The 71,575-nt window shown below is 44.3% G+C and overlaps 1 protein-coding gene and 1 non-coding gene across 6 annotated transcripts; one reads left to right on the forward strand and one right to left on the reverse strand.

Moving 5' to 3' along the window:
- Positions 1 to 18,721: 18,721 nt before the first annotated feature.
- On the forward strand, positions 18,722 to 50,654 carry Uspl1 (ubiquitin specific peptidase like 1). Of its 5 annotated transcripts, XM_048418862.3 has the most exons (10): positions 18,722 to 18,927; positions 19,592 to 19,755; positions 21,776 to 21,941; positions 22,468 to 22,596; positions 28,303 to 28,927; positions 32,521 to 32,634; positions 35,653 to 35,782; positions 39,608 to 39,733; positions 44,886 to 45,043; positions 48,294 to 50,654. In XM_048418862.3, the coding sequence occupies exons 3-10, from the start codon at positions 21,846 to 21,848 to the stop codon at positions 50,081 to 50,083; spliced, it is 3,168 nt and encodes a 1,055-aa protein (XP_048274819.3). In that variant the 5' UTR covers positions 18,722 to 18,927; positions 19,592 to 19,755; positions 21,776 to 21,845; the 3' UTR covers positions 50,084 to 50,654. The 5 variants fall into 5 exon arrangements, with proteins under 5 accessions (XP_048274819.3, XP_048274809.3, XP_048274829.3 ...); XM_048418852.3 differs by lacking the exon at positions 19,592 to 19,755; XM_048418872.3 differs by lacking the exons at positions 18,722 to 18,927; positions 19,592 to 19,755 and having other exon boundaries at positions 21,776 to 21,870.
- An 8,039-nt stretch (positions 50,655 to 58,693) lies between these two features.
- Positions 58,694 to 58,767, reverse strand: Trnan-guu (transfer RNA asparagine (anticodon GUU)). The gene has a single exon. It is a non-coding gene; the product is annotated as a tRNA-Asn (tRNA).
- Between the last annotated feature and the right edge of the window lie 12,808 nt (positions 58,768 to 71,575).

The raw sequence follows: 71,575 nt of genomic DNA on the forward strand, positions 1-71,575 counted from the left end.
ATGAAACAAAAAGAAGAAAAAAAAAAAAAGAAAAGAAAAAAACAGACAAACAGAAAATTTAAACAAAGTTAAGTAAATGGGAAGAAGTAAATTATAAGCAATTCAGGATTGGAGGAATGAAGTTCAGCCTGCTTTGGTTGGGTGTCTGTGTACCCCCAAGTTCACTCACCAGAGGCCAGAGGGCACTGGCCTGTCCTTTCTATTGTAGGGTTTGGTAGCATCAGAAGCACAGCGAACTCTCACAAGGCACCAGTTGCTGCTGTTTTGATTTTTCCCAGTCTCTCAAACTGAGAGATAAATTTTTGTTGTTCCCAAGACTGAGTATTTTGTTAGAGCATCTTACACGAACCAGCACAAAGGTGAGGGCAGTCAGCGCCTGAAGAAGGGACTTCCTTTTGTTTTTAATTCTATTTTTTTTATTTATTTATTATGTTTACAATATTCTGTCTGTGTGTATGTCTGCAGGCCAGAAGAGGGCACCAGACCTCATTACAGATGGTTGTGAGCCACCATGTGGTTGCCGGGAATTGAACTCAGGACCTTTGGAAGAGCAGGCAATGCTCTTAACCACTGAGCCATCTCTCCAGCCCCTTTTTAACTCTATTTTATGTGCACTGGTGTTTTGCCTGCCTGTGTGTCTGTAAAGGTGCAAGATCCCCTGGAACGGTAGTCACAGATTACTGTGAGCTGCCACATAGGTGCTGAGACTTGAACCCAGGTCCTCTGGAGCAGCCAGGGCTCTTAACCACTCAGCCATCTCTCCAGTCCCAGAGAAGCTGAATCACACATTACTTCTGATCTCAAACAGGTATTTTAATAGAAGGTAAACTGTCAAAATTAGTTTGAGGGTTCTATCATAGAACTATCTTTATTGAAATACATGTATTCTTTTTCAAGACAGAGTTTCTCTGTGTAGCCCCGGGCTGTCCTGGAACTCACAGAGACTTGCCTGTCTCTGTCTCCCCTGGATTAAAGGTATAGGCCACCACTACCCAGCTAGAATACACACACACACACACACACACACACACACACAGACACACATTTAAAAAATAGTTCTCTTTGATAAGTATTCAATAAAAGAAAAAAGATTTGTATCTAGTAACTTAACAAAACAGATATTTCCTATTTTTGAATAAATTTATGGTTCTTTTAAAATGCCTTTCAGGTACCTTAGTGCATTTTAAAGTCATATTTCTGAAAATATAAACGCAGAGCTTCAGACAGAACCTGCCTAGCATGTATAAAGCTCTGGGATAAATCTATAACACTTTTTTTTTTTTAAATCAAAGCTGGCTTGGTTGTGTGCTGTATTTAAACTTAGTTACTGTATTAAAAGAATAGTGCATACCTTTAACCCCAATTTAGGGGACAGAGGCAGGTGGATCTCTGTGAGTTTGAGGCCACCTGCTCCACAAAGCAAGTTCCAGGCTTGGAAGGGCTACATAGTGAGACCCTATGAAAATAAAGAATAAAAAGAAAAGAAAAGAAAAGTAAAATATACAACATAAAATTTAGACAGGTAAATATTACATTTTCCTTATTCTTGTATTGAGAATGCCATGAAACATCAATCTTTCTAGGCAATACAATTTAACTTGAAGAACAATCAAATAGCACAACCATACTTATTTAGCAAAGCTACATTTACAAGAACACTCAGTTTTTAGTGGTATTCTACTCAGCATATTACTAGTATTTTAATTCCAGACTTAAATTTCAGCAATTTCAGTAGCCAGTGACATTTCCCAATGGGAATCTGACTCACGAAGTGACTGAGGAAGCCTTAGTCCTCGGAGGAAATGAACTCTGGAATAAAGCCACATCACCACAGCATCACAAGTGCTAGATGGCAGGAGAGATGGCTCAGACCTTAAGAGCTCCCGCTGCCCCTGCAGAGAACCTGGATCTGGTTCCCAGCACCCACACGGTAGCTTTATAACCATCTGTAACTCAGTTCTCAGAGATCTAACACTCACTTTTGGCTCTGTGGGCACAGACTTGTGTACATTGTACACACACATATGTGCAGGCAAAACTCATTCACATAAAATAAACCAATCTTCAAATCGAGCTTCTCTTTGAAAAGTTGCCTAGCACTCAGGGTAATTTTTTCTAGACCAGAGAGATGTCTCAGTGTCTGTAGCCACGCCTGAGAACTCGAGTTTGGTCCCCAGGACCCATTTGGTGGAGAGGAGGGCTCCTGCGAGCTGTCCTCTGACCTCTACACACGCACACACAAAATAAATAAAGATGTAAATTTTAAAACTGTTTCCGATTTTAAAACAATATTATCCATGATTCTGTTGGGAAAGATGAATAAATAAATAGACAAACTCAAATTCAGTGCTGCTATTTTTCTTTAAAAAGTGAATCCCCGAGGCAGATCATACAGTACAAAACAACTTCAAAAGCTCAAAAACTGAAGAACTTTAAGAACTCCATCTTATCACACCATCTCTGAAAAGGATTCCACACTAAAAAGTACTCGGTGTGGCTTAGTCATTTTTAATGCACCAGAACAGGGAAATGCCAAGTCCATATTTTCTTACAGATGGATGTTCCTCTTATAGCAACCCCAGGGACAGCCTTCTCTGGCTAGAAAGGCATTTAGGCCATTTCCCCAGCGGCAGCTCCGGCCATCCCCAGGGGGAGCGCCTGCTCTCCATGGCAGCCACCCTGATTGTCATTTAATGCGTACTGTGGAAGACAGAGTCTGTTATATCCTCCTCTGTAGTCCCAGTGCCACCTCAGTGCTGGGCAGATAATAAGAACTTAATAATGTTTGCTGAATACATCCAGCACAAGTTGGAAGAAAACCTACTGTTTTCTCAGGAAGGTACCAATGGCTTCCTGGGAAGCAGAGTTCACAATGAAGCTAAATAAAACCACGTAAGGTCACTTAAAGGCCAAGACTTTTTTTGAATTTTTTTTTTAAATTCAGGTGCTGAATCAAACATCTAGAATAACTGTAAAGACTGAAAAATCATTGCATTCTAAATATTTTCTTGGAAGTTGATCTATATATAGCACATTTTATTTCCTATTTCAATTTGTACTAATTCTCTTAACTTTCTGTGAACTGAATTTCATTTAAATTGTTCTTTAGGATAACATACTATTTTCACATTTTTAGATCATTTAGAACAGTTTTTTTTCCTCTCTTTTAATTTTACTGACTTTTCTCAAGCTCTACCTTTTTCTCTGCTCCCCTCCCTGCCTCTCCCCTCCCCTTTAACCCTCTTCCAAGGTCCTCTCCCAATTTACTCAGGAGATCTTGTCTTTTTCTACTTCCCATGTAGATTAGATCTATGTAAGTCTCTCTTAGGGTCCTCATTGTTGTCTAAGTTCTCTGGGATTGTGATTTGTAAGCTGGTTTTCTTTGCTTTATCTTTAAAAACTACTTATGAGTGAGCACATGTGATAATTGTCTATCTGGGTCTGGGTTACCTCACTCAATATGATATTTTCTATCTCCATCCATTTGCCTGAAAAATTAAAAATGTTATTTTTCTCTGCTGTGTAGTACTCCATTGTGTAAATGTACCACATTTTCCTTACCCATTTTTCAGTCAAAGGGCATTTACATTGTTTCCAGGTTCTGGCTATGACAAACTATGCTGCTATGAACATAGTTGAGCACATGTCCTTGTGGTATGATTGAGCATCCTTTGGATATATACCCAAAAGTGGTATTACTAGATCTTGAGGAAGATTGTTTCCTAATTTTCTGAGAAATCATAAAAGAGTTTTTTACTATACAATTCTAATCTAATCGCAAGGAAACCAACCCAAATTTTACTTAAGGAAGGGTGGGGAGGAAGTATGTCCTTGTCCTTCTACAAAGAGAACATCATGGGAGACACAGAGAGGCCCTGGACATAGAGAAGTGTGGGTAAGTGACCCCAAGCAGGAGTCCATGTGGTGTGGAAGGTCCTTCTGTTTATGTGTTGCTTTTATTGGTTAATGAATAAAGAAACTGTCTTGGCCTATAGCATGGGAGGAGGAAAGAGGAGTCAGTGGGATGCCATGGAGTCGCCACTGGAGGTAGACATGCTGAAACTTTGCTGGCAGGCCACGACCTCGTGGTGATATACAGATTAATAGAAATGGGTTAAATTAATATGTAAGAGTTAGCCAATAAGAAATTGGAGCTAATGGGCCAAGCAGGGTTTTAAATAATACAGTTTCTGTGTCGTTATTTTGGTTCTGGGCAGCTGGGATGAACAAGCGGCCTCCTCCTACAAATTGGCACCAATGAGCAGCCTCCAAGCAACATCCATGCTAGAAGGAAGACGGTGCAAAGGTCATTCTTGGATTTACTGGTAAAGTTGGGTAACAAACAGTAAAGGTTTAGTATTAAACACTGAAGTTTTCAAGCATAACTCATCCGAGTATTCGGCGCTACGATGGTATAATGTATTGAAATGATGCTCAAATGACTTAGAGGAAGTCTTATATATGAACATGTATTTGAAGCGCACACGCGTGCACTGAAGGAGCAAGCAAGTAGCAAGTGTACTCCCAAGCCTGAGTCACAAGGCATCTAGCACTGAATGTGAATGACTGGTGAGTCTCAGTAGAAGGTATACAGGGGTTCTTTTGAGTGTTCTTTCAAACTTCAAAGTTTTAAATAATATCTAAGTAAAATACAAAAGCAAGTAAAACTTGTTCAATTTTTCCTGGTTCTACTTTACATCTTTGTTAAGACTCATAAATTTTGGTTTCACTTAAATACTTCAAATACTCAAAATTATTTTGAATGGAACTCACTAAAACTACTGAGTTTCCTGGTTCCTGTAGTTGGGGCCAAAGGAAATAAGTTCTCTGTCCTCTATATGCATGCACAGCCATACACAACCCGAACATCTTAGGCTGTATGCGTCATATGCATCTTTTTATGGATGCTGTCGTAGTTCTTTAAAAACACAAAAGCCATTTGTAGCCCAAGGGACACAGGAACACAGGCCTCCCTCCACAGGTGACTCAGAGCGGACCCCTTGCTTGGTGGTTAACTAGCCCTCAGGCTCTTTCCTCAGCTTTCCGATCCAAGGTACTAACCTAAGCAGGCCCCTAAAGGCCTGTGGCGAGCACCAGTCTCTAAGTTAGCAGCCTTCCCAGTTCTCCTTCAGACGCTCCACTGAGAGGCGTGTCTATGCAAATGACTCTCAGGAGCCCTAGCACCCCGTGCTGCTCCTAGACCTACTCTGACAGTGCTTCTTTCACAACCAACAGGGTGATTAGCATCTAGAGATTTACATCTTCTACCAGGCACTGTTGCTCTAAATGGCAGGGCCACGGCCAGACACAAAACTAAGGCGAGGCTGCAAGCCTGAGGGACCTGCTTTGTACAGAATCACTGTGAGGTTTACAGCAGGAACTATCACCAGCACAGCAGAACACAGCAGAGCTGGTGTGTCTCGGCACGATCCTAGGAGGTCTTGCAGCTTTTACCGTTACCTTCCTGCTGCCAGATCTCAAAATCCTGGGGCTGGGGGTGGGGGGCTGCGAATTTGGCCCAGAGGTAGAATGTCTGCCTGATGCATGCATGAGGCCTTAGGTTTATTTCTGAGCACCACAAACACAACAGAAAACAAAACCCCACCCAACCCAGGAAAGCATGAATGAAGAGAATGCCTGGGAGGGGCAGAGTGGGGAGACCTGATGACACCCCTGGCCACAACCTCAGAGGTGTCACTCTGGCTGGGGGTGGGGGAAAGAGCTGGCTGAGACCGGCCACGGTGAGAACAAGCTGCCAGTCTCCCGCAGGGTTGTGACAAAGCATTTTAGCCACAGAATTTTGGGGTGGTTTGGCTACTGCAGACAGCCCATGCACATGCAACCCAAATAAAGAGCAAAGAATGAGGGAAAACACTTCTTAACCCTCATGTTTTTCTCCAAGGACTACCAATTGTGAAAAATAATTTTTCTACAGCATAAAACCTAAAATAGTCATAGGACACAGCTGCATAGTCATAGCCAGCAGTTTCATTTGTTGGGTATATTCAACAATTTAATAATCCCCAAGGAAGAACTGTTACTTAGCTTAAAGCAGAGACTAACATAATGGAGTCCTAAGTATAGGGGACCGAGTGACTTCAGATCTTGTGATCTCTCTTTCTCTCTGCCTTTAAATTTTGTTTTTATCTTATGTGCATGAGTGTATTGCCTACATGTATGAAGGAGAGAAAAGGGCATTGGATCCTCTGGAACTGGAGTTATACAGTTTTGGGCCACCATGGAGGTACTGGGAAATGAACCCAGACTGACTGCAAGAGCAAGCGGTGCTCCAAAGGGCTGCGCCACCTCTCCGGGCCTCTTGTGATTTTTTGCCCTAGAGAAACTTACCACCAGGTTCCCATCTTAAGTTTTCCATATGCTTCCCTCTTGTACCTGCTTAACGGATGGAATCTCAAGGTTTTTCTTTCAGTTCTGACATGCAGAGTGTTCTCTTATTTCTGCTTCTTAAATGGATATTCTCAGCTCTATATTTGCTGTCCATACGCCTGTCTCTCATAGCAACCCGACAGGAGATTTCCCTCTAGGACTCTCCAGTGAGTTCCAACAAATCTAACATCTGCTTTTCTCTGCCCTGTCTCTCCTTTCACGCTATCAGACTAATTGTGGCCAGGCATCCTTTCCTCTAGGAGATTCAAATCTCAGAGATGGGTGGTAAGCCTTTCTCGATGCTCTCAAACTGGGTTCAGAATCACCGTAAGTCACTTAGAAACTACATGGATCACCATGACTGTACTTCTCGCCTCAACATTCAGTAACACTGTTCAACCTGAGAAGTGCGGAAAGATATCAGGGAGAGAAATAAAGCCCAGGATGGCTGGGCAGTGTCCACCTAGTGGAAGGGGATTTGCACAAAAATACAAGACTGCTTTCCGACGTGTGTGTGTGTGTGTGTGTGTGTGTGTGTGTGTGTGTGTGTGTGTGTTGCATTTGTAAGCAGTACAGATTGATCCTAATGAGCTGTTAAGTCACAGGAATGTTCTAGACCTGCTTTGTTTTGCATGACGCACCCACTGCTGGACTACAAAGGAAGGAAAGTGCCACAGAGACCATGAAGGGAGCACTATTTACAACAGCAGTTTGCCTTTGAAGAACATGTCGGCAGTGTTGTAACTGTAGGGGTGAGCTGCCCCTTGCACCTAGTGGATACTACTCAACATACTACTACACACTACACAGGACAGGTCCTGCCCACACTGCTGGCCCCAATGCCAGAGCTGACACTGAAAAATTCTGCTCTAATCTGTGATGATGTAGGCAGGACTAACAGTGGTGGGCCAGAGGACACGGCTACAGCTCAGAGGATGAGCCTGCCTCACAGGAACAAGGCCCTGGCTGGGTTCAAGCTTCAGCAAAGGAAGAGGAGGAGGGAAGGGAAGAGGAGGGAGCTGTGATAACAGGGCAGACGTGTTTTGCTTTGGGATGTATTGTTAAAGGGCAAAGCACACTTGCTGAGGGGAGACAAGGTAGACAGAGGAGTCAAAGTTGCCCCGAGGTTTTTCACTTGAGCAATTAGGAGGACGAAGTCCATCATAATGGAGCGTACAGGAGCACTGGATAGGGAGCAGGTGATTCACTTGAGACATGGGGCTCACTGACACTATTTCAGACACACTAATTTTGAAATGTCAACTTAGCATTAGTGAAACTGTCAGGCAGGTAGACAGATAAGAGAGTCTGAAAGCTATCAGTGGAGACATGAACTTGAGTCTTAGCACCTACATTTTTAAATTTTATGTATTATATCATTGTTTTGCTTTTCAAGATAGGGTTTCTCTCTGTAGCCCTGGTTGTCCTGGAAGTCATTCTGTAGTCCAGGCTGGTCTCGAACTTAGAGATCCACCAGTCTCTGCCTCCCAAGTGCTTGGGACTAAAGGCGTGTGCCACCCTGTCCAGGCCAAATATATATTTAAAGCTTTAGGATAGGATAAGATTCTTCCTGGAAGCTCAGAATCCGTCTCAGCCCTGCAGCATGCCAATGTTTAAGAAGGACCAGCAAAAGACAGAAAGGAGAAGCTGAGTAGAAGAGAGTACACGAGGAATGGTCAATTTTGCCCATGCTGCTCAAAAGTCAAGGGAAACGAGGCCAGAAACCACCTCCAGACCTAGCAAAGGGAGGCCAAGGCTGATGTGGAAATTGTTGTCTTAGCAAGGAGGCAGACAAGAGGCAGGGCTAAAGCCTAGCTGAACGGACCCAAAACACTGACGGCAGAAGGGAGACACAGTGACCTAAGTAACAGCATATTTTCTTCAGGCCTTTTCTTGTAAAGCCACAAAACAAGGCTATCTGTTGTCTCCCATATTCTTAATATATTCAGTCATACAGAAAAGCTGAAAGAACAGCATAGCTGCCCTGACATGGTCCAGTGTTCAGGGTCTAAGTCATACTGTTGTAGCTGTCCGTATGTAGGCACGTGTGTGCACTGCGGAACGTGCCCTTCCCTCTAGGCACACTCTGGACATCCTCAGTCTAGATGGTACATCATCACTGGTACATCGAGGAAAGCTAAAACTGGATTCTGTGTTCTATCCCGTAACTGGGCATATTCAAGTTTTCCTAACACGTCTTGCAAGGGTATAATCAAAGTCCCCACAGTGCATTTGTCTGTTACGTTTCTTTCTTTGGTCTCTTTCTTATAGAATGGAATTTGACCGATTCTGTTGTAAGTTCTGTTACACAACTGAACTTATTCTATTCTGGAGGAGAGTTTTTGAAAACATTAAATAGATTTACTGTTTTCAGCACAATATTCTTTTTTTTTTTCCTTTTGGAAATTTTTTTTTTTTCAGATAGTTTCTCTGTATAACAGTCCTGGCTGTTCTGGAACTAGCATGTAGCCCAGGCTGGCCTCAAACTCACAGAGACCCACCTGCCTCTGCCTCCTGAGTGCTGGGATTTAAGGACATGCACCACCACAGCCCAGCTATTGGTACAATATTCTAAAGTTACAATTCTCCAACTTTTCTGTATCAATTCACCTTTTCGTTTTCAGAAAGCCTTAACTTACTCTGTTCTCTTTTTAAACTGTTTTTGTTTTTTTAAAACACAGCCACTACCGAGTAGCTCAAAAGGCTACAGTGAGAAAATCCCAGAGCTTACGTGCGCTGCAGTCACAAAACATGCGCTGCTGCCTCTCACTCACTGTAAGAACTGAGATGTCATCTTAAAGCCAATCAGCACAAAACCAAGCACCACGTTATTGATTAATCGCATCAAGTCACACTTAGAAAGTAAAATGAATTGCCCCAAATTTCTTTTCTGATTAGCAAACTAGTCCCTCCTCATACTTGAGGGTGAAGCTGCTGTCAGAACGGCCTACGTGCTCAGAAATTACCATACCCGAACGGGCTACGACCGTGCTGCCACGCTCTGTGCGCTCCAGTGCGGCGAGCAGACTGCGTCCAGATGAAAACACGGACTAGTAAGTATCTGAGTTTCTATATCGGCTCATTCGCAGTCTTGGCCTTCAAGCCAAGCCTTGGTCTGGTGGTGCTCTCCTCGATCTGCAGAGTGCTGGGAGCACCGGCTGGCACTCAGCCTCTGAAAGCAATGCAAACTGCCAACGGGATCAGCAATGCTATGGTCACTAGAACACTATGCCACTGCCAGTTACTCTTAGGCTGCAAAAATGGAGGGCAAATAAATGTTTCAAGTTTTCTCTCAAGTTATAATTAGGGTTTTTTTTTTTGCTTTATTACAAATCTAAAAATTACTTAGTGTCTATATGAAAGGAAGTTATATTCTTATCTATTTTATTTCATTTACTTGGACTTCTTTAATGGTCTGGTATTTGTATTTTAATCAAACCACTGACCCTTCAAGAGATTGCTTCCAATTCCTTTGAGCCTAATGACACTTTGAATAAGGTAAAGGACCTCCATTAGTCAGTTACATTCACCCACCTCATTCTGATCACTACTGAAAACAAAAACAACAAAAAGATCCTCACCAGAATAAAGCAGAGCACAGAACTCAAACTTTATAAGGAACTTCTTAAGGGGACCAGAATTATTAATTTGCACTAAAATAAATACGTAGTTATCCTCACCTTATAATAAGTCTGCCTACAGACCACCTGAATTTTCACACCTGTCTGGAAGATCATGCAAACTGAGCAAACCTTGACTGTGTATATGCTACAGATTTAGACACGAAGCTAGACAGGAAGGGGGATGTCCTGTGGATAGTCACTGTCAACTTACTTCTCAGCTAGACTACTACATGCAATAGATACAAAATGCAATTATTTCAGGAAACTTGCTAATATTTTAATAACCTTATAATGAGATATTAGGCAGTATTGAATTACTTGCTCTGTCAAGTACAAAACATGCAATATAATTGTGGCTACCAGAGCACAGTGAATCCTGCCTCCTGGTATTCCTACTTTTTCGAGGTCCTTTCCCACTCTAGAAGGGGACGGTGGTACAATCTACAGAATACACAGGGGATGACGTGCCACTTCTGAGGTGAGGTGACAGAAGGAGAGGTGGCTTCTGCCTGTCTCCCAGATCTCCTGCTCGCTAGAGGGAATCAAGGTGTCATGTTGAACGGACACAAAAGTAGCCTTCCGATGTCTAGACCCACATGAGACTGAACCAGAACCATCCAGCTGCACTACTTCCACATGCCTAACTATCAGAAACTATGTAAATTAATCAATGTCTGTTTTAGGCTAATTGGAAGTAACTTGCTACATGGCAGAGGATAATACTGTAACATGCTTCACTTAACTCAAGTTGTATAACTTAAAAAAATAATTTTTTTCTTTATGCATATGGGTGTTTTGTCTACATGTATATCTGTGTATCTTTGCATGTAATACCTGCAGAGATCTAGAAAAGGGTGTTGGATCCCCTAGAACTGGAGCTACAGGTGGTTGTGAGCAGTCACGAGGGTACGGAGGAGAACCGAATCCAGGTCCTCTGCAAGGTCAGTCACTGCCCTTAACTACTGACACCAGTCCCAACTTTCTAACTTTTATTGTAGTAATGCCTTAAAAACAACAACAACAACAAACCACCTTCCCAGGAACAGTGAGGAGGGAGGCACGATTTCTCATGCTGTATAGGATAACTATGACCGACCACAAGTGAATATCATAAAGGCTAGCAGGAAGGATGCTCAAAAGTATGTCTGAGGTAACAGTTACGAGCTGCCTTAGTCTGACATCTGCATGTATTAGAAGGGGACACTGGACTGTGTAGATACACGCTGCCAAGGGCAGAAGCCTTTCCTGCCGCACATGCCAATATTCCCACTGACCTGACCTTTCCCACTAACTCCTTCCAGGAGTTAGAAGGGTAACTATATGATAGTCTGGGGGAAGGAATCAGACACTCAGCTCTTCACTATTTTTCTTAGATTTGGAAGACTAAGTGGTTTCATGGACCAAGGCCTCCTGAAAGGTTGCCATAAACACCCTCAAAAACTTCGCTCAACTGCTGACTGAGATGAACCTAGCACACAGGATACACCATAAAAGATCTGATTAACAGTGCCCCCATATAGCACAAAACAATTTGGAGAGAAAAAAACTACACCCATATTCCCAAATATTGTTTATAAATGTTCTTACTTTTACTGGGAGATATGATATAATTTACATTGGTATGCATTTTGGTTTATTGATATAAATTTAAGGTCAATCTTGTTATATGTATATTTCTGCTCTTGATTGGGGTGTTGTGATGGTGTAGTTCATTTAAAAAATGTAATGTATAATTAAAAAATATAGGTTAATAGATAATCTCTATAATAGGTTTGTAGTCATGTTAGGTTTTCTAGATGTACAGAGAAGTATTTCAGATGAATAGGGATTCTTCAAATCTTTCAGAGACCTTCAGAATATGGCATTTAAATGTTTTAAAAATTTAGGACTTTTCAAGACAGTGAGACATATCTGCTCCTGGCGGCAGCACCAAGCTAATTTGAGAAGAAGATGGGCATCAAAGAAGCGCCTTAGCCATTTGGGCAAGAAACTGCTCTTGCCTGGACTGCTTCACTGGACATGCAGAACCCACAGAGAGATGACTGCTAAACTTGTCTAAAGGTGAGATGGTCCTTTGGGGTTCTTGCTTCATAAAAGAGTCTGCGAGACGTTCTACAGGACACAGAAAAAAGTGACTGAACTGTCTTTGACATTTCCAGCTTCATGGAAAAGTCTGCTGGATACTATGGGCCTGTGGGCTGAAGATGGATGCCTCAAAGGTACAGAAGAACTTTGGGTAAATGTCCAGGCAGCGAGATGTCTCTGTCAATTTTAGTGTCTTGGAAGTTGTTTATAATGCACCTTCTGTTTATTTAGGTAATATATCCTTCTGGAGTCTTTGATGGAGTTAAAGAATAGATAGTTATAGTTTTCCTCAGTTATGATAAAATATAAAGTAGATATAAATATTGTAACTGTAATTCTTGCTTGATATCTGTCATATGTAATTTTACTATGTTAAAGCCTTCCTTTTTGTTTAAAAAGAAAAGGGGAAATGGTGCAGGAGGTCCTTCTGTTTATGTGTTGTTTTCATTGGTTGATGAATAAAGACACTGCCTCGGCCTTTTGATAGGGCAGAATTTAGGTAGGTGTGGGGGTGGGGAGGACAGAACTAAATGCTGGGAGAAAAAGGGCAGAGTGAGGAGTGAGAGAAGCCATAGATCCTCCGTAGGAGATGAACACCGGTTAGAATCTCTGGTAAGCCACTGCCACGTGGCGATACACAGATTAATAGAAATGGGCTAAATCAAGATGTAAGCGTTAGCCAATAAGAAGTTAGAGCTAATAAGCCAGGCAGTGTTTAAATGAATACAGTTTCTGTGTGGTTATTTTGGGTGTAAGCTAGCCAGGCAGCTGGGACAAACTAGAGGCCCACTCCTACAACAACTAAGGGAGTCGTCTGCTGAGGGCTGCTCTCTGGCACTTGTAACTGTAGGGGATAAGCCATGTTCTTGGAGCCCTCTTGAGAATGACTGGATCTGCCTGTTTCTGAAGTGTGGTGCCAATCAACTCAGTGCTGCTGCAAACCTCAGCCACATTTTCCAAACAACTGTTTTTCCTGTGTGTGTTGGGGGGTGTCAACTTACATTCCAGACTTCATCTTATCTAACACAATTGGATTCACATGTATGCAGAGGAAGACAGAAGGAAAGTAGTCTTACCAGTTTCTAAATAAGCATTTTGTGCCTAATGGAGTTTCCAGTATCTTTGAGGTAAGACTCAGAACACCTGAAGGGCTATACCATGAGAACCACACAACCAGCTGGAGGAACACATGTTTATTAACAGATAGGTGGGAAGCCATGGCTATTAACAAGCATTAGAAAATGTGAGGAGGAAAAAATACAGATGCTCAGACCCCATCCAAACCCTGAGGCCAGGAAAGGACCATGCGATTAGTTTTCACAGGTCCTCAGTTACTCGAGGACCCATTCATTCCTGGGCAAGTGCATCCACGTGAGCAGACGCCCGAGGAGACCTGGCAGAGGGCAGCGCAATGATGGAACTAGAGCAACTGGTAGCTTAAAGGGCCAGTGGGATGTGGAGGACAAGAAAAGACTGCCCTGTGCCCCGAGGGCTTACTAACTGCCAGACGCTAGTTTACATATTACCTTATTTAAGACAGTTTTACTTCTTATGATGGGAAACTTGGGCTCAGAGATGTGAAACAATTTTTCTGAGGTCACAAAACTAGCTAAATGACAGAACTGGGATTAGCAGATATTTTCATTTTCTAGATGAAATTGAGCCTTGGAGAAGTTAAATATTTGAAATCAGGGCTGAGTCTGGAGCCTATATATCCCTGGCTCGCTCTTATTCTAAGAGTGAGAGGAGGTCTCCACTGCTTAGGAAAACAGAGGTGGTACAGCACAAGAAACTGGAGTGTACCGTGGAATAGCAGGCCAGAGACAGGGTCTCTCTGTGTAGCCCTGGCTGTCCTAGAACTCAGCCTCATGAGTGCTGGGATTAAAGGTGTGTGCCAACACTGCCCAGCTAGCAGGCCAGAATTAACACTTAGATTTCTTTTTTGGCCATCTTTCCAGTCACCAGAGTCCAGATTTTGACTTGTGATGCAGTTCAGAGAATCACACAGTAAACATTACCAATGACTTAAAATTACCAATGTTTTCTAAAAAAAAACAAAAACAATTTCTTTCATTCCAGTTTTTAAAATTCATTTATTAGATAATTACTAGGCAATTTTGCTACTTGTTGTCTATTACAACCTAGACAAAACAGTAAGCTTTAATTCTATTTATTCATTTACTTACACTTATTTACTATTATTATTTGGGATTTCCCGTTTTAAATATCCTGGCTAAATCAAATGACATCATGAACTATTAGGAAGTAAGACTATCTACTTCTAAATAGGCCTAAATTCAGTCCAGTCCTTCTGACTGATAAATTCATCTTGAAGTGACAACTACGTCCCAATTAGGAAAGTGTTTCTCTATATGAGTTTAATTTTTTTAATGTGGAGGACTCTTGATTGCTAATCAGCGTGCTGCGTGATTACTTTCAATAAGTGCTTGTAGAATGCTGTTTTGTCACTCAAGTACGCACGGCTCGTTTCTGAACCCCAGGCCGGTCTGGGCTAGGAAGAGCAGCGCTAGCTATCTATACTCAATGACATGCTCAGTCCAGCTATGGGGGTCGATAGGAGGCTGGAAAAGTCTGAAAAAAAGCCCTAGATTAGAAATTAGAAGATGCAGGCAGTCTAATGCACAAGCTTGGGTAAACTGTTTCCCTCTTCTGGGCTTGGTTTTCTGTCCTAAAGCGCGACTGCTCTGGAGAGTTGTTCAACAGCTCTGGCAGAGGACAACAGTTCAGGTCCTAGGACCCACATGAACTGGCTTACAATCTCCTTTAACTCCAGCTCCCTGGAACCCAAACCCTTAAACCCGCAGGCACCTGCACTCTCAGGCACCGGGCCCCACCACCACACACAACACACACATAATTTAAAAAACTAATGACAGTAAATCTTTAATAAAGTGGCAATACAAAGAAGGTGCATTTTAAATCCAAATACATGTGTGGAGCAAAACTGTTAAAAAGAAAAACTAAGCGTAACTAGGATTTGATGTGCATGAGCATGAGTCTGCGCTAACTCACGGGCCTCACTGTCGTCCTGCCATGCTGCATGACTGCTCAAAGACAGGTAAGTCTGTCTGTTGGATCAAGGCCCCTAACCACAGTCCACCCCTTTTCCTCCTCTAGTTTCAAATGAAGAAGTCACGTCACTCAGATGATAGGATTAATCTATTTTGTTCACTTTAGACTCAGGCAGGATGTTGGCATCACTAGCCAATCCCGTGACCCCAGCAGAGATGCAAAAGCCAAAGCAGACAGATGTCAGTTGTGCTACTTAGGGCACAGATAGATTCACACATGTGGAAGATGATGAATATATGATAAAATTAAAAGGCTGTACAATTTTATCCCATTTTAATTTATTTAGTGTGTGTATACACATGCAACAACGGCACACTGTGGAGGTCAGAGGGCAACTTTTGAGTTTTCTCTTTCCACCATGTGGGTCCCATGATCTGAACTCAGGTCATCGGGATTAGCAGCAAGTGCCTTTACTCGTTGAGCCATCCTGCTGACCCTACTCAGTAATGGCAACTTAATGAGACTTAAAATAGCTCTCTACTCCTTGACTGCACACCCAATGTGACCTACAACTTCAAGTGCCTGCTGCAGTGGCTTCCCCGCTAGCTACTAGCCTGCAACTGCGAGCCAAAATAAACCCTTTTCTTCTTTAAGTTGCTATTATCAGGGTATTTTATTATAGCAACAACAAAAGCAACCAAAACAGGATCTGAAAGAAACTTAAATATTCCAAAACAGAAGAGGTGGACACAATAGGAAACTACCTCTAAGACAAACATGTAAGGTAAACAGGGGCGTATTATGCAACACATAAATGAGGGGGGGGACATATCCTAATAGTTTTTACTTGTTTATTTACATATGCATACTACAGCCCCCCATAGCTTTTACTGATCCTAGGCAGGGAACTGGGTGACTGACAGCCAGATGTAGCATGAAGATTTTCACCCTGTGATCACCGTGTGACACTGAGCTAAGTACTACTAATTTAATCAATGAACTGACCAGCAAGACAGCAGAGATGGATGATGTCCTTCGTGGAAAACATTGTAAAACGTAGGTGGTGGTCCCAAGAGTACGTATCTGCAGGTAACGTTTAGAACTGTAAGGGAATTTCCTTAAGCTATTGATCTGCTCCAAACTTCTCACTGTACAGATGTGTAAACGCGGGGCACCAAAATTAAACCACCTGCATAAAGTACACAGCAAAGGAGACAGAACTCGACATCAGATACTCCAGAACCTCCTCTGTGACTCTATTAGCTGCTCATTTGGGGAAAGGAGAACCAGGTGTGTGGACACATGAGCTCTCATGGTCTACCTAAAAGTTTTAAGAGTCTAAAACAACACCTTGGGGCAACTAATGTAACGCCTGGCTTCATATATGACTACCCGGACAAAAGCTTTTCACATCCCAGAAATTGTACATGCCTCATTTTTTGAGAAAGGGTCTCTAACTGAATCTGGTGCTCAGATTCAGCTCAGCTGAATGGCCAGTCTGTCCCTTCCCAGCCTAGAATAATAGGTCTACACACCTGGGCCAGGCTTTTTACATAATTGCTGGAGATCCAATTCAGGACCTCATTATGGTTAAGTCAAGTAATTTACTGAAGGAGTCATTTCTCCAACTCAGTAATTTTTTAATGAGACCAGAATAAATAATCACAGTAGGTAAGATTTTGGGTTTGATTTTAAGACAGGGTCTCAAATCTGTTATGGACTCATTTGTTAATATAATAAAGCCCAAGCTGGCCTCCAATCCAAGGTTGTCCTGCCCTCATCTCCTGAGTGCTGGGATTACAGAGGTATTCACCCCATACCTGGCTCTGAGGTAGAATTTATATCCCTGGTTGGGGCTAAAGGTTTAAGAAATACAACATAGAAGAGTCTAAGAGCCCATAAAATGATATGCAGGGCACAAAAGCTTCCTTTTATAGAATGTGAGTTTCTAAGTGGAAGTAGATAAACTTCCGGCCTTAACCTACTGGAGGTGTCACTTCCTTTGGGGCCAGTATATATAAAAATGGGCATTCTGAATACATTGGGAAGAACTAGCAGAAGCGCATGGTATCTTCTCAGCTAAGGTCTCCAGGCCTCTGGCATAAAGGGGATTTTCTTCTTATCTCCACGTCCCACCTCCATTTTGTTGGTCACTGTTATTCTTTTTTCTAAATAAAAAATTAAATAAAATTTATATTAAAGACTGCAATAATCGATTTTTATTTGAATTATGATTGTAATCATTAGGGGGATGTTGCTTTACATCTCAAAAGCTGAGTTGCATTTTAACTGAACCTATTAGATTGTTCAATTTATAAGTTGACATTCAGCAAGTGTTTATGGAGAGTGTACTCCACTCTAGAAATGGAAATAACATGTTAAACAAGAAATATTCCTATTAATCTTGACTACTATTTAGTTAACAAATAGTTCGTCAAAATTTCAAAATTCATACAAAAAGAAATCTAGCTAGTTCGTTCTTAGAATACACCGGTACATTACTTATATAGTGAAACGCAAAAAAAAAAAAAAAAAAGCAAAACCTAACCACTTTATTTTTGTCTTGAGGGGGGAAAAATAAACAACCCTAACAAAGTCTGTTGGACCGCTCAGCATTCTTAAGTACCTACCACAAAGTAAAATTCTTTTATTGGCTAATTTCTTCCTACAGCGGACTCGTTTCCCTCCCCACAGCAGGCTACCCAAACCATCAGCACTCTGGCAGATCGCAGGCGGTTAAGACCGCCTAGGCAACCCCACGGCACCGCAGTCCACAAGGCCAGGCAGGACTCCTCTACGGAAAGCTCAGCAACTACCAAGTGTTCGTCCCGGGCCACGGAAACCCTCGACCCAGAGGACTCCCCGGCCTAGGATGTCCTCGAGAACGCAGTCAGGCACGACGTCCTAAGCGCCACATGACCTCCCTACGAAGGCAGATCGGAAAACTTGGCTACTCGAGAACTGCCCTCCTCGGAAGGCGGAGGAGGCAGGGCTGCCGAGCTGCGTGGGTCGAGGCTCACCACGTCCCTGGGTTTGTCTCTCGCTACTCCCCTTACCGTGAGCAGATCTGAGAGGGAAGAAAGGAAAAGCCCCTGGCCTCCAAGGAGGGGTTTAGGGAAGGGAGGGGCAGCTCCGTGTGTGGTGACCCTTTGTGAACACGTACGGCGGCGCCCCGGCCGGGAGGACACACTGAGGGAGCCACGGTCCCCGCTCACGCCGGCCGCCATGATGGCGGGGCCGGGGGAGGGGGGACGGGGACCACACGCAGGTCACTAGGCTTGCGTGCCGGCGGCCGCTTCCTCGGCCGCGTAATCCCTCCGCGCACTAATTTTAATCAGGCCCCGCCCCCTGGCCGCTGGCGTCACCTCCGTCGCTCAAGCGCTTTCCAGCAGCTTCCAGAACCGTCCCCTCCCCCTCTCCTTCCCCTCCCCCCCACACTTCGCAGGCTCTGCAGCTGCGGGCCCCGCCCCTACGGGCGCCGCAGTCCCAATTGCGCCTGCGCCTGCCGGGAGGCCAAGCCACGCCTCTGCGGAGCCTTGCCGGAAGTGTTCTCGTCTTCCTCTTCCCCTCGCCCTGCCCGAGGGCTTTCAAGCCGGGTGCTCTTCAGGAAGGTGTTGCGCGGGGGGACTCTTTGGCTGCGGACTCCCGAGCGGAAGTTGCTTTCCTAGCGGGGACGGCGGTGGGGGAGGAGCCATCCGAGGGGAACGTGGGTTGAACGTTACGGGTTGATGGTGTGGCGCTCAAGCTGGAACAGGAGTTCGGACCGATTCTACACGAAGAAGGGGTGTACAGCGGGCCGGTAAGGGAGAGAGAGTTAATTTCCTCGGGAAGTAGAAATTGGGACGGCTGCAGTGCCCCGGGTGGGTCGTTGACACGGTGAAAGGATGGGCTGGGAACGAGGTTCTGGTGGGAAGAAAGGAGGTGCGGACTGGGATCAGGGTTCGTTTGGGCTTAAAGAGGTAAACACTGAAGAGAAACCAGAGTTTGTGTCCGCTCCACGAAGAGTGTGGAAAACGGGCAGGGTAACGGAACGCCGCGCCTCTTGGGCTTCCCTGGTTAGCTTTTGAAGCTCACCTCGCGTGACCCTGTCTGTCTCAAATTCGGGAAGCTGGGTTGGGTCCTAAGCAGAACTCGACTCCCAAAGTCGACCCCTTGCTTCGGATTTAAGTGTGTTGGCCTTGCCTTTGACCCCTCATATGCCTAGCTGGGAGGTAAATCTCCGACGGGTACAAGGCTATTATAAGTTTCCACACTACACATGCAGTGAATTAAATTCAATTAATCGCGTCCCTCTCGTGATTGTTTGCTAACTGGTTCCATTCTAGGCTGCTAACTCCCTTTAGGGTCTCGGCAATGTTTATCGACATTGACGGGGGCGGGGTGTGAGTGGAAAGTGCTGGAGATGAGGACTGGAAAACTTGGTTGGTCTCCCCCTTGTAACAAGCTCGTGTCATAACCTTTAGGTTGTTCTGAGCTGTTTGGGTGGATTAAGTAGGTGATTGGAAGCTGACCTGTCATTCTGACAGTGATATGAATGGAAAGAGAGATGGATTCAAAATATTTCCAAAGCGCCGTCCACAACAGATGACGTTTACGGGGCATGCGTGAGAAAGATGAGCGTAAAAGAGTAAGACTTTTCTAGTATGTTTGCAAGCTCAAAGATGGCAAATTTTAGGTACCATACAGGGAGGAGCAGGTTACTTTTGGAGAAAAGATAATGAAGCTAGTTGTTACGGGACAAATTGAAATTTAAGAACCACCCCAGGATTTTGCATATAAGATAGAGTGAAAGACCTGGAGAGTCTATTTTTGGTATTTTAAACATGCATGTCCTTTGGAGGAGGGGAGTGTCTTAATATTGTTTCGTGTTTCTACCACTTGCTGAGTCGGTCTTCCTCCTTCCCCCCTTCCTTCTCCCTTCCTTCCGTCCTTCTTTTCTTCCTTTCTTACATCCTCTTTTTATTTTAGACAAGGTCTCACTATGTAGACTGCCTAGCCTGGATCACAGAGATCCATGCTCTGGAATTAAAGGCTTAAAGGTGTGTACAACCATGCTTGGATATGACTTGTCCCCCTATTGAAATAGTGGATAATAGGATATACCTTGTCCTCCTATTGAAGTAGTGGGTGATACTAGGATCAGGAGAGCAGATTGGAGGATTCTCATTTTTACTTCCACATTGAGAAAGAATCATTCCAGACAGTTTCCTAGATCCTCAGGTAGATAAAAAGTTTCATGAATGACTTACTCAGGAGCCTGCAGGTTTCTCTTTGATAGTGAATGCAGACTGACCGAAGGTGCACCATTTCTATCATTGGGAGTAGCTCGGATGGTAACTATAACTTAGGTGTGTTACAGTACGCCCTCATTTACTTTCCGACCCTTCCTTCCTTTTCCTTTCTTTCCTTTTTTTTCTTTTCTTCCTCATTTCCTTTCTCCCTCTTCCCCTCCTTTCTCTCCTCTCCTCCCCTCCCCTCCCTCCCTTCCCTCCCTCCCCTCCCCTCCCCTCCCCTCTTCTGTTGTCATATTCTCATGTAGCCCAGGAAGACTGTGAATTCATTTATAGCTGAGGCTGACTTTAAATTTTACATACTTTCTCCTCTCAAGTGCTGTGGTTACAGGTGTGGGCACACTCCATGTATGTATTTGTGTGTGTATATGTTTTTGTTTTGTTTCTGACGCAAGGATTCTCTGTGTAACTCTATCCTGGAACTTGCTCTGTAGATCAGGCTGGCCACCTTAGGTTTCGGCAAGATTTATGCTTAACAACTCCCTGGCTAAGTACTAGCTTATCTCTGAGGCCTAAAAGGACTTTTTGATTTGGTTTTGTTGTATTTTAAGTACATACTTAAAGTATTTTTAGACACTTTTCCCCCCTTGTATTGAGCTGTGTCTAAGAATTTTCCGTCTTCTAAATCTTCTGAATGGGGTCAGCTCTGTATATACTCAATACCTGCTTATCACGTGTAATTTGTACTATAGACATACTTATACTTATGTTTTTGTTCTGATACAGATCATTTACAAAGAGCATACTATTTTGTTGGTAACTTTTTAAATGCAGTGTTCTGCTGGTTTTAGTTGCAGGCTTTTAATCCCAGCTCTTGGGAGGCAGCTGCAAACAATGTCTGCCTGGTCCACATGTGTAGCAAGTTCCAGGTCAGGCAGGGCTATTTAGTGAGATCCTGTCTTCAAACAAAAAAGTTATTCCCAACTGGTGAAGAGTTAGTGGTTGAAAACTGTAGGAAGGTATAAATGTGTTGTTCATTTTGTTATTTTCTTTCTGTGGTAGAACAATCGGCCTGAAAGACTCAGGTTCTTTATAATGCTGACAGGGTTGCTTCAAACTGCACACACACTGAAAAGCTTAGGGCCATACACTTAGTTGACTCACTTGTTTTAACCAGTGGCTATCTCTATGAAAAGTTTTAGTTTTCTGTGTGTTAGAAAAATGCATCCTGTGATCACTCTCCTCAGCTGTTTGCAAATATCTAAATGCATTTAGCTACTTTCAGGATCATTGTTTTATAGTGTTTATCCAAGGATTTGTAGCTCACAAATATTCATAATATCTCTCATAAAATAGCAAAGCTCTCTTTTTAGAGTAAATAGAATTTTTTATTTAATTGTTGACTTTTTTTTGCAGGATTCATTGAAAAATCATTAGTGCTATTGGCATGTTCCAAGTGACATAAATTAGCCAATGACTCGGATTGATGGATTCTCTGAAGATTGGAAATGGTTTGCCACGGGTTGGACCGGGGACTGATATAGGGATATCTTCACTCCCCACGCTGGGGTACTTGGGAAAAGTTAGTGAACTTATTTTTGGCCTCAGTGAAAAATTGGTTTTTTCCTCTCTTGTATTTGAAATTTAAATTACAACTGAAACTTAAAATTTTAAATTTCATTTTATGAAGTCCTAAAAAATTCTGTCTTCCACGGAAATCTTACAGCAATGGCGAAAGATTATTATAATTTGTTTACCTCTCTGTTATTGATGTGTGAAAGTAGAAATAATGCCTAGATCTTAATGGTTTTCTATTCTTTGAAAATATGTACATTATGTATTTTCCTTGGCAGTTGATGTTACTTTTTTCTTGTAAACTAAACTGATGGTATTTTTCACTCAAAATTTAATTTTTAAAGTTATAAACATCTTATTTGGAAATAACTGTTTAAGACTGTACAGATTTCATTTGTTTGCTGTGTTTAATCTTGCTAGAACCCTTCTAGTGGGAAATTGTACTTTTTTTTGGGTTACCCTTCCATTTAATTCTTTTCTAAATTAATATTATTTAGGAATGTCTCTTTTAATTTGCTTTATTTCTCTTTTAGAATTATGGTTCAGCTAAAGTTACAACAGATGGGTATTGCCCTGCTTGTAGAGCGAAAGGAAAGCTAAACACCTTAAAAACTTACCAGATTAACTTCCAAGAATCTGTGTTTCTGTGTGAGGATCTTCAGGTAAAGTACTAATGTTACATAGTATATAGCTTTCAGCATTTTACTTTTCTTCATTGTTTAACTTTTTACTAATTTTGTCTTTTTCAGAGTATAGACTTTGAATGCATAGGTAATGTCAATTTCTAAATATCTCTGACAAATAATTTTAAATCATTTACTGTTTTCCAACTGAACTCCTAAGTTATTGCTACTTGCTATTAACCTTGTAGGGGTCCTTATAAGTTTTTAGCATAGTAGTTATTTCTTCCTTCTACACCCCCCTCCCCCCAACCTTCACAGGGTCTCACTTGTGTAGCTTTGGCTGTCTTGGAACTCATTTTGTAGGCCAGGCTGGCCTCAGTTTATAGTTAGCTGCCTTCCTCTGCTTCCAAGCACTGGGATTAAAGGTGTCCACCACTATACCTGGGCGTATAGTATTTATTAATTTCCATTTTTCCTGGAAGGGTATTTTGGTACTTTTTTATATCAAAACAGTGTATAGCCAAGCAGTGGTGGTGCACACCTTTAATCCCAGCATTTGGGAGGCAGAGGCAGAAGGTTCTCAGTGAGTTGAAGGCCAACCTGGTCTACAGAGTGAGTTCCAGGACAGCCAGAATTATTTCCCAGGGAAACCCTGTCTCAAAAAAACAAAAACAAACAAACAAAAGTTTGTGGTGTTAAAGAGATCCACAAATTAATTTGGCATTTTAGAAACAGCCCTCCCCCCATCAAAGATAACACTCTCAGATCCATTTATATTTTTTCCTCATATACAGAACTTTACATATCATACTTCTTTTTGATATAAAGCTGTCATCTTATTTCTAAAATATTGTCAAATAAAAAATAGGGAGAGGTAGCTCAGTGTTTAATAATGTTGCAGAGGACCCAGGTTCTGTTCCCAGCACTCATGGTGGCTCACAGCCACCTGTAATTCCAGTTCCTGGGTGCATGTACATATATGCAGGCAAAACACTCAGATGCAAACAGAATCTAAAAAGAAAAAAAATTAACCAATGTTAATCTAAAAAGAAAAAAAATTAACCAATGTTAATCCCACAAAATATTTGTTTTAAGTTTATATATGATACATGATATTTAGGCATCAGCGAAACCACATAAAGAGGACAAGGCCATCATTTTACATGCTTGCTGTTGGGTCTACAAGTCCCTGTAGGGACTGCCCCTTAGGACAGCAGAGCCGTTAGGCAGTGACTTTAGAGGACACTGAACACAATGAAGCTCCCCCCAGTGTTGTATGCCACACCACCTTTTCCAAGGTGAGGCCCATAATTGTAGGATATTTACTTTGATTTTAGCTTTTGGTTTGTGGTACTTGGAATTGAGGGTCTTGTTCATGAACAGTTTATGCATGCTTAATTATCAAAATAGTTATTTTGCAAAATAGTTACTCTCTTTTTTAAACTAACAAACAGATTCACATGTTCTAGAAACAGGACATTTCATAGATCTGCAGAGTTGTGATTGCGGACTTCTAATTCCAGCTCTGTCTGTCCCAGATAAACCAAGCAGATTTCTGGTCTCACTTGCAGAAACTGACTTAGTAGAGTTTGCCCAGAATTCTGTAATTTTGTCATGTGAGGTCTGATGACCAGCCGAGTTAGGAGAATAGCAGACTAAATCTAAAATAGTAGACTAAATCGAAAAACCAAAAGAAAAAAAAAGAGAGAGAAAGAAAGCAAAGGCCTAAGGGGAAGAGGAGGATAGTCTTCTGGTCATGGGGAGAAGCAGGCACAGCTAAGACTCTGGGAGACCTGAAACTGCCAGTCATGTTTGTGCTTCTACATTGAGAGCACGGGAACCGTACTTGAGTGTGAGGCAGGCAGAGTGGTAGCAGATAGATCAGAAGAGTGATTGGGGAACAGAAAGAAATAGTCTAACTGTCCATAGTAAGGATGGGTGAGTGAGGCGTCTGTAGGAACTGGTGCAAGGGCGGTTCTCTTGTCTATGTGGATTGACAGGCTGGGTAATGGGTGGAGGTCCAGTTGTCTCTGTCTCCAATTTCTGCCAGAGTTAACAGCTCTGGTTTCTCTGTGATAGCACTGTCTTGTCGTTCATAATGAACCCCTTTGACTTCCCAGTGGGTGACCTATGGTCGTGCCTGTAGGTAGCTTCAGGATGCCCCAAAAAGACCACGTGGGCAGACTGTTGGCGCTTTGAGCTCATCCACTGACCCATAGGAAAGGGGGAGGGCTAAACACCAAGTGCTGTAGAAACAGGAGTAGTCTGAGTTTTCAGGCTGGAGTGACCAGATGGGACAGAGCCACACCACTGCTTTCCTAGCTCCACAGCTGCCTGTGTATTGCTTTATCTGTTCTTACTGTGTTCTCTATACCCTTGAACACGTTTTCTTGACATTCAAGAGTCATGGGAAATGTAGTTTGTATCCAGTTCATTGCGAGTACAAGACTTGGAGTTGGCAGGTCTAGAGGATGTTTGCTTACTTCCATTTCAGAAACACTTGGTGATAGAAAGCGTAACAGTTAATTACAGGATGCATAGTTGGTATCTCTACAGAAGGGATTGCTTGTGTAGAGATAAAACCCCAGAATATCTGCTCACAGAATGCTGCAAGGTTCTGAGAGCAGTGCAGAAAGCAAACAACCTGTTTTTTTCCCCTCTGGCTAGTTGAAAGGCAAGTGCAGTATTCCAGGGAGAAAAGGTAGGTGTGGAGATGATGGGCCATGGTTGGATTGCATTTATATAGTCCCTCTTCAGGCTGCCTTTCCTTTATACAAGGGACACTCAAGTTCCTTCTGTAAAATGGCAGAGTATATTTGCATATGACCAATCTGCATCCTCCTGCATCACTTGAAAACATTTCTAGATAATTCATGACGCCTACTACAATGTAAATGGAATGTTGAGCTGTATTGTTTGGGACTCTGACAAGGAAACTATACATGCTCAGTACAGACACAGCCGCCATAGGCCTAACTACATAGCTGTGGAGCCTGTGGATACAGAGGGCCAGCTGTTCTCGAAGGTAAAACCAACAGGATTTGCTGGAGGTTTGGGAAACAGCATGAAGCAGAGCAGGAGCAAGAATGACTCCCAGTTATTCCTTCTGTTCACTTGGACGAATTGAGTTAACAGTTAATGAGCTAGGAAAGATGTTTGAAAAGCAAGATTTGGAGGAAGACTAAGATAAACGAGATAGGTGGAATAAGCAGTTGAAGCCATCCCGTCCAGCAATTGATGGAGAATTTGAGATGGGGTAAAGATTTGGTAGTCATGAATACAAAACATGTAGCTAACTGAATTATACATGTGAATGGTTAGTTAAACTAGAACTGGGGTTGAGTCCTGAGCCAATCTTAAGAGGTTGAAGAGAGTTTGGAAAGAAGAAAGCCAAGGAGACAGTCATTGTCAAGTCACATGGAAAGGAGCTCAGGGTGAGGCCCCCTCCGCCCAGCTGGGGTAAGGAGTTCCCGGGATGACAGTGAACGGTGAGAAGGAAGAGCTTTGTTGTTGTCTTCCTTTCTTTCTTCCTCCCCTTCCTCCCTCCCTTCCAAAAAATACCTAGATTTATATGCTGATCCTATCAATTAGAGAGGGGTAAATGGCTCAGGCTACCCTGTGGAGCAGAGGTGCCCAATGGAAGGATTGGGCTGATCTTGCAGTTTGACAACACATTGAGAACAGTGGATTAGACAGTACCACCCACCCTTGAACGAGACATTCACATTTAGCATTTAATCAAGATCTTTCGATCCCAGCCCTCAGGAGGGAGGCTTTGCTGTGCTATGGATTCACTTATTAATACTTTGAGTCTTTGGTATATTCCTCTTTAAGTGGTAAGGAGTACTCTGGTACTCAGTTATACACAGTGATTTGCTTACTTGTTTTTTTTGTATTTTGAGATAGATTTGGTTTTTGAGGCAAGCAGTGTAGTCCAAACTGATCTAGAATTTACAGTCTTCCCACTTCAACCGCTGAAGTGCTAGGATTACAGGCATATGTTGCCGCTCCTGGCTCACTACTTATTTTTAAGTGTTGTTGTTCTCAGGCAAAGCAGGATTTAGAAATTCTGGGGGCATGAGGTCAGGTTAGTACTGACTTCACTGTACAGCTAACAGTACAGAGCTGGTCTGCATGCTAAAAAATGGAAGTGCTCACGTGGAGTTCAGTGTGTGAAAGGAAAGGAAATTTAGTGTGTGCCTCATACTTGTAGCTACGAGGTAAGTTACCTGAAAACGTCCTAGCTTCCTGGGTAATAACATGATTTAGTATTGTTATTCTGTGGGTTGACCAGGCAAGGCTTCTGATGGAACAGCCAAGTGTTAGCCATAGTGCTTGCTGATGTTGAGCTCCGTGTAGGCAGTCAGTTGGGAATCTTAGTTGTTCTTGAGGCTCCAGCATGATGAGACAGAACTTAGCAGGCTTCCTGTGCCTCATGTACCCTGCTGACCCCCCCAAAGCTGTAAACAGCTGAGCACAGTCTGGAGGACTGACTGAGGAAGGTGAGACTTCAATTCCCTGGAGGACACCAGTGTGTCACACCAGTGTTGAAGTCATAGTTTATTTTTGCTATTTGTTTGTTTGTTTGTTTATGGCCTTTTAAGACAAGCTTTCTCTGTGTAACAGCCCTGGCTGTCCTGAAGCTGGGCTTGTCAACCAGGCTGACCTCAAACTCAGAGATCCTCTTGCCTCTGCCTCCTGGATGCTGGGATTAAAGGCGTATGCTCTCATACCTGGCATATTTTAAATGAGATATTTGCCTGCCACTGGACTTGTTTCAAATGTAGGATACAGGGGCTGGAGCAATGGCTCAGAGGTTAAGAGTAAGTACTGCTCTTGCAGAGTACTTGAGTTCAATCTCAGAACCCACCTTAGGTGGTTCTTTGTTGCCTGTGACTTCCACCTCCTAGGAATCCAAAACCCTCTTCTGCCCTCTGGGCATCCACATACACCACGTTCACTCAGACGTAGACACACATACGTAAGAATAATGAAAATGGATCTCAGAACATATAAGATACATAGAAAGTACTTGGCAAAATTTTTATGTAAAAAATACTTTAGCCATGAGGCGTGGTCGCGCATGCCTTTAATCCCAGCACGTGGGAGACAGAGGCAGGTGGATCTCTGAGTTCAAGGCCAGCCTGTCTACATAGCAAATTCCAGGACAGCCATGAAAATCCCTGTGTTGAAAAAACAAACAAAAACCCCCAAACTTTCCCAGTTTTTAATGACATAGGTTTCTTCTCTCTCTCCCCAAAGTAGCACAATAGTCTTTCTTTACATTGCTGACATTTTTATTTACTTGACATTTATTTATGTATTTTTAATTAAAGCCAAAGTAATGTTTTCTTTTAGCTTAATCTACTGTAACTTCTCCCCCTCTGCCCCTGACAGGATTTCTCTATGTAGTCTTAGCTATTCTGGAATTCACTATAGACCAGGCTGGCCTCATTCACAGAAACCCACATTGTTCTACTTTCCAAGTGCTGGGATTAAAGGCATGTGTCTGCCAGGCTTCATGATCTGATGATGCAAATTAACTAGGGAAATTTTCCTTGGGGAGGGCATACTTTGATTACCTCTAGTTCTTTGAAATTTGGGTTGTTAGAGATACTCTCACAACACATGAATGGTAAAATTGTGTTTTTCATGACAGGAATCTAAGGTAAAAACTTAACTGATTTGGATTATCATTGAGGTTTTTTTTTTTTTTTTTTAAAGAATTTTATGTTTTCTTTCTAGTGCATTTATCCTTTGGGCTCTGAATCACTTACTAATTTAATTTCTCCTGATTTGGAAGACTGTCACACTCAAAATAAGCCTCAAAAAAGAAAGAGACTGGAAACCACTTGTAAGAATTCACCCCTTCCAGTGCATTCTAAGAAGACTAGAAGTCACGTTATCACCGATGGTGAACAGAGTTTGAATGGTAAATACAATGGAAAGGTGTGTGGTGACACCACATCAGACTCACCAGAAAACACTGTGCACCAGAATCCTGCCAGGACTGTTGCTTCCTTGGAGCAGAATGAGACTTTGGAAGCTGCTAACATGGACGTGGTTCCTACAGAAGATCCTGCCACAGTTAGTGCCTCTGGAATGCTCCTCCAAAGTGAAGGCTCTGAGCTGGAAATGCTATCTGAGAGCAGATGTTTATCACTTTGCCAGACTCTCTGTGTCCAGTGGAAAAACTCTCAGGCGCTCTGCTGGCTAGACTGTATCCTTTCGGCCCTGGTGCACCTGGAGGCACTGAGGAACACTGTGGCGGAGGTGTGCTCCAGAGAGGAGTGTGTATTTGGGAGACTGTTTGGAAAATACCACCAAGCAGATAAACTTCGGTACACACATCACTTGCATGGTGTCACAGGTTTGTGCTAATGTATTCTTAAGTTAGAAGATGTCAATGTGAGTTTTGTCTCACAGCATGTGGAAAAGAAGCCATGGACAGTCATTGTTCTCTGTAGAGACCTAGGCAGGGACCCTGGGGATAGTGTCAGCATGTGACTGACCCCAGAGCTGCCACTGAAAAAGAAAGGGGCAGTGCAATTCAGTCAGATCTGAAGTTTGTCAGGTGGAACAGCCAGAGTAGTAAATGGGAGCCACCTGTAATTCCCAGCACTCTGCCCTTGACGACACTCCTTGGATTTTGGTGTCCGTGTGTGTATATATGCACATACACATTTGTACAGGTTGTGTGTGTGTATATATGCACATACACATACATTTGTACAGCTTGTGTGTTTGTTTTGATTTTGAGACAGTGTCTTTCTACATTGCCTGGAAATTGCATTTCTCCTGCCTTAGCCTCCAGCATGCTCAATTATAAGCATTGCACCGTATTTTAATTCCTTTTTAACTTCCAGCCCAGAAAGCATTAAAACATTCTCAGGCGCATAAGATAGCTCAGTGGGTAAAAGTGCTTGCCACTAAGCTTGATGATCTGGTATAAATCCCCAGAAGCCATACAGTGAAAGGAGAAGACAGACTCCTCTGACAAAAGCACACCCTCCAGGCACACATACATGATTGACTTGACTGACTGACTGACTGACTGAATGAATGAATGAATGAATAGCAAAACATCAATACAGTCATCCTTTGGTGTCTGTGGAAGCTTAGCTCTAGGACATCCTGCAGATACCAGGGTCCTGTCAGAAATGGCATGATGCTTGTATAATGCAATTGCATATGTCCTATGTACTTTACATTTTAATGAACTTAGGGATGATCTGCTTAGGCCTGTTGCCCATGTTGAAATCATGTTCAAAATTATTTTACTTTGTAATGCTGAATCAGTCCCACCTTGCACATGCTAAAATAGGGCTCTACCCTAAGCCCATCCCATGCATTTTAAATCATCTCTAGATTACTTATTCCTAATGCAATGTGAATGCTATGCAAATACTGATTATAGTGTGTAGACAATACTGATAAGGAGGTCGACTTGATTAGTGCAGATGCTGTTTTTCTCTCCCAAGTATTTGAGCTGGTTGGTTGGGAATGGGATAGTGGAACCTCCTGGTATGGAGTCCAGTTGTGTGCTTACTCAGCTGCCAGTGGGCAGTGTCACTCCTCCAGCCATCCCTTCCCAGTCCATGTGTTCTCTGCAGTGCTTTCACACTCAGAGTTTGCTGTTAGTGCATAAAATGGTCTTCAGACTGGCTTTGACTCTCACAATTGGAAAATACTGATCTGTTGCCTCTTTGTGTATTTATTAACATAAATGGTTTTTTCATTCCCTCCAACTTTCTGTGAAATATCAGTTCTGTTAATTGTCGTGTTCTTATTTGGATGCATTTTTTTATATCTTTGTTGCTTGCTATGTCAGATATATGTTGCTGATTCCTCTCCTAGTTTACAAATTGTATTTTACTTAAAAAATACTTTATACCAGGTGATGGTGGTACAGTTTTATTAATCCCAGCACTCTGGAGGCACAGGCAGGCAGATCTCTGAGTTTGAGGCCAGCCTGGTCTACAGAGTGAATTCCAGAACAGCATGGGCTACACAGAGAAGACCTGTTTCAGAAAATAACAAAAAATTAAATTTAATTTAAATTAAAATTGCTGTCTCAAAAAAAGACAACAGTAACACAAATTACATTTGGTGGGGTGTGTTTGCTGGGTGTGTGTGCTTGTGCTGGAAATCAGCTTTCAGGGGGCAGTCTCTCCTTTCATCATGTGGGTCCTCGGAATCGAGCTCACGGTGTCAGCCTTGCAATGAGTGCTTTCACCTGCTAAGACAGCTTGCTGGCCCTGATATTGAAATGATTAATTGTGTATGGCATGAGGTCAAGTCCATTTTCTCTTCATTTTCAGACACCTTTTCTGGTGCCATTTGTGTCGCACACCAGCATTGCATGTCTCTGATCCCTTTTGGTTGTTGTGATCACCTGGCCTCTCCCTGCACCCACACTGAGATTGTGGCTCTTGAAGTCTCATATTTGTCAAGACTCCTCACCTTTTGGAAATCTTTTTGAAGTCTCTTTGTGCGTGTTTGTCTGATTTTGCTTGCACATAGGTTGTCCGTTTGTTTTTATTCTTTGACAGACTTGCCGGTGTTGCAAGCTTTTTTCCTGAGCACTGTAGGTGTTTTTTTGTTAAAATCCTAGAAGGTGTAATGGGGATTGCTAGGTCATTTGTGGGTGCTGTGCATTGATTCCCTGTTGCGTTTGCTATTATGAGTTAACGTCATGCCCCTAGCCATGGAACTCTTGAATACTTTGCAGATTAGTATCCTAGAAGGTTATTGAATGTGCCTATTAAAGTTTTTGTTGAGTGGCTTCCCAAAAGAATTATTAAAATAGCTTCTCAGGGCTGTAAAGACACACAGCAGTTAGGAGCAGTTCCCAGCACTCACATGGTGGCTCTCTTCAGCCTGTAATTGTAGTTCCAGGGGATCCAACACCCTCTTCTGGTCTCCACAGTTACATGCCCACATGCCGTAGACATATATACAATCAGGAATACACACATATAGATAAAATAAATCTTCAAGAAAAATTAAAAAGAATATGCTGCTCCTTTTATTACATGGAAAATATAGCTCAGATTCCTTAACCAATTTTGAGCATAAATATTTAGAATTTATGATTTATTAAGTAGGACTTTGTTTTAATTTGATTTTGAGACTCTTCATGCATCAGTCATTTGTGGGTTTAAAGTTTCACAAGCACTATCGCCTGTAGCTCACTGGTTTTAATATATAGTAATAAATAGTTACAAGAACCTTGGTGCTGAGTAGGTGACAGTTCACTGATTTGAGAAGAACAAAATTTGATACTGGAATTTTAATTTTTTGCTTTTAGTTTATATTAGCCACATACAGAATAATTAGTTTTTTTCATCTTGTTAACTGTGTGTGGGCTTCATTGTTCTGTATTGTGTATTTTCCTTTCTTCCTTTTACTTTCCAGGAACAGATAGCACAAGTCTTGCCTAATGCTCATTTCACTGAGAATGTAAGCTTTTCCGAGTGTGATGGAGCTGTAGGAATGATTCCAAGTCAGACCGGAACGTCAAGCACTTGTCGTTCTGACGTGTATATTACTGCGTCTGTTGTTTTTGAGAGAGACTTTCCTTGAGATTTCATCCAGGTAGTAAGGGCCAGTGGCACCTGATGACAGGTGTCATAGGAATCTGTGGCACATCGCAGGGGAGGCATAATAAGAAGTGTGTTTTGCTGGGCAGTGAGGAAACATGCCTTTAATCCCAGCCCTCGGGAGGCAGAGGCAGGTGGTCTTTGAGTTTGAAGTCAGCCTGCTCTTCAAAATGAGTCCCAGATCAGCCAAGACGACACAAAGAAACCCTATCTTGAAAAAAAAAATTTAAAAAAAAAGTGTTTTGCTTTTTGTCTCTGCAAAATGAACTGATAAACTTTCATTCTTATAACTATCTCGGTTTTTTTTTTTTCTGGAAAGATGCATTAATGAGATGATAATGTTCTGACTTTCTTTTTTAAGGTGAAGATTGTAAAAAACTGACATCAGAAATACTTGCAGAGATAGAGGGCTGTCTGAATGAAGTTAGAGATGAAATTTTCATTAAACTTCAGCCTAAGCTTAAATGCACATTAGGTAAGTAACTGTATAGAAATAAGTACGGCATAAGGAAATGCATTATTTTAGTACTTGGTGTAGGATTCTTTTGGGGGAGTCTGGGTAGTGGTAGTTTACTTAGGAATCTACCACTGCTTACATTGCTGTTGTCCACTCCCATTCTGTGTAAATGCAGGCTGTTCACCTCCTGAGTTCTCAAAGCCCAGGTGAACCAGGGCTGACATTCCTGATTACTTTCTCTGGCAGCCTAATCCAAACCCCTGTAAAGTGTGGTAAAGAGTTGGTATATAGTTGACTCTTCTGAGCTTTTAAACCAAATCTCCACCTGCACAACCCAAGATTAAATTGTGGTACCGTTTTGGTCATGAATATGTTAGTATAACATGCACATGTAACTAGAATTGTTAGGGTCCTGGGAGCTCCAACTGACTCAGCCACTAGTGCTCAGTAGGCCAGTTTTACAGGGAATAATGAAAAGCCAAGAAAAGAGGTTTGTTTAATATTACCACATCTAGAAGAGGAACAAGTGGGCTAGTGACCGTCAGGGTCCCAAGTTGAATTTTAGGTTTTATTTGAGGGCAGGAGGTGAGGTACATAACTAAGCAGTCTTATGCAGGATGTGATCCTGCCCATCACTGGTCCATCTTTGTGTGGGCTTGGGTTTCTCCTGCAGGGTGGGCTAACAAGTTGTCGGGCTGTGAAATCTCTTCAGGGGAGACAGGCTTCTACCTGTCAGGCACCAGAGCCTCAGCCTTTCCCTCCCCTCAGCACAAGATTCCTGACCGTGGTTTCAGTGTTCCGACTGCAGAAAGAAAGGGAGAGTGCAGGTACCTCTTAGGATGTCTCCATTCTACTGTCTAGGATCTCTTTCTCACCAATAGAGGAGCACGGGGTAGACTTGCTCTGTCCTTTGTGACTCTGGAAGCAGAGTGAGGCCAGAGCTAAAGTCTCTGTCCAGGTCTTTCCAGGCTTTGTAATGTTCTGAAAAGGAAAGCTAGTGTTTTTAGTCTCAGTTTTGTTTTTATTTTCTTACTAATTAATTGCCCAGGCTCTCACTGAACTCCTGAGTCTTTTTGCCTAGGCCTCAGAAGTAGTGTACTACCACACACTACCTGTTAATTTTTTGAGAGAAACTTCTTTTATTACTCTTCCATATTGTATTAGCTCAGTGTGCACGTGTATACAGTTGTGCGTGCATGCCTGTGTACACACACCTAGATGACAGAGATTGAACTCATAATATTTCTCCACATTTTAAATATGTATCAGAAGCCAGGTGTAGTGTCACATGGGAGGCAGAAGCAAGTGGATCTCTGTGAGTTCGAGGCCAGCCTGGTCTATGTAATGAGTTCAGGACAGCCAGAATGACACAGTGAGACCCTGCCTCAAAATTAAAATAAAAGATATATCTAATATATATGTCAGAACATATGTTAAATGTGAAGGTTTTGTTGTTTGTTTGTGTTTAGAGACAGGGTTTCTCTGTATCTCTTGGCTGTCCTGGAACTCACAGAGATCCGCCTGCTTCTACCTCCCTGTGTGCTGAGATTAAAGGCATGTGCCACCACTGCCGGGCTAGATGTGAAGATTCAATGCTGTTGTGAATTGTAAGTTGTTTGCCTTCTTAGTTAATGTTTAGTTACAGCAGAGTTGAAATTTAAAACCTGTGACTTAATCACAAATGTGTACTAAATATCCACAACTCATACAGTTGTCCTTTCTAGGAGGCTGATTTCTATTTTTCTTTATAAGAAATACGCTATTTTGGGCTGGAGAGATGGCTCAGTGGCTAAGAGCATTGCCTGCTCTTCCAAAGGTCCTGAGTTCAATTCCCGGCAACCACATGGTGGCTCACAACCATCTGTAATGAGGTCTGGTGCCCTCTTCTGGCTTGCAAACATACACACAGACAGAATATTGTATACATAATAAATAAATATTTAAAAAAAAAGAAATACGCTATTTTGATTTGTATTTTTATATAAAAATAGCTATGGCTGGATATGGTGGCACATGCTTTTAATCCCAGCATTTGGGAAGCAGACGCAGGCAGATCTCTGTGAGTTCAAGGCCATCCTCATTTACATAGTGAGTTTCAGGATATCCACTACTACATGCTGAGACCCAGTCTCAAAAAAAAGTGGGGGGGGCATTATATCACAAAATCAACTAGTAAAATGGCATTTGTAATTGCAGATGTTTGCAGCACATGCTTGGGTAATGCAGCCTCTTCCTGGTAATGCTTCTGGTCCTTCCATCACAACAGTTGTTGGCTATGTTTTGGGCACCTGCAGTTCCAGGCTAGGGAAGAACAGGACCTGAGAATAGGCTTGGAGGAGGCAGGAAGCATCTGCAGTCCTTGTAAGCCCTGAGGATGAGAAGGCAAGAGACCAGTTGGAGTGGGGCTGTACGAATGTGATCAATTGTTAAGCGGTCTTCTTGATCTCAAAGCTAGCACGTATGGTTCCATTTTTGTTTAAGGACAATAGAATCCCCACCATCTCTACTCTTAAAGTGGCAGGAGTTTAATTATTCAGAAATTGGATTAAAGGTTAAGATAAGTAGGGAGATTCAGAATTGATCCTTTGCCCTTGTATGTTAAACCTCTTCCACTGTAGAGGTGGTGGATCCGAATAGAAGTGAAGTGGTAATTTAATGGTTATGACCAATTCTGATGTGATTCTCTAATGTTTTCACTAACTTTCACTATTTGTAACAAACCATTTCCATAGTTTTTATTTTAATGGACAGGGTTATAGTTCTGCAGGCTTTCACCTTTGAGAAGGAAGGCAGAATGGGTCCCATATGTTCTTGTCCTATGTTTTCATGACATTGAAAAAATGAAGAGACTAGCATGGAAGCTGAGTTTATGCTGGTTGTGTTTGGAGAGGTGCTCAACCTTCCTCCAGTTCCTCTGCCCAGCTGTGTTCACACATTGGCACTGTATACTTTCGGAAGTTGACTGGTGATTGGGTTTTCTTTTCCAGTTGCCAGTTCCGGCTTCTAATCTCTCCTTTGCTCTTGTCTCTTTTGCAGGTGAGATGGAAAGTCCCGTGTTTGCACTTCCTGCACTGTTGAAGCTAGAACCTCATGTTGAAAAGCTCTTTACATACTCTTTTTCTTGGAATTTTGAATGTTCCCGTTGTGGGCACCAGTATCAAAACAGGTCAGTTTTGGGTTTTTTAGTGAATCCTTTCTGCTGAAATGGTTCATACAGCATAATTTAAACAACAAATTTTGTACCTATAGTATACTCTGTCTTGACACTTCCACCCTCAGTACACCCTTCACTCCCCACCCCCACCCCAAGACAAGGTAGCAGTATAGCCCGGGCTATAACCTATGTAACCTAGGTTGGTCTAGACTCAAGGTTTTCTACCTTGGAATCCAGAATGGTAGAGGCAGAAGCATGTGTCACCATGTCTTAGACCCCAACACATTTTTTTATTTTTGTGTTTTTCTAAGATAGAGTCTTGCTAAGTAGCTCAGGCTGACCTCAGATTTCCCACTTTTCTTCTTCTTTTTTCTTTTAAAGATTTATTTATTATGTTACAATATTCTACCAGCATATATGCCTGCATGCCAGAAGAGGGAACCAGATCTCATTGTAGATGGTTGTGAGCCACTATGTAGTTGATGGGAATTGAACCTTAACCTCTGAGCCATTTCTTCGGCCCACATTTGCCACTTTCTTGCCTAGGCCTCTGAGTTCTGAAAATGGAGGCATGGGTCACAGCTGGCTCCCACATCTTAAACTCTCTCTCCGCTAAAGCTAGAGGAACAGTTTGCAACAGGAGGCTATAGGTGGCCTGCTGCTGTAGTTAGCTCAGAAAAGTCACAGCTTGAAGGACAGCTAAAATGCTTTTTCTTATTTCCTTACTGGGAAGTTAGAAACAAATGAGAATTGCACCCTTCACATCTAGAATGTTCTTAGCCGCGCTTCTGCTTAGAAGTCCTTGGAGCTGTGTTTTATTTACCCTTCTGTTAGAGACAAGGCTTTTGTTTGCTTTAGGCCTCTATCGTGGAGCTGCTCCTAGTGTACGGTAGCATCCAGCATAGGTTGCCTCTGTTTTCCAGTTCAGGAGAGCAGAGAGGGTAGGTACTTGTCTGACAGGTTCCCCGCTTGAGCAGACCAGGGAAGCTGCTAGCTGGCTATTAATAGATGACCTGCCAGCTGGGTGGTGGTGATGCCCGCCTTTAAACCCAGCACTCAGGAGGCAGAAGCAGGAGGATCTTTGTGAGTTCGAGGCCAGCCTGGTCTACAGAGCAAGTTTCAGGACAGCCAGGGTTGTAAAAAGACAACCTGCCTTGCAGGTCATTCTTCAGAATATTGTAGTAGAAGTCAGTCAGTCAGTCCTTCTCGCCGCAGCTCACCTACAATCAAGGTTCTAAAGTTAGAAGGTAAAACGACGTGAGGAAATTGTTGTGTGGATAGCCGTGTCTCACAAGACTGTTCTGGAGTAGGAAATGCTGTAGGGAATGACGGCAACAGAGTTTACTTTTTAGTCAGGTGTTTTAAAACTGCTAGGAAGGGGGTAAGAATTCACACTAGGACTTGAAATATTTGTGGAAGCAAGTGAATATTCCATTCGTAGATCTCCATTGATTTGTACAAATGCTCTGGTTTTCTCTTCATAGTAACTGAGTGAGGAACTCACTAGTCAGTAGCAGAATCAGGTGACCTCTAGTGTTGTTTCTTGCCTCTGTGGCTTCTGTGCTCACCGTGCTAAACTCTAATCACTACCTATTTTTAATAATATAAACAGAGCTGATGATTAAAATCAGCTTAATTACAGCTTTTCTAGAATTCACAGGCTAGCGCTTTGACAGATTCTCATTGAGTGTGTTCTGTGTGCCAGGAGCTCACCTAGGCATTGGGAGTGATTCCTGTTGTGGCCAATTCAGCTGACTAGATGCTTAGGAAAGTAGTTATGAGCTCACGAGAGATGGTTAGTGGCTCAGCAATTAGTGCAATCTTTTGTCAGCTCTGCGTCTTTATCCATAAAGTAGTAAGTGGGCTTGAGCAGCACTCGCACAGAGCTCAGAGAGGGCTCCAAAGGAAGCCACCAACCACTTTGGTATCTTGTTTTTAATGTCTTTTCTCGTTTTGTTTTGTTTTTTTCCTCTTAAATTAACTATTTTTATTTTATATATATTGGTGTTTTGCCTGCGTACATGTCTGTATGAGGGCATCAGATACATTGGAACAGAAATTAGAGACAGTTGTGAGCTGCCCATGTGGGAATTGAACCCAGGTCCTCTGGAAGAGCAGCAGTGCTCTTAACCACAGAGCCATTTCTCCAGTCCCTTGTTTTTATTTCTTTAAAAGTAGTTGTTAGGGGCTGGAGAGATGGCTCAGTGGTTAAGAGCATTCCCTGTTCTTCCAAAGGTCCTGATTTCAATTCCCGGCAACCACATGGTGGCTCACAACCATCTATAATGAGATCTGGTGCCCTCTTCTGGCCTGCAGACATATACACAGACAGAATATTGTATAACAAATAGACAGACAGACAGACAGACAGTTGTTAACTGGGCGTGGTGGCAAACCTCTTTAATCCCAGCACTCAGGAGGCAGAGGCAGGCAGATCTCTGTGAGTTCCAGGACAGCTTGATCTACATCCAGTACTGTTACGCAGAGAAACCCTGTCTCAAAAAACCACATGCACAAAAAAGTAATTGTTCAAGTTTCTTTAGAGTAATCTTTAATTTGATAAGTAAAAGCAATTATGGAGTCAAAGCCAAAATTCGGTGACCTTTAATCAGTGTACATCGAGGTCACAGATACTCACTTCTACTTGCTACAGAAACAGCCCAGCTCGTCCTTTCATTTTAGTGCCTCCGATTTGTGTGCTAGTGCAAAGGCTTTTATTTGATCTGTAGTTAGTTTCTGGAGTGAATAAAAACCTGGTCTGTAGAGCCTGGTGGTCTTGAGTCAAACCCCATTTTGTCTGCACTCATTGTCTTACAAAGGCGGGAGCACGTACCACTTGTTGGGTAGGGGAGTACCAAGTCCTGTGCCTAATGGTACATGTATTGGGTGCTCAGAAATGTCACTCTTCACGTGGAACATGAGCGCTAACTGAGACAAAATCCTTGTTACCATCTAAAAGCTAGGAGTCTGTACTTAATAGTATCTTAAAGAATGAGGCATGTGGAGTACAGTCTGGGCATACAGAACAACCTGTCTGTTGCTTTGCATTTAAAAGGTTAGCTTTTCTGCAAACTGATCAGTTGTTAACTGCCAATGCTTTCTTTGCTCAGGTACCATATGCCAATATTATTTGTTATTTAGAAGGGAAAAGCTTGTGTGTTTCTTTGACAATATACTTGTTTTAATTAAAACATTTTTGTTAAAGTTGATGCAACTAAGATTCAGTGTACACCATTGAAGATCATCTTGCTCTTGCTTTTGGGTATTCAAACTAAAGTGAATTCAGTTGAACAGCATGTGTAAAAGCAGAAGTGTTCTACAAGGGAATTTTTTTTTTCTGAAAGATAAGAAAGTTAAATTATACATAACTTGAAAATACCGTTCTTTTTGTTGTCAGTGATGGTTAGCCAACTTGCACTATATACACTGAGCTGTAAATTCAACAACCTTCTAGAAGTGATGCTCACCAGGAGCCTCAATGCTGCTTCTTTGGGTAGCTAGCTGTATCTAGAGACACTCTTGCTGCAGCTGGAAACTGGTCCCGGAATGTGATAAGTAGAGACCAGGAGTGACCCTAAACCTCCAGTGTGCACAGTGGGGACCTCACAGATAATTCTGTGGAGTACAGTGTCTGTGGCATTCATGCTGGAAGGCTGCTGTTTGTGCTCTCCTAGCCGAAAAGCCAGTCCGTGTGCAGTCTCCACAGTCCAGCTTGGTGGGAGAGGGGACCACGGTACTAATACATGATTGGGATCAAAGCTCGAGTAAGTAGTTGGATTTGTTAAAGGAATACAAATGATTTTAGCAAATGGGTTCAAGTTTTGCCTGTTTTTGTAGGTGTCTGAAGAGTCTGGTCACCTTTACAAATGTTGTTCCTGAGTGGCATCCACTCAATGCTGCCCATTTTGGTCCATGTAACAGTTGCAACAGTAAATCACAGATAAGAAAAATGGTGTTGGAAAGGTGAGTTTAAATTTACTTAAAATTTACATTTATAGGATACAATGAAGATGGGTTTACATTTTTTTCATGTGTTGAGAAAGAAAATAGTGTCTACAACCTACCTTTTAGAAGTTTAAGTGAACACATACATATGAACTGCCAAATGCTTAGCATTTCAAGAACTGACTGGTAGGCAAGGTGTACCAGATGAAGCACCGCAGTAGGGTTGCTGTGTGGTTGGCCCCTCTCTAGCATGTGTGTGTGTGTGTGTTTATTTTATGTGCATTGGTGTTTTGCCTATACATATGTGTGAGGGTGTGAGAAACCCTGGATTGGAGTTACAGACAGGTGTGAGCTGCCCTGTATTCCTGTGCTAAGAATTAAGTTCGGTTCCCCTGCAAGGGCAGCCAGCACTCTTAACTGCTGAGCCACCTCTCCAGTCCCATCTCCTAGGTATCAGCCTGCTGATTCTTTGTCATCTTACAGGCTTTTTGCTGCTGTTGAGCAAGTGTTTTTGTTGTATTTGCGAGCTATTGGCTTTGATCTGTGTGGTTGCTGCTTCTGGTGGGTAGAGGCTAGGGAAGTGTTAGACATCAGCTTTTCACAGTGAACAACCCTGTCCGTTCAGGTGTGTGCATTCTGAAGCCTTCCAGCTCAGGCTGACTGCACTAATGGGATGAGCTGTAATCTGATGAGCTATAATCTGATGTAGGAAGCAACCCAGTGACATTAACTAACCTCTGTTAATGTCAAATCTGCAATGCCAAATTCTTCAGATCTGCAGAAGTTCCTCAGAATATTAATAAAGAATTATTCTCATTAAATTTTTGGATTCTCCTTTAATTTATTGTCGCCTTAAATTGAAATCAGGCACCTGCCTGTTTCCCTCCCCTTTCTAGGCTTCCCCTTCAGACGTTCTGCAGTCTGCATCCCCCCCGCCCCGCCCCAGTCAGTTTTGTTTAATTGTGCTCTTTTTGTTTTGCTTTGCTTCGTTTTTAGTCAATCTTGCTATTGGCCTAGAGTAGGCTCAGGGTTGCCATTCCTCTGCCTCCCTTGGCAAGTGCTAGAATTACAGTCAGCTGGTTCTGCTCTGGCTGTAGTGCTGTAGGACTGGGGCTCCTGCGTCTGCTCAGGTGAGTAGAACTGCGCTGATGTGCCCATGTCATCCCTCTCTGGTCAGTGTGCACAGACGTGAGTCTCTTGACAGTGAGCTCTCTTCATCACTATACCTGCTGTGGCACTCATGCCATTGTTTCCTCCATCCTGCTAGATGATGTTCCTTTCCCCGTTCCGTGTCATTCCACCTCCCCCGTCCATGTCCTCTGTTCTGGAACTTGCTCTGTAGACTAGGGTCCTTAAACTCAGATCCACCTGCTACTGTCTCCTGAGCACTAGGGATAAAGGCGTGCACCACCACCACCTGGCTCCTGTCTGTCTTTTAAATGCTTATTATTGCCTTCGTACTTGTTCCTATCTTTGTCCTTGTTTTGTCCTTTGCTTCCTGACACTCAGTAGTTGAGTGAGGCAGAGTGGGAAGGAGCAGCTTTTACCTTGCAGTCAGTAGTCTGGCCTGACGGCCTGGGCACCCAGCAGTAAAAGGCAGCAGTGTGTGACTGGTGTTTTCCTGCACAGCCGCGGGATTGCCTGAGCATCTTGGTGCTCATAAACACAGCTGACGATCGTATCTGCTTTCTCCTTTGTATTATGTTGTTTGATCTGCTAATTGATTGCCTTGTGACATATATTTTTTAACTATATAAATATGTTGCTTTTACTTACATAAAAGATTCATTTTCTGATCAGCAAATGTTTCCATTAGATACAGTCATGTTTGAATTTAAAATTGTTTTAAATTCTAGTGGACCAGTTAGTAAGCCAAATTTATAATTTGGACATTTCCTATTTTCTTCAAAGGTAAATTTATATAAAATTATACTTAAATTTTAAATGACAAGATATTTGTATAAGGTTGTTTTGCTCTGAAATTAATACAACTTGACTTGCTGGTATTAGTAGACTTAGAAGCAAATTTAACACGGATTTTACAAATAATATAAGAGAAAATTCATCAGCTGGATGTAGTGGCTCATGTCTTTTACCCCAGCACCTGGGAGGTAGAGGCAGGTGGAGCTCGTGAGTTCAAGACTAGTTTGGTCTACATAGTGAGTTCCAGACCAGCCAGCATAGATAGGTAGATGAGGGGTGGGTAGACAGATAGATCCATCTGTCATGAGACCCTAAACAATAAATTCATCATGAGACCATAATTTGGCCATATATCATTCTAAGATCCATAATATAAGCCCCCTCCACCACACACACACCCCAGCACCTGATCTCAGATCACCCACATGTTTAATATATACCCTTTGAGGAAAATCCAGTAGTAAATCATGACTGCTGGGTCCAACTCCACTACCTCTCTATAAGTGAGTTGTTGAGGAATTCTACTCTGAGTATGATGGTGTGGGCACTGGTTGCCTGGGCTTAGACTTGACTTCCTAAATTACTGAAATGAGCCTGTAGCTCTTGCCACAATCTCAGGAGATCGTACACTCTTGGACATACATGGTCCAGCCAGCCTGCTGTTTGAAAAGATGATTATATAACTTCTGTTTTACCAGCTTTTATTATTCTTATTTGTTTGTTTTGCTTTCCTCTTGTCTGTTTTTGATTGTGTCTCAACATAGTTTCATTGTGTAGTCTATGCTAATCTTGGAACTTAGAATCCTCTTGGCCCCAAACTCTTGAGTGCTGAGATAATAGGTGAGTGCCATCTTATCAGACTCTTGCTGACGTTGCTTTTTGTTTTGGTTTCTGATTTTGGTTTTGTTTTGGAGACAGGATATAGCGTCTTTATGCCATCTTAGCTGATGAGACGGGGTTTTGCTTTGTAGCTTAGACTGACCAGGAATTGTGTATGTAAAGTAACTCAGGCTGGCTTCAGACTCAAGATCTCACTCAACCTGCTTCCAGAATTCTGGGACTGCTAACACAACCATCCATGGCCTAAGATTCTGTTTCTTAATTGAAATCCTTATTGCTTGACAGAGAATGCTTTAAAGCTCCTGAACTCTCTCCAGAGGACAGTTGTACCCCTTTGTGGGGCAGTTGGACTTTCTGAAGTTGCATTTCTTTATTGTAGCTCATGGTTGTGTTCTTTTAATTACATCTGATTTGACTCAGGCTTTTCTTACTGTTTGTAAGATTGGAAATGATACAAAGTGGACAGTAGCTTTAAAATAGGCTTTATATACCTTTCTTTTTGCCCGAAACTGATGTTACTGCGGTACAGATATGGAATTATTAAATTTGCCTTGTCTAAGATTTGAGTTATTAGAGAAGTTTCGGTAGAAATTGACTTTGTGATCTTACTCTTAGTATAAGATGTGGCTGTTCCTGGTGGGTAAAGATTGGTAGTCCTGATGTCTTGAGGTAACCGGGGGAGTCATATTCTTTGCTTTTCCTTAGGTTCATCCTTTTAAGAGAGGTACACCCAGGTGCCAAGGACTCTTAGCTCTGAGTCTTTGTTGACTCTAGTTCTAGGTCTGTTTCCCATGATTGCAGTAAAGCCTAAACTGGCTCTCCTCAGATCTGAGCATCCTCCATGGCTAACACTCCTGCATAGGGTCGTGGGTAGGAAGAAGCCTGGAAACAAAACAGGGCTTAGTTCCTGAGACGCTGGATTGGACAAGCTGAGGTTTGGAGTTGTAGGATATACTAGAGTCTAGAGACCCAGTTACAGCAAGGAGTGGAGGACACACACATGCCACCGTTTGAAACTTGTGTTCTTAATGGTGAACTGCCCCAGCAGCGGAGGTAAAGCCCGGGGGCTAGGACTTGTCTTTGAGAACTCCCCAGATAGAGCGAGAAGAAACAGAGCTGCAGCCCATTCTGCCCCTGGGAGGTCCAGTAGTGAGGAGGACATTCTGAGAGTTCGCTTGCCTGTGAGGCTGAAAGGAAGGAACCCTGTAAAGAACTGTAAGATTGTTCAGCATGCCCTCTCCATGAGTCCCGAGAGAACTGAGCTGTTGATCAACCTCTTGGCTTGTATGGTCTGGTCATTCTCTTCTCCCCCTTTCTGGGTGGTAACATTTCTGTCCTGTCATGTTTCAGAACAGCTTCTGGGACATGTGCTTGCATTCAGCTAGAATGAGTATCACTGCAGTTCAAGCTGCAGGTGGGGCTCATCTTGGTTCTTTACTTTGACTCATTACCAGATACTGCTTTAGAAGTCTTAGACTGTAAAAAGCATGCAATCTGGCAGGTGCTCTTACATGTATTGTGTAATTTATTCTCCTTCATATATGTGTGTGTGTATGTGTATGCGTGTCCTAAAATGTTGGTGTGCAGACTTACAGATTTTTTTAGTATAGACTCATGAGGTTTTAGGTAGCCTCGGAAGGTACTTGTAGTGGTAGGTGTCACTGATTCAAGTTCATTTCTAGCTGAATAAAATTTGACAAGCTAAGTAAATTTAATATCTGTTTAAATATTAGGATTAACTCTTGGGGTATTCACCATTTCTTAAACCCCAAGAGTTTTACTACATTTAGTTATTTGAGGCCCATCTGTAGGCTTGCTTCTAGTTTGACGTGTTACTGTAATAGTCAAATGTATTTTTGAAATTATGAACGTCCTGTAGTTTATAATAAATCTAGTGTATTTCATTTTCTTCTATTTAAGTACAAATTTAAGTTTTTCTTAGGTGCAAATTTGAATTTAATGGTTCTTCTTATTTCCTGAGATGAGGGAGAAATTGGCCAACTCAGTGTCTGAGTATCTTAGGCATAAGATTTTCACTTACTACTTTTTCTACTTAACAGAAGTGATTGATTTGGGCACCTGATACCAGAGAAAACCCTAAAGGAGCTTGGCTTCTGCTTCCAGAGCTCCACGGCATAGTGCTCTGAGCTTGGCTGTGGGTAGAGCAAGTGTAGTTTCAGGGTCTTTGTCAATCTTGCTTTATGGTGACTCCCAGCTGCTGGTGGTGCCATTCCAAAGGGTTTAGTGTCACATGCTTCTTAGAGCCTCCTCTCCCTTTCTAGTTAAGGCACACATCTGGAGGTGCTGGAGCAAAGGTGGCGCAGCTAGCCTTGTCTCTGACTGGATGGTCTTATGAATGACAGACACGTACCATGAAATTGGCTTGACTTGTGCCTCTTTTCCACAGAGCATCACCCATAATCATGCTGCACTTCGTGGAAGGCTTACCTCGGAAGGATTTGCAGCACTATGCATTTCATTTTGAAGGCAGTCTTTACCAAGTCACCTCTATAATACAGTACCGAGCAAATAACCATTTTATAACATGGATTTTAGATGCTGATGGTAAGTATTGAGAGGTTTTATGTTACTGAGCGTGGGAAATAGAGCCAAGTGGGTTTTGTTTTGTTATAAAGACAGATTTCACCTGAATTTCTTTTTTTCTGTGTTCTTTATTAAAAGTTCTCTGCCCTTCCTCTTCCTCTTAAAAATGTGTTTTGGAGTATCCTTTGTAATTCTGTGCCATGGATCTATAGGCTTACGTGTACCACTATGACCGTTATTCACTTTGCTTCTCAACCTGGTCTTTTTCAGCAGAACTCTCGCACCCCTGGAATATGGGTCCATTTTTGAGGGTGTGTGTGTGTGTGTGTGTGTGTATGTATTAGCTACTTTTCTTTCCTTACTGTCTACCTCCCGTACCAAATAAATGGAACATTTGTTAATTCAGCAAACCTGTAATAGTTCAGTGTTACCCAAAGGCTCATGGTCCACACTTGGTGCATTCAGTCTGTGTGCATGGCTGTGCCAACATGTATCCACCATTGCAGCACCATGCAGAGTTTCTTTACCCTCCAAACACCACTGTCGTTTACCTCCACCATCCCTCAAGCACTGCAGTCGTCGAGCTCTTTCTAAGATAGTAAATGGTTCAGTTAGGCACGCTGCTTTTGCTTAGTAATGTGAGTGTAGTGTTGTTTCAAGGTTTTTCACTGCTTAACACTGCGTTTCTCAAGTGAGATCCCATTGTATCTAAATGATAAAGCTTAGGTACATTCACCACCTAAGAAGATGTCTCAGGGGCTAGGAATATGGCTCAGTTGGCAAATCGCTTGCCGTGCCACGGGAATGCCCAAGTTTTAGTCCCAAAATCCGCATACAAAATGCTGGGCATGGTGGTGCACACTTGCAATCCCTGCAGCTTGCTGGCCGGCCAGCCTAGCAACTTAGCAAATGAGAGACCCTTTCTTCAGAATAAAGGTGGACAGTGCTTAAGGAATCCCACCGAGGTTGTCTTCTGCTCTGTACCCTCCTAAACACACATCCAAAACAAAGAACCATCTTGATGGTTTCCGTGTTTAGACAGATGTAATTTTGCAGTCCATTTGTATAAATACTAAGGAGTTTGGTTGCTAGCAAAAAATGGCAGTTTTGTTTTGTGAGAAACTCTCATGCTATCCTCTAAAGAGGCCAAATTTGCAGTCTTATATTTTATACAAGCAGTGAAGAAAAGTTGCTGTTGTCCCCAGCATTGTTGACATTTGGTGTGGTGTCTCCTTAGACGTGCATCCATGTGTGTCCAACTATACTAATTCTGCAGAACAGCGAGTTTCTTTGTGACAGTTTGCTTTAACTGTGTTTCTCCCTACCCATAACCTCACACTCACCTCTCTTTCCATCTCTGCTGGTCATGGTCTACTTCGCTGATAGTATTTAAAACTTGTTTTAATTTTTCTCTTTAAGGGGTTTAAAGGGAAAAATAATCTATTGGGCTTTAGACTTTTATTTGTTCTTAGTCACTAATGAGACACCTTAGAAATTAGCCAGTACATAAGCATCTAAATTAGTCTGAAGCTCAGTGGCAGAAAGGACTTTCTTCTTTCTTAACCTCCCTGTTTCTTGTTTCTCAGAATAGTTCTTTTTATTTTTTTGGTTTTTCGAGACAGGGTTTTTCTGTGTAACAGCCCTAGCTGTCCGAGAGCTCAGTATGTAGACCAGGCTGGCCTTAAGCTCACAGGGATCCAATTGCCTCTGCCCCTCAAGTGCTGGGATTAAAGGCATGCGCCACCACATCTGACTCTTCAAAATCAGTTCTTAACAGGACCTTTCAGTTTTAGGGGACATGTATTTTCTGTGTACGCTCTTTTGAAAATGTGTCTGAGCATACTGTCATACTGTAAAAGAGTGCTGTGGGTTGTGACATCTCCACTGTCTCAACCATAATGTCTAAAATGACGTCACTGTTGTAATCCAAGGGACAGAAAGTGTGTCAGAGTGCACATGATACTTGGCTCAATGCTTTCTCAATTCACCACCTCTGTGTGTTTGCTTTGTCACAATTCCCATGTTAATTATTGCAAAGCTATTACTCATCCGGACTTATAGTTGTTAGCTTTTCTCAAATTATCATGTGGCAAAACTAAAATGCAAATAAACACGAATGGCTTCATCTCCCTTTAACACCTCCAACCCCCACTATCTTTCTGTTTTCTTTCCTTTTCAGCCATGGCCTCTGTTTGCTTAGTTTGCTTAACGGACAATCTAAAGTTCTCCACTTCAATATTTTAAGCTTATATAAGCCAATGATGGCTTTGGCTTCATTTACAGTCCTGTAAATCCATCACCAGCATCCAGGTCTGCAGCTCTCTCCTCACTAAAACAAGCTGTGTTCACCAGACACCAGCTCCCCATCCCATCTTCCCTGGCTGTTGTAGCCACTCTTCTCTCTTGTGTCTCTGAATGTGACGACTCTGGCACCTCGTGCGGGTGGAACCAGAAGATTTGCCTTTTTCTGTCTGGCTTATTTCATTTAGCGTGTGTTCTGGGTTTATCAGTGTCACAATGTGCCAAGTTTCATTCCTTTTCCAAAGCTGAGTAATGACCCCATTCATCTATCTGGGAGTGTATTCAGAGTGTCTTCCCACATGACTAGATTCTTCCTGCACCATTTATAAGTGCTTCACGGTGCTCCTGCAGGTGCAGGATGATAGAGCAGCCCCCCAGCAACACACAGGGACCCAGTTTTTCCATAGCCTTGCCAACATTCAGTATTTTTTTTAAAATAGCTATCTTTCTAAGGTGTTTCTTTTTTCTTCTTTAAGGAATAAACTAGTTGTTTCATTACTCCTGTTCTGTATCTTAGTCTGCTTCATATATTCTCTCCCTTGCCATACCTCCCACATCCTGAAGTTGTGACTGCAGTGACCAGGCTGCCATTGATGGCCCCTGAGCCCATTCCCTGTAGTGCTGCCGTGTTTGATCTGTAGCCTTTTCAATCTTTTGCCATATACATAGAACAACTTACTCGTTTCTGATGTTGAGTATTTTAGGCAGTTCTGAAGTTAAAGTGATTCCATTACGATTTAGTGTGTATTTAATAAAGAATGTGAACTATTGAGCAGATCTCCCTGCATTTTCAGATTTCTGCATTTCATAGCCTGTAGCTTCTGTGATCCAATGAAAGCTAGCACTGACAGTAGAGCCAAGGAGAAAACCGCGTCACTGTGCTCCTTCTGTGGGTGCAGAGAGAGCGAGCAGCGGGAAGGGAGGATGGTGTCGGGAGGTCTCACCTGTGGCTCTGTTTCTTATTTCCCAGGGAGTTGGCTGGAGTGTGATGACTTAAAGGGCCCATGGGCTAAAAGGCACGTGACATGTGAAGTGCCAGCATCAGAGATCCATATTGTTGTTTGGGAAAGAAAGTTGCAGGTAGCAACTGAAGAAGCCACCTGCCTTCCATGTACGAAGCCGTGTGCGCAGCCTGCGTCAGGTGAGGAGCAGCCAGCTTCGCCAGCACTGTATTCTGTGGGTGGGCCTGCTGCCTCAGAACCCTCAGCCGCCTGCCCCGCACATGTGCCAGTCACTCCTCCGACTCTGCCAGAAGTACAAGCCGTAGCTCACGGAGATAGTGTACTTTCAGGAACAGAGGGTTTGGTTGAAACAGCCTCTGTTTCTCAAATGGACTCCAAAGATTTCCTGGTGGAAGACAAACCCGTGGCAGAAAGTGCGGTGCTTGTCAGAGCACTCGCTGTGCAGCCCCAGGACTCACCGGTGACCTCCCTGCCGTCTAACCCGTGTGAGGGAAAGCTAGCTGTCCCACCGGGGGTGAGCGCACACCCACAGGCAGTACCGGCACAGGCGGGAGACACTGTAGTTCCTAAACCTGCGACTGACGCCCCTGTTCCTGTTCCTCCTGTTCAGGAAGTGAAGTCCATGGTAGCTGAGGACACTCAGATACAGTTGCTGCCACTTACGACTGAGAGGCTAAAACCCGCACAACCTGGTAAATCTCAGGCAAATTTAAGAAAAAGAGAAACCACAGCGTCTTCTAAAATGGTAACAGCCAGGTCACCACAGAATCAGCCTCGGAAAGATGATCAGAAGAAAGCTTTTGTGGGAAGCTGGGTGAAAGGGCTGTTGAGCAGGGGTGGCGCATTTATGCCACCCTGTGTGTTGGCTCAGAACAGAACGGTAACTGACCTGCAGCCCTCTGTTAAAGGAGCCAGTCATTTTGATGGCTTTAAGACAAAAAATACAAACCGGAAGGCTAACAGGATGTCCAGGAAGGCTTCTCAGCGTGTGGACAAGCCTTCTCCGGGCAGCAGCTCTCCACCTTCAGGCAGCACCTCTGCTCTGCCTCATGCTGGTGGGAAGGCCTCTGCGGCCCCACTGAAGGAGCAGGAAGGCTCACAGGCAGCTCTTCTTGGCCACAATTCCCATGACAATAAAAGTGCCGCCTCCCCAGCAGTCCCTAGAGATGCTGCTGAAGATGGGGTTCATAAGCTTCGGCTCAAACTTCTTAAAAAGTTAAAGGCAAAGAAGAAGAAACTAGCTGCTCTCATGTCTTCCCCGAGCCATGGGACATCTGTAAGTGACCAGTCAGATTCTGTGTCCCATTGTGGGTCTCCAAATGACAGTGAGTCCATAGAAGATCTGTTAAGTGAGCTACAGCATCAAATTGACCTTGCAGACAGCAAATCTGGGTGCACCCCTGCTCCTGGAGGTACCTCGTGTAACAGCCAGAGTCATGAAGAGATTTTAGCAGAATTGCTTTCTCCTGCAGCCCTGTCAGAGCCCTCAGCAAGTGTGGAGCCTGAGTTGAGGTACTTGGAGATGGGGGACAGCACACCAGCACCTAGTGAGTTCAGTGTTGTTCCCCAGAACACGCCTCTGAGTCAGGACCATAACTACTGCAGCCCCGAGAAAAACCCGTCTGAATTCGAGCTATGTTCACTCACAGACAGTACCTCTATAAGAACCTTGAACTTGGGAAGCCCCATGAAGACTGATATTTTTGATGAATTTTTTCCTGCTTCAACATTGAATTCTTTAACAAATGACACATTAGATATACCTCATTTTGATGAATATCTATTTGAGAATTGCTGAGTGTCGTTAACGTTTTAGTTTAACACTGACCACTGCTGCAAGACAATATGACTTGTGGGTAGTGCTGGCTGGAATGCATGGCCTTGTGTGCTAGCTGTGGGGAAGCCTGTGAGCTACTGGGGTCTCCTTTTGGTTCTGCTTGTGAAGCATGGGCCCTACTGCAAATTAAAGTCCTCAGCCTTTTATATATATATATATATATTTATCAGTTTTGTGATTATAGAGTGGCTACATTAAATTTTGAGATTTTAAGATTGATGTTGGGGTCTGGGGAGAAGCCTCAGGTTCCTGCTCTGGGGGCATGACACCCTTGGGTAGGTTCCCAGAACCACTGTAAAAAGCCAGATGTGGTAGTGCACACCTGGAGTCGCAGGCCTGAGGATCCCAGGAGCTTGCTGGGAGCCAGTTGAGCCTAATGGTGCGCTCCATTTGCAGTGGAAGCCCCGTCCCAAGGAATGAGGTGGAGTGGACTGAGGAGGACACCTGACATTGACCTCTGACCTCTAAACCATGCACATGTATCCACACAAACATGTACACTCACAGAAATAAAATACCCTTTGAAAACATGGACATTTGGTTCAGGAAAGTCCTAGTTTACACAAACAGAGGTTGTTGAATGCAGCGGGTGAGTGCCTTGACAGTTGCTTCTGACCAGCCCCAGCCTGCTGCTTCCGGTGGGTCCCCAGCCCTTCATTGCCACCCATCTCTGCCCTCACAAAAGATGACAGGAAGGCCCATCATTAGAACTCCGAGCGATGTTAAGTGACCGATATGATGGGTTATGGGAAATAGTCTGTGACGATGTACTTAAGGTTTGTGTCATCATAAATGCTGTCTGTCGTGTTGGTGCATTTTCTGCACCTCCTGGGTACCCGCTAATCCTGCTGCTCTGCGGAGCGCAGAAGTCCTTACAGGGCCGGCTCTGTTCATTTAAAACCCTGAGTGAGAAACAGTTTACATTTAAGCAGAACATGGCTGGTAAGTTAGATGGGTTGAGTCAGAAGTATTGGACTAGCTGGTCTCAGGTTCCAGATAAAGTCGGTTGTTCAAAAGCAGCTGTAGTTGGGCAGTGGTGGTGCAGGCCTTTAATCCCAGCACCTGGGAGGCAGAGGCAGGTGGATCTCTGCGTTCGAGGCCAGCCTGGTCTACAGAGTGAGTTTCAGGACAGCTAGGGCTGTTACACAGAGAAACCCTGTCTGCAAAACAAAACAAAGAACAGCTCACACACTCGGAGGCAGAGGTAGGCAGGTCTCTGAGTTTGAGGCCAGCCTGGTCTACAGAGTAAGCTCCAGAACAGCTAGGGCTGTTACACAGAGAAACCCTGTCTTGAAAAACTTTTTAAAAATTAAAAATTAAAAAAAAAAGGCATCTCTAGTGACTGATGTTAGACTTGAGTTTTAGGGTGACTGGCAGACGGTGGTAAAACATTATTTTCCCTGATTATATAAACAATGTGTATTCTAAGGAAAGTGTTCTGTTTGTGTTGGGGCAGGGTACACCTGTGGGTAACATTGGTGTGTGTGTGTCCACAAGGTTGACATTTGAGTCTTGCTCTATCGCTGTCCACTTTCTTCACTGAGGCAAGGTTTCTCTCACTGAACTTGCTACTTGCTTGTTCTGACTGTCCTAGCTAGCTAACCTCTGTGTGTGTCTATGCTTGTGTGCACACGTGTGCTCGCACAGAGCGGGCAGCCACCATCCTGTCCATCTTTCTGAGATTCGAACTCTGATCTTCATGCTTGCACAGCAAGCACTTGAGCTATTGAGCTCTCTCCCCAGGTCTGGAAAACCTTGTTTGCCTTTTGAACTAGCATCTCGTATAGCCCAGGTAGGCCTGAGCTCACTGTAGCCAACACGGACCTGGAACTGCTGTTCCTCTCGTCCTTCTACGTTCTGAGCTGGGGTTACAGACTGGAGCCACCGTGCCTGGCTAAGTAACTTTAAATAACTATTACATTGTGTCCATAACTATTGCACTAATGAAAATAGTATTGATGTGTGTAGTTTCGCGCCTGTTGATTTGCTACCACAGTTATCCTTGGCAGATTTTGCACAGGTCCAAGTTTTTATTTGGGAGGAACTGTATAAAGATTAGTGTTTTTGTGGTCAAGTGATACACATGTTGAAAGGCACGCTGGTCACACCATCAACTTCTAATTCTTGCCGGCACTAAGCAGTTTTGGCTGGTTTTGTTTATATTTCCATGATTACTTTAAGTTAGGTACTTGCTCTGCCCGGTGGCCAGTTGAATTTCTGTATAGGGTTGCTTACTCAACTCTTGCTTGTTCCTTCCTATTCATAGCTTTTACTGCTAAGTCCTGAGTACTTGTGTGTGAGGGAGCCTGAGCGGAGGTGGTAAAATGAAAGGATTTATTCAGAGATCGTAGTTGGGGTAGTCACCATCTGTCAGCTCATTAAAAAAATACTTTATCAGTGCTTTTAGAGAAAATTCAGGATTGTGCTCTTTTAAGCCTTATTCTTTTGTTTTGTTTTGTTTATTGTCTGTTTCGTTTTTGTTTTTTGAGACAAGGTTTCTCTGTAGCTTTGGAGCTTGTCCTGGAACTAGCTCTGTAGACCAGGCTGACCTCTAACTCACAGAGATCCACCTGACCTGCCTCTGCCTCCCGAGTGCTAGGATTAAAGGCATCACCACCACCTGGTGCCTTATTCTTTCTTAATATTGATTCTGTGTTAACATTGGACTCAGTGGCCAGTGGTACTGTAACTCAGGCCTTAACAAAACTTCTGGGACACCAATTTTTTTATATAAGGCACATCATACCGACCAGTGTTGGCAACACTATGGCACTCAGCATGTGTTTGAGGCCAAACACTAATGATGCTGTGACAGCAGATGAAACACTTGGTTTCAGTGTGAAGCTGAAATGGGCACAGAGGATCTCAGCGGGGAATGTCTGGCGCTTGGTCCCTAGCTGATAACAGCATCGGGGAAGGTTGTATGACTTCAGGAGGTAGAGCCTTGGTGGAGGAAGTGGCTCACTGCGCTGGATCTTGGACTTTTAGAGCCTGGCAGCATTTCTGGCCCACTCTTCCTAACCAGATGCAAAGTAACTGCTGCCTCATGCGTCTGTGTCTGTATTTGCCTGCCATGTTGGGCTGTGTACCCTCCCACAGGAAACCAAATCAATGTGCCTTTAAGTTGCTATTTTTCAGTTATTTGTGGGTATGTGCACATAGTTACCTGTAACTCCAGCTTCGAGGGACCCAGCATCCTCTTTGGGCCTCCCGGGTACTACACTCACTTAACACATACCCATCTTTCCACCTTTCGGAGGTCTGGAAGGCCTTGTGCTCACAGAGAAGCACTAGGAAAGCCAGAAACGTTAAATTCATCTCAAAGGGAAATATGTATGACCTGTTTTCCAACCAGAAGGCTGGGGTGGAGGTGGAGCACTGTCTCTAGCCAACCCACACCAGTCCCCCAGACCCTTGTCTGCAGCCTGTTTATCCACAGCACTGTTCCTGCCCAGACCCTCATCGCCATTGTTGGCCTTGAGCCTGCTTCCTTAATTGGTAGACCTATCTTTATGGAAGACGGTCACTTGTACCTGCAGTCCTGTCTTCAGCTTTGTTGTGCACGTGGAATTGAGTTCATTATCATTAGGAAATTTTTTCCAAATTGTGCTGTGCTTAAATGAGCCTTAGAAAGTAAACTCTCCAGCGTCAGACCAACACTGGCTACTGAGTCATGTTGGACCCAATCTCCTCCTTGACTCTCCTGGATCAGCCCTCTCCAGGCTGTGGGGTTTGCAGAGACCCCCTCCTCACATCCACCCCAAACAGTGAAAACTGGCGCAGTTCCAGTGAGAGCATTGTCATTGAAGGAAGCCAGAAAGCAAGGAATGCAAATCAGTGCTGGCTGATGTAAATGTCCAGGGAAGTCCCTCTGAAAGGGTCACTGTTTCAAGCCCTTCCGACCCAAGTCACTCCATAGTGTAACAAGGACACATTGTGTTAAACCCTCAAGTCAGCTGTTTCTGTCTCAAATCTTTTATGAACAGTTAAAAAAAAATAGATCAAACTGACTGCTAATTCTATTCAGATTTTTTGTGTTGCCGTAAAAGCCTTCATATTAGTTATTTTTCATACCTAAGTGAAAGACAGGGACACTAAGTCCCCTGGGTAGGGAGATGCCCCTTCCCCAGGACCTAGCTTACCTTCCTGCTGAGAATTCAGAAACTGCAGCACTACTGGTAAAACCCACACTATTTTCCCAGCTATTTCGGAGTGGTAAGGACCACACTGACCCAGGCTTGCATGGGGCTGGAATGATTCCAGCCTTGGGTTGGTTCTCCTGTCCACTCTCCCAGCCCTGAGTTGTCTAATACACGCTACAAAACCACTTCATAGTCTCATTTACAGAGGTGATTCGTGAAGAACAGTCAGCAAAGTAGCTCATATCTATATTTTTAATTTTTTAACCTTAATCATGAGACATTGATATAAATACATCATCTGAGTGACGTAACAGCCCAACCCAAGTCTTAATCAGCCGTAAACGTGCTTCCCCGACTCATCTGACATCGTTTCCCGCCCTGTGGTCAAGGATCCAGCTTCCCATGTGTGAGACCCCTCTTGGGCGAAGCTGGCGGGGGGGGGTGGGGTGGGGGGACTTGACATGCTTGTGACCTTTGTTAGAACTCCGAATACAAATTTCAACAAGTAAAAGCCAAACCTCAAGCTTTGGAGGTCAAGTATGTTTCAGAAGCCTGTGGTTCCCTTGGGCATCAGAACAAAATTCCATCACAATGTGTTTGAGGAAAGCCCATAGCTTCCTGGGGTTTTCTCAGGGCTCCACAAAACCCTGTAGTAGTCTTTCAGGAAGCTTGACTTTCATAAATGAAGTTTAACTTAGATTTAAGAAGAAAATTAACTTGAAAAGGGAGCAGGACTGAGGAGTATAGCTTAGTTAGTCGAATGGCTGCCTAGCATGCATACAAGCCTGGGTTCGATCCTGGGAACAGGAGACACTGTCCCGGAAGAACGAAGAATGAAGTGAGATTTTGAGAAGGTCATGCCCCTGCTTCAGTATGTCTTACTTTCTTCCCAAATGTCTCTCACTCTCAACTCTTGGCGTTTAAAATGCCTTTTAAAAAGGAGGTCTGGAGAGATGGCTCAGTGGTTAAGAGCACTGGCTGCTTTTCCAGAGGACCCAGGTTCAATTTCCAGCTCCCACATAACGCCTCATAACTAACTCTATTTCCAGTGGATCCCACCTTCACATCAATGCACATAAAATTAAAAAAAAAGGTGGTGTCACACACCTTTAATCCCAGCACTCAGGAGGCAGAGGCAGGCTGATCTCTGTGAGGCTGTCCTGGTCTACAGAACTAGTTCCAGGATAGCTAGGGCTGTTAGGCAAAGAAAGCCAGTCTTGAAAAAACAAAACAACAACAAAAAACCCCAGGACTTTTTGGATGAAGTTTTGTGGTGCACAGTTGTAACCTCAGTGCTGACTCAGGAAGTGGAGGCAGGAGAATCAAGCTCATCAATTACAGAGTGAGTTCAAAATTTAGCGTAAGTTTTTGTTTGTTTCTGAGTCACCATTTCCCTGTAGCTCTGGCTGTCCTGGAACTCACTCTGGCCTTGACGTCAGAGATCCGCCTGCCTCTGCCTTTCCAGTGCTGGGATAAAAGAGAACTCCATAATGGAAAATCAGACACAGCTGAAGTAAACTGAGTATGGACAACTTATCAATCTTCCATGTGTCTAGCTTTCTCTGAGACTTAGGGAGATCGCTGCAGTCCAGAGTAGAAGGGCAACCAGACCTGGGGAGACCGCTGCAGTCCGGGGTATGAGGGCAGCCAGACCTGGGGAGATCGCTGCAGTCTGGGGTATGAGGACAACCAGAGCAACATCTTGAAACCCAGTCTCAGACAAAGGAACATTCCTCTCCTCCTCCAGCTGCACTCTGCTCCAAATTCTGAATGTCTCCCGCGAATGTCTGCATCCACCTACGAACACTGTAAGGCAGGCCCTCTCCTGGCCCTTCATTCATTCCTATGTCAGCCCTACTTACCCAGTCTTCCTAGAATCACATCCATTTAAAAAAAAGTCCTGAGTCCTGAACTGCCTCACCTTGCCTCACCCTTGGCATATAATTGCCTCTCGGCCATTCCCTGATGTCTTGTTTCTTGGTGTTATTGCCAGGCTAGCCACGGGACCTCGGTTTTACCTCAGGAACCATTGGCAGTTAGGCCCTGACTTCACTCAGTAAAGTGCAGCCTCATGCGGGGTCTCCAGGGCCTGTCCTACAAGCTGAGAAGGCCTTGTTTTCATCCCCCACCTGCCTTGAGTCTTCATTCTTAAATGCTCCCCCTATGTGATCTTGGAGACTTGTTCCACATGCATCAGGAAGACACAGCTCCAGCCATGTTGACCACCGCCTCAACAGCCTGGAAGTATTCTCCTGTGGGCCTCATGCTTACCACCAATCACGTGCGGTTTTCTCTCTCCATTACCCAAACAGAAAGCAGGATTCCGTGTGCCATGTGACAGGTCTGCAATCCATGGGTGATGATGGGAATGAAGCTTTTGATGTGTGCCCTCGGTGACTTCATAGTCCAGGGCTAGCCACAAGCAGCTTCCTGGTTTCAGGGTGGCATTGCTCTTCATAGAAGGAAATGGCTCAGCTGTTAAATGGAGGCAAATGGAGTCAAGGTGGGGAGAACACATCAGGGAAAGGATCCTGAGGGCTGAGGGGCAGCAGAACCCTGGAAAGAGCCCATACCCGGCGTATATAACCCCCTCCTGAGTGCTGGGATTAAAGGCATGTGCCACCACGGAAGCCAGGTTTTCTAAACCCGCCTAAAACTAGTAATCGCTTGACGTTCTGTTAGGTAAGATTTACAGTGTAAACTGGGTGGTGGTGACGAGAGGCAGAGAGGCACACGGATCTTTGGGAGTTCGAGGTTAGCCTGGTCTACAGAGCAAGTTTCAGGACAGCCAGAGCTCCGCAGAGAAACCATGTCTCAATAAACCAACCAACCAAAAATATATATATATATTTCTAGGGTAGACATGATCATTTGACCAACTCACTTTCACCCTGTTGCTTCTATTTTAAGGCATATGCTGGTGGGCAGTGTGGAATCTTCATTCTTTTGAGTACTTCAGGAAGACTTCAACCTAAGACTATTTTAGGAAATCGCCTGCTACTTTACCTAGCAACTCAACCTCCTTTAGGATTCTTTCAAAGACAGGTGTAGCCCTGGCTGTCCTAGAACTCACAGAGACCTGCCTGTCTCTGCCTCCCGAGTGCTAGGATGAAAGGCGTGTGCCACCAGTGCCTGGCTCCTTTAGGGCTTTTAAGTCAACAGGTATTTGGTGGAAACATCTGCTAAGAGACACCTCGGGGACTCTAGAGCAGCGAGTGGTCCTCAACCCTCCTAATGCCACATTTCTTTAATACAATTCTTCATGTGGTGGTGACCCTCCCCCAACCACAATATTATTTCGTTGCTACTTCATAACTGTAATTCTGCTACTGTTATGGATTGTTAAATAGCTGAAATACAACCCCCAAAGGAGCTGTGAGCCACTGGCTGAGAACCACCATTCTAGACTCTCACTCTCTTAATCCTATTGGTAAAGATGTCCAGTCCAGACACAAAGCCCTTGCTTTACTACCTCAGTCTTGGAAGAAAAGTTTGCTGTCATGGTAGATTTCTTGTCTTTATGGAAAGTCTTCAGTGAAAAACCATAAAATGTCCTCTGTGACACTAACAGTGAAAATGTTCTATTTGGAACTTTTTAAAATTATTTTGAGATGAGGACTCTGTATTAGCCGTGTCTGTCCTGGAACTTGTTCTGTAGACCAAGCTGGTTTCAAACCCATAGAGATCCACCTGCATCTGCCGCCCAAGTGCTGGGATTGCCACCATGCCTGGCTGTCTTTTTCTTTCTTTCTTTCCTTCCCCTCCCCGCCCCCCCCCAACAGGTTTCTTTATAGCTTTGGAGCCTGTCCTGGAACTAGTTCTTGTAGACCAGGCTGGCCTCGAACTCACAGAGATCCGCCTGCCTCTGCCTTCCGAGTGCTGGAATTAAAGGCGTGTTTGTCTGTCTTTTAAAATTTTAACACACACTCGTACAATTTCTGTTAAAGTTAAGCTTGAGGTGAAAATTTGCCAGCAGCCTAAGGTTAAATGTAACGTGTTTTCCTAGAGCCAAACCCATCGTTCAAAAGTTAAATGTGGCATAGTATGGCATGCCCTCCCAGACTGCAGTCACACAGCCGTCTCCTGATCCTCCGTTTGGGAGTCCAGTAGTAGTTTGCCACTGTACAGAACAGACCGCATTTGCTATTCGGTTTCGAGGGGTTTTTCTTTTCTTTTTCTGAGCCACACGAGTGGTGTTATATGTTCACTATTCCTGGGAGGTCTGTATTGCCGGTTTCCAGTGCTAACGCAGCTGTTTGTGAGCAGATGTGGACCAACTCCAGTAAGGCACTTGCGTACCCTGTTGAAAAAGGGTGGGAGAGACAGGACTGTCGCAGCAGGAGCCTTAGGCAGCAAGCAGAGGAGCGTTGCCATTTATCCAAGAATGGTGAGAACATTTCTAAAATGTTTGGGGTAAAAGAAGCGCTGCCGTCCCTGGGTGGGCTCGAACCACCAACCTTTCGGTTAACAGCCGAACGCGCTAACCGATTGCGCCACAGAGACTCAGCTGCCCAAACGGGCGTGAGCTGTGTACACATTTCCGCGGCCGGCCTGGGAGTCGGCGCCCCGGGAGGCGTCGGAGCCTGCAGAGCCCTGCGGGCTGAGGCTGCGCGAGGGCGGGGAGAGGCGGAGCCGCGCTCAAATCCTCCCGAGAGCCAAGCGGCGCTGGGCCAGGCAGGCGCCCAGCCTCCACCGGAGGCTCCAAAGTTTAGAGCCCTGCTCTTGTTCGCGGTCGTGATCGCTCCTGCCTTTTGAGTGTTCTCACTACCTCCCACTTTCCAAGCAAGCAAGCACAAAAACATTTCACGAGGCCGATAAATTGTGGATCTGTGTGCGGTCATAGGTATTTTACACTTCATACGGTTGAAAAAAGAAAGGGTTTGTTGTTGTTGTTTGTTTTTGTCACGTCTTGAGAACAAATGTACACCCCTTTAGGGGAGTGGAGCCTCCTATGAGCACACATGGTTTAGGGGACAGCAGAAAGAGATTTGTGGCAATTAAAATGCTCCTTTAGATAGCCACTGAAGGCTAGGCCTTCCTTCCCCTGGCTTCTGAATTTAACCCGCTCACAGCGGGCTGTCTGGGGAAGGTTGAGGTAGGTAGCATTGTGCCCACCCACCCTTAGGACCTCTTCGTCCCCCCATCACTGGACAGACTGGGGGCCACTCCACCTATGCCAGGTCATGCTCTTCAAACTTCCATATCCTTTCTCCTCCTCCTCTTCCTCCTCTTCCTCTGCTTGGCTCTTCCCACTTAATACTGATCTTTTCGTATCATTTGATACATTTCGTATCATTTCGTATCATATTTTAATTATCGTATCATTTGATACATTTCGTATCATTTCGTATCATATTTTAATTATATATCTGGGTGAGGGTATGCGTGTGGTGCACTCAGAGACCAAAGAGGGCATCAGATCAAAGATTAAAGGCGCGAGCCACCACTGCCCAGCTGTCTCCTACCTCTATTAGGATAATAATAAAGATAGGATAAGAGACAGCTTTATTACTTGAACTTTTCTTTTCTTTTTGGTTTTTCGAGACTGTTTCTATGTGTAGTTCTGGAACTCAGGCTGTCGATCAAGAGAACTACCTGCCTCTGTCTCCCGAGTGCGCCGCCGCCACCACCCAGCTACCTGAACTATTCTTAAAGGCCTCACCCGGGTGGGATTATCCAGTCTTTGCGCGTCTGTGACAGGCTGGTCTCAGTGTGGCGTCTTCATGACTTACTCCTACAGTAACACTAAACATGATTTCCTCTTCATACTGCCCCCCTGTTGGTCTGCACCACACTTTGTCTGTCGTTCAGCTCTTCGTGGTTTTAGGAGCATGGCCGTGCTGATATCTGTTTGAGTCCTTGCTTTTGGTTTGGGGCGGGGAGGGGGGGGCACATAGAAAAGTGGAATTTCTAAATTTGTCCGATTGATTATATAGTCTCACCAAGAACTCACAAACATCCAATTTCTCTGCATTTTAAGAGTTGGTAATTAGGGACTGGGGAGATGGCTCAGTGGTTAAGAGCACTGGGTCCTCTGGAAGAGGACCTCTGGTTCAATTCCCAGCACCCACCTGGCAGCTCACAACTGTCTGTAATTCTAGTTTCAGGAGACCCAACACTCATGGCAAAACACCAATATGCAAAATATAAATAAATAAATACTTAAAAAAAGAGTTGGCAACTATCCTAATGAATGTGTTTCACATCCCCCTACTCTTAACGTGCCTTTTCTGGGAGCTTCTTTTGAATCAGTAGAACTGCTTTTAATTCTGTGCTTCCACCCAGGGACAGCCAGCTCTGCTTCCTCGAGGAGGTGGCTGGGCTACTGGGGTTCAGTACGTGATGTAAAAAGAGAAGAGCAGGGGCCGGAGAGGTTGCTCAGTGGTTAGGAACACTGGCTACTCTTCCAGAGGACTGGGGCTCAGTTCCCAGCACCCACACAACAGTTCACAACCACCTGCAGTTCCAGTTCCAGGGAATCTGACGCCCTCTTCTGGTGTCTGTGAGCACTGCATGCACAGACACACATAAAAATGGAGAGAGAAGAGAGAAGGGCTTTGCCAGGCTGGGCCTGTGCATACAAGAGAGGAGCTATCTCAGTCTCCACCTCAACAGTCAGGTTCATGTGTTGGGTGATGTTTGGAGCCAACTGCCTTTATTTTGGTTCTTCAGAAGTGTGTGTGTAGGTGGAACTTGTGACAGGGGCATGTGTGAAATGGAACTAACCGCCTTTCCCTTGAAATGGGGAAATAACGTTTTCCTAATTATAGTTTTAAGAGCGACATTAAAATTATTTAAGAAAAAATTTGTCTGTCCCTCCCGCTCTCCTCCACCCTTCTTTCTGTCCCTGGTTCCGGGTTGAGCTAGGAAAATGGGGAAAGCTAAGCCATGAAGGAAAGGTAGAATTCTTACTTTAGATTGTCCTGGGATTTCTAAGGCCTACAAGGGAGGCTGTCTGCTGCTGTTTTGAAAGGGGCTGGGGAGAGAGCTCCGTCTATAAAGTGCACACCTGAGGACCCGAATGGATCCCCAAAACCCAATCAATCAATCAATCATCAGTCAATGGGTACGTGAGTATCCAGGCAGGGCGGCATGTGCTCGCCATCCTAGTGTTTCTGATTTCAGCACTGAGGACGTGGAAACAGGTGCATCTCTGGGGCTCCCTGGGCCGCCAGCCTTATCCAGGATGGTGAGAAAGTCTGCCTAAACAGACAAACCCAAAAAACCAATACTGTATATGGTACCTGAGAGCTTGCACCTGAAGATGTCCTCTGGCCTGCATGTGCACGCGCGCACACACACACACACACACACACACACACACACACACACACACACATATACACACATACACACAAAGCATTCAAAACGTTATAACATAAATAGCGCTTCAGTGGAGAAAAGGATACAGAGTAGGGAGAGGTAGAAAGCTCATTTTTAGCCACACCCTCTGAGTCTGGCCATGTCCAGTTCACTGTTACATGTCACACATGCACATACACTTCATATATTACTAATAGAGTAGGGGGTCATGACAGACATGAACATATGTGTTTGTGTGTATCTGCTTCCTAATTTTACCATAATAGACATATGATTCTGTTAACAGGAGACTATAACTGTAAAAGACTTAATTAAAAATGTTGAACACAAATCCTTCTGCCTTCCAAGCCCATGCCCTTCCAAATACCCAAGGCTGCCCTCCTTGGCTCACACTACCTAGGCTTGGCACATGGGATCTATCATAGTCTTGGAGTCTGCTGTTAGAGTTTGCTCCCCACAGTCCTGGTGAGGAGAGTGGCTGCTGGGGGCTGAACAGTGGCTGTTGACATTCGGGTCTATCCCGGGGAGCTTGACATCTCTACCTGATGGGGGAACATGCGTCTGAGCAAGAGCAGAAGTTATGTGAGAGCACCAAGAATGATGCTCATGTCCCAAGCCCAGCTTAGGGAGTGTAAGTCTTTGTGTGATTAAAGATTTCTGTGAAAAAAAAAAAGAAATCTTATATGTGTATGTATCTCTGTGACTGGGTGTCAGAGCCCACGGAGGCCAGAAGGTACAGCTAGAGGCAGCTGTAAACCATCTGACACAGGTGCTGGGAACTGAACCCAGCAGGAGCTCTTAACCTCTGAGCCATCTCGCCAACCCTTGAAAGTGAATTTGATAGCCAACTTGATGAAATCAGAATTGCAGGGAACCTCAAAGTCAGCTCAAGACACCCGACACCAAGTTCTCAGTACAAAGGAGATTTCTTTGCCCCAAGGGACAGAGGGCAGGGATAAGGGACAAAGACAGGAGAGAGAGGATGCGAGAAGGGAAAGGGAACAAGGGAGAGAGGGTAGGGACAAAGGACTGCCTCTGGATAGAGAGGCCGCAGATGTGGCACACAGGAAAATGATGGTTTATAAAGGTAAGAAGGGAAACTCTGTGTGAGGATGAGGTGTTTTGTTTTAATTGGGCGTGTTAATTAGGTGAGCCAGAGGGGGCTTTGATTGCTGAACTTCAAGTCTTTGGTAGCTGGACCTTGGTAGTCAGCTTCAGGAGGAGGAAGTGGCCAAATAAGGGAACAGACCTTGATGGCTAGCTTTAGGTATGCAATCTAGGTTTGGTTTTTTTTGTTGTTGTTGTTGTTGTTGTTTTTGTTTTGTTTTGTTTTTCAAGGCAGAGGAAATGGGAGGGAAGGGGAAGGCCTGCCTGAGCCATGCTCTCTGTGTTCAAGCTGGTCAGAGTCTCTTCAAGAATCACCTGCAAGGACATTTCTGGCATGTATGTGAAGGTGTTTCCAGAGGGGGTTAGCTGAACCCGAGAGCCACCATCCCATGGACCAGGGGTGCCAGGCTGAAGACAAAGGAGAAAGCAAGCAGAGTGCCAGCCTTCATTTCTCTGCTTCCTGACTGTGCCTGCAATGTGACCTGCACCCAGCACGCGGGTCACCGTGCCTCCCTCAGCGTGATGGATTGTGAGTCCCTAGACTGTGAGCCAAAGTCAAACCTTCCTCCCTAAGAAGCCTGACAAGGTACTTTATCACAGTCGTGAGAAACGTAATCAACACACGGGAAGGTTCCTCCTGCAGAGCGAGGTGACGTAGGACAGTGACATTGAGCTCTGTCAGTGCTGCAAAGGGAGGCTGAGGGAACCAAGGGAGAAGAAGCAGGAGAGTGGGAAGGGAGTGGGACTGTCTGTAAGAGCACCTGAATGCTTGCCAGGTGATGGCATGCCTTTAATCCCAGCATTCGGGAGGCAGAGGCAGGTGGGTCTCTGTGAGTTCAAGGCCAGCCTGGTCTACAAGAGCTAGTTCCAGGACAGGCTCCAAAAAGAACACCTAGATGCCAAGTACAACATCCACCGAGACACGGTCCTATCCTGTGTCCCTGGGTGGCGCTCCAAAAGACAGCAGGAGCCAGCATAAAGACCATTGACCGTGGTTACAGACATAAAAAACCAAGACCACAATATGAGCTCAGGTGGAAGTTTTAACGGGGAATGAAAAGGGATGCTACCAAAAAGCCCCTTGTTGTCTGTGGGAGACTCAGACTTGGGTTAGCCGGCAACAGAGAAGAACAGGCTGGCGGAGGGGGCTGAGGTCTGCTGTCCTGAGGGTGGTGTGCAGATCACATTTCCTCCTGGCATAAGATACAGATCAGCGGTCAGTTTGTCGTTGGCCTTATCCTGTACCTGGTGGGTAATAAGATAAGGGGACGAAGGACAGACACATTTTAAGATTTTTGACAGGGGAAGGAAGAAACTCTCGGTGGATAACACATGTTGTAGATTGAGGACAGGAAGGCCCCCACCTCTCATTCCCGCGAGGGTCTCCATTCCAGCAGCGATTTCCTTTCACCATGCTGTGTAAGCAGACTGCTTCTCCTAGAACCATCCCGGCATGGCATTTTATCATTTTTATTGATTTTTCTTAATTTAATACACCCATAAGTGTATCTTCCATTTGAAAAAAAAATTGCATTTCTTTAATTGCTTTGGGGGCAGCGTTTCTGCTGATTTACTCTCCCAATAAACGCGAAGTCCTACGGTGAGTGCGTTTTTTGCTTCTATAATCAGCCAGCATTTTTTTTTAACAAAAAGAACCAGTGCAGGCTGGAGAGACAACTGGAGTTTTGACTGCTGGTGACCTCAAAGCGAGGTCTTGGGATGAGGAGCAGAGGGTTAGGGACACTTGTGGCTGGGGCCAGGGGCTGAGCCACTGTGTAGCCTTGGGTCATTAAGGCAAGCTGTCTGCTTTGTTTTATTTTATTTTATTTGTTTGTTTGTTTTTTTGAGACAGGGTTTCTCTGTGTAACAGCCTTAGCTGTACTGGAACTAACTCCTGTAGACCAGGATGGCCTCGAACTCACAGAGATCCACCTGCCTGCCTCCTGAGTGCTGGGATTAAAGGCATGAGCCACCACTGCCCGGCTAATTTATTTTTATGCTATGTGCATGGGTGTTTTGCCTGTTTGTGTGTCTGTGCATCGTTGGTCCCCATGGAGACTGTAAGGCCGTTAGGAGTCATCACATGCATTCAGAGGACTGATCCCAGGTACTCTACAAGAGCAAATGTTCTTGGCTGTGGAGCCAGCTCTTCTGAGTATATTTTGAGATGTCTGTTTTGATTGGCATTGCGCTCCGTGGTAGAACAGTTCTTGCAGAGCATAGGCAAGCTCGTAGGTTTTATTCCCAGTACTCCAAGCAAACAGCAATAGAGGCCCATTTCTCAGGCAATGGTTCTACGGAAGCCTGGAGAGGATCCTTCCCTGTAGACTCATTTATTGTCTTTAGCAAAAGCAGTCAGTAGTCCTGCATACAGGAGCCTGCAAAGCTCAGAAGAGGGCATTGGATCCCGCAGAACTGGAGTTACCAATCTGAGTAGCCTCGTGGTTGCTGAGAACTGAGCCCGGGTCCTCTGCGAGAGCAGCCGGTGTTTTTAACCACGGATCCATCTGTCCAGACCCTTGTGGCTTGGTTTTTATTTTTTAAGTTGCGGGTGGGATAGGACTAGAGTCTTTAAGATCTTGTTCCTTGTTTATTAAGATCCCTCAGGGCTACCTTGCAATATAGATGGCTGCCACCTGTGTAGGCAAACACTCTGGAGAAGGCAACACTAACATGGCAATAAAGGCTCATTAAGGAGAAGCTTCTGGTCCCAAGAACAGAATCTCCACCCAGACTCCCCCCAGCTGGAGACTTAACATTTCAGAGGGACGGGGTTAGTGACCTGGCTAAGGGATGCTGTACTTTTCCTTCCCGGAATCTCTCCTCTCCCCTTCTCACTCTGTCTCTGTCTCTGTCTCTCTCTGTCTCTCTGTCTCTCTGTCTCTCTGTCTCTCTCTCTCTCTCTCTCTCTCTCTCTCTCTCTCACACACACACACACACACACACACACACACACTGCAGTCCTTATGAATGGAATCACCCCAAGGTTAAGCTGGTCTGTCCATCTTAAGCCAGAAAGGTGTAACTTGGTCGTTTTCTTTTCTATGTCCCTTTGGGATGCTGGGCAGGTTTAAGAACACTTTTTCTGGTACTTTGGGCTCCATTACTCCTTCTTTAAAGGCCCTGCTCCACCTATTGAGATTCTCCTTTCTGTTTGTTAGATAATGCCAAAGTACCTAATTCACAGGGGGCTGGGAAAACCCGGCAGATAATATATGTAAAATACTTGCAACAGGATTGGCACATCATAAATGCCTAGAAAATACTAGGAGTTTGTTATTAATAGTAAACTGATATATATTTCTCAAGCAGGTGGTAAATACATGGGTGTTCCTTTGATTAGCTTTTCAAAAGCACATAGATCTTACACATACTTTTTATGCATGCGATGTATATTACTGTGCATAAAAATACATTAAAAATAAATGAGTATGCATGGGGGATATTTCAGAAATCCAAAACAGAGATAAAGTCAAACCTCCCATCCCATTATTGAACCAAACAGTGGGACTGCACCTGTATCCTGAGTCGTGGTTCGAAACTGATACGGCTACCACAGGGCTAGTGTTGGTGGCCTGCGGGCTACAGAGCATGTTTTCCTGTCTCTTCCTCCTGGTGCTGGGGCTTGAACAGAGGGCCTGGGGCGTGCTAGGCAGGTGCTCTACAGATACACTACGCCCCAGTCCTGTCTTACCATGTTCAGGCTGACCTGGAAGTTTCTGAGTAGCTCAGGTTACCCTCAAGCTCCGAATCTTCCTGCTCCCGCCCCTGGGTGCGAGGATTGCAGGAATTTGCTGCCATGCCTGGCTTTTCCGTTCTTCTAAGGTCCTCACGTCATAGATCTGATGGAGTCATGACAATTGACCCACCGGCGTTCCTGTGCTCTCTAGGATGGCTGCCCAGTACACGAGAAAGGTCTCACATGCCAAGCACCCTTCCCGTAGCAAATGCCGAAGCATCTTCTTTTCTGTTTTCTTTATTGTCTTCTTTGAATTTCCCTACATGGAAAGAGCGTGGCGTGGGCAAAGCTGTTTAATTTGGGGGTCAGGGGATAGTGCCCAAATCTTGCTAGGCAAATGAATGCACCTTAGTGCACGTCCCTGGTGTCCTTGTGGTGCCACTACGGTTGTCATGCATGGCGACGTCAGAGGTCAGGTCCTGACCAGAAGCCGCCTGGGCACCACTGCTGGAGTCTGTGCTGCTCTCCCGGCCTCCTCCAAACGCCTGCTGCTGTCCAGCATTCATTTACGAACCTGTTCGTGTCCTTTGTCCCGCGGCAAATGTCTTGTTAATCTTTGAGTCGCTGGAGACCGACGGGGCACGTGCATATGGAAGAAAGGATGCTCCTGCACTTCTAGGATCAGGTGGTAGAAGACCTAGCCTTCTCCTTCCTTTCTGCTTGCGGGGGAAGCCAGCCGCCTTGTCATGAGGACACAGAAGGTCTTGAGAGAAACTCACATGGAGGAGGAAGTAGAGTCTCCGGCCGGCCAACCGCCAGCTGCAACTCTGCTCTACGTGTGAGTGAGCCATCTTAGCAGTGATTCTTCGAGAACAAATCAAGATTTAGGATAGCTATGGCCACAGCCGCATATGACGGAACCCCACAGAGACCCTGAGCCAGAAAGTTCAGCTAAGACATCTCTGGAGTTCTGACCACAGGAATAGTGAGATAATGTTTTATTGTTGTTTGTTTTCCTTTTTTCTTTCTTTTTAAAATTTTTATTTATTCAGGGTTTTTTTTTTGTTTGTTTGTTTGCTTGTTTTCTGGTTTGGTTTTTTTGTTTTTCGAGACAGGGTTTCACTGTAGTTTTGGAGCCTGTCCTGGAACTAGCTTTTGTAGACCAGGCTGGCCTCGAACTCACAGAGATTGTCTGTCTCTACCTCCCAAGTGCTGGGATTAAAGGCGTGCGCCACCACTGCCCGGCTTGTTTAGTTTTAATCTTTAGATTTACTGACTTGTAGATGCATGAGTATGTATTTATGTATGTATGCCACATGTGTGTCTGAAGCCCACAAAAGCAAAAGAGGATTGTGAGCCACCATGTGGGTGCTGGGAGCCAAATCTAGGTCCTCTGCAGGATCAATAAGTGCTCTTAACTGCTGAGCTGTTTCTCAAGCTGGAGAGATAATATTTATTGTTATAATAAGTCACTAACTTTGGGGGGGTAATTTGTTACACAGCAATGAATGACTAAGACAGCTGTGAAGGTGTTGTTCTCTGTTTTGTGGACAATGGGGCAATGTTTTCTAAAAAAATGCAAAGCCGAGGCTAGTGTGAATTCTGCGCATGTCTGGGTTGTCAGGAGGAAGGCTTAGTTGTGGGCATGGCTGTAGAATCCCTATAATAGTTCAGGCAAAGACCATGGAGAGCCCGTTTGGTGAAAATGGAAGGAGATACTTCAGGGATGCGGTGGGGCGGGCAATCTGAAGGACCAGTGAAAGGTGCTTGTTAGGTTTCAAGTCCATGACAAGTAGTTTTAGCTGAGTTTTGTTGCCCCTGTGTTGATCAAACTCCAACCATAATGTCTGTGGGTATGGAGAGTTAGGATGTTATGGGCCCAAAGCTAAGATAATCTTGGACTATTTTAGTCCTTTTAAAAGCCCATCTATTACCTTCCTGTGTATCCGACAGCATTTTTGTCCCACAGGTCAACACCTGACTTCTTACCGTGGACAGGAGGCCTCTCCCTAACCCTGTAACACCCCACACTCAGTTTCGAAGAAGCTCAACTTGAGATGACAATACCCATTATTCCCATTCCTTCCTCTACCTTCCTCTTCTAGAATAATTATTCCCGTTTAATTTTTGCATAAATAAAAAGGCTGCATATGTAAGAAGTAGACCTACAGCTGCCCAAATTGCACCCATCTGCAGACCTCCACCCTCAGAGCTGACGCTGGTATTCCTACTGCCACAAGGACAGACACCTACCAAGAGCCTGACTATGAATTCTTAAACTGACTCCCTGGGGCATCAAAAGGCCACTTACTGGTGGTGGCATGCCACTATTCACACAAGGGGAGCACCTCAACTAGATGGGTCCCCTTCTTGCTTCCTCCACATCCTCTGGAATTTCCCCTTCTCTCCCTGCCACCAGGGAGTCAGAGACAGCCTGACTACAGGATGGGGCTGTGAGACAACCTCCCTCTGAGAGCTGTAAGAAGATGGCCTCAGAGATGTCCAGCAGTTAAGAGTGTGTATGTTTGGCTGGAACCTACAGCTCACTCCTGCGCTCTCTCTCTCTCTCTCTCTCTCTCTCTCTCTCCAAACCCCACCCTCTCAGAGAAACTCCAACAAAGAAAAAGCTCTAAAAAGCCCAGTACTGCCTTCTTGGCAGCCGCAACAGCCCCTCCCCTGAAGTAGCCAGCAGCCCAAGACCCCGCCTAGAGTGCTCAGCTTTTGACTACACGTGAACACAAACCCAGTTTGTGGAGGCCACGTCATCACCCGTCGCCCACAGGCTAAGTAAGCTCCCTGCTTTAATCCTGGAGTGACGTCTCTGGCCCCGATCTTTGGGGATGGAGGCCTCACCTGAGAGTTCCTCTGCTCAAATACACTTGTTCTTTTCTTTTTCAGTTTAGCTTGAGCTGGCTTACTACATTGGTGGAGAAACCAATTATTGTGGTTACAGAAAACCTGTTAGTGTATGGTACCACGTTTCATTCCCAGCACCCATGTGCCCTAGACGCTGACAACTGCCTGTACCTCCAGCTCTGGTGGGTCTGACACCCTCTTTTAGATACTGTGAGCACCTGCTAAACCTGAGAATCTCGAGAGAAAAACCAGTTCCACAATTTTGAGCCAAATTTGAAGCAAGCTCTAATTAAATACCGGCCAGGAGGACAATGTATTATAGCCAGGTCCATTGGGGTTTCCAGAAAATGGCGACCAGTCATGTTTTGCAGTGGTTTAAAAAGACAAAACCACAAGGCCACTGTATTTCTCATCAGGTTCAATCAGGGGTAAGGATAAGGATAAATTCAGACATTATTTCCTGCTTATGTACCCTCCCGCCCCCATCCAATCAAGCGCATGGGGCAAACAACTTGTCGTGTGCGCACACACACACACACACACACACACACACACACACACACACACAGACATCTGAAAGGACAATCTGCTCACTTGGGACCATTCACTTTTCTGTCACCAAACAGACTACCTGAGACAGCCAAGACTGGGCAGTCATATCGGGTTGTTGAGGGCTGCACGCGGTTTCAACTCAGAGGGAAAAACTGGAGGAGGCTGCTGGTGTCTGCAGAAGAGGTGAAAGAGAGGAGGCAGGCTATCTTTCTCGAAACTTGATGGTTCAGTATCCAGTTCAGCTCCATGGGAGGGAGAACTCACTCACTTCCATGAGACGACCCCAGATACACAAGAAAAACAGTAATTCATTCCTGAAGCCTCTTTCCGTGACCAGACCTTCTCCACCCCACCCTCCACTAGGCTCTGCTTCCCAGTGCTTCCCCACTGAGGAATTTCAGTTCTAACACATTGATTGGCGTGGGGGTGTGGGGATACGCAACCCACAACTATGGGATATCAAGATCTCCTATACCCAAAGGGGAGATTTTGACGAGTCCTTACTGAGGAAGCAGGGAGAGTGAGGTAAGAAAGAAGAGGTATCCCCTGTCTCCTAGTGGTGGGACGACCCTGTTCCTAGAGCTCAGTGTGTGTGTGTGTGGGGGGGGGAATAGAGGGTGGGGCACTGTGTTTGTTTATACTGGGCGGTTGGGAGAGCTTCCCTGAAGGACAGGCTCCACCCCACAGCACAGTTTCCTCACTGCCAAGGGCTCTTTGGGTGTCAGTCTCTGCCATCAATATTTTTAGCATATGGTCTTTTGGGACCCGAGGAACAACATCCACCTCCCAGTCCTCCCTCTGACAGCTGGCACTGCTCAAAAGAGGGCACTTCAGGTGGGTCTGACAGGCGGGAGTCTGCTTGACTGCCAATCTGTTGAGCAGGGTGAAGTCAGACTGCCAGGTCTCTCCCTTTGGCAGCCGGGGCCTACCGACTCCGCTGCAATTCAGATGCTAGCAACAACCATCTGTACAGAAATCCCAAGTGGAAGCAAGGCTCTTGTGGATTTGCCTTCTGTGACAGTTACCGACAGCCTGAGGGGAATACCTGTCCAGGTGACACAGGAAGGGAAAAGCGCCCGGAATGTAAACATCGCTTTAACTGATCTTAGAACAGGCCCCCGAGCCAAACCCTTCGGGACTCACCTCACGCTTTGTTGCGCCAGATAAAGTCTGATTTGGGGCAGAGCCAGGGAAGACGGAAGGAAGATGGAGAAAGAGTGAAGAGCTCTTAATCAGGTTCTGCAGTGGCTGGGAAAACAAACCGGGCTGCTTGGCCGAGGTCAATGCAAGAAGTTCTAAATCGTGTTTTCCTTTTAATGATAATCAAACAGTAAAACAATTGCACCTGCTAATCTCTGGACCATCCCATCTAACGGGAATACTATCTTGCTAGTGCATACCTGGCATAGTAAGGGTGGCCAAAGACTTGACTGACAACCTGAAGTTCCACTGGGAGGTGATAGAGCCTCTAGGAGGTGGGGCTTAGCAGAGGAAGTTAGGTCTGTTGGGACAGACCTTTGGGATGTTTGGGACCATGCCCTCCTATCTTTGCTCCTTGACTGTTGTGACTCCCATTTTACAAGCAGCGCTTGGCTCTCCTTTAAGCTAAGTGTAGAGGTAGATTGCCTTTGTGTTTCATTGCCATGTAGACAACATTACCTGTTTCGTACCAATCAAGAAGTGAGCTTATATATAACATACTCCTATAAGTAAAAAGACCTTTGTCCGGGCTGGTAGGGATGAAGATAGTCAAAAGGGACACCTGCTATCCCTCACTTGGCCTCTCAGACCATT

Source organism: Myodes glareolus, chromosome 2 (assembly GCF_982192425.1).
Source record: "Myodes glareolus chromosome 2, mMyoGla1.1, whole genome shotgun sequence".
NCBI classification, from domain to species: Eukaryota; Metazoa; Chordata; class Mammalia; order Rodentia; family Cricetidae; genus Myodes; species Myodes glareolus.

Coding starts and splice junctions, on each gene's coding strand:
- Uspl1 (XM_048418862.3), top strand. CDS start 21,846: ATGGATTCTCTGAAGATTGGAAATGGTTTGCCACGGGTTGGACCGGGG. Junction 22,597..28,302: donor TTCTGTGTGAGGATCTTCAG/GTAAAGTACTAA, acceptor TTTTCTTTCTAG/TGCATTTATCCTTTGGGCTC. Junction 39,734..44,885: donor AGAAAAATGGTGTTGGAAAG/GTGAGTTTAAAT, acceptor TCTTTTCCACAG/AGCATCACCCATAATCATGC.